This window comes from Vipera ursinii (assembly GCF_947247035.1).
Source record: "Vipera ursinii genome assembly, chromosome: 1".
NCBI lineage: Eukaryota > Metazoa > Chordata > Lepidosauria > Squamata > Viperidae > Vipera > Vipera ursinii.
Window position 1 is genome coordinate 46,965,481 of NC_139512.1, and position 72,089 is coordinate 47,037,569.

Consider the following 72,089-nt stretch of genomic DNA (forward strand, 5'->3'; position numbering starts at 1 on the left):
AACGCCTTCAGTTTGGCATCTCGGCAGCCCCAGGAATCTTCCAAGAAGTAATGGAAAAAACATTAAAAGGGATTCCTGGGGTATGCCCCTATTTCGACGATGTCCTCTTCGCCGGCTCCCAGTCCTCTGCCATGTGCAGTTCAAAAAAAAAAGTGGAACTAAAAAATTTCAACCAATCAATTCAAATATGCAGGGTAGGTGCATATCTCACCTTGGCTTCACTCTTCAGTGAAACCCTGTTCTGTGCATGTGCACATGTATGCATATGTGCACACATTTTTTGCGGCTCCCAGTTTTTCCTTTTGTGAGGGAACCGGTTCCGAGTGGCTCTTTCACTGTTTCAGGTTGCTGACCCCTGCCTTAGACAAAGAACAAGCAGAATATTAGATAAAGAAGGAACACAGAGTTATGTTCAGTCTACTGTCCCCCTAGAGGGCAGTAAGTCATGTGCCATTGGATTCACACCTCAAAATGTCCACATGTTCCCTGTTTTATTCTGCAGAGCAAGAATGGGTTGTTCTTTGTGTGCAGATGTGTTAAGAATGTCTTAAAATTGTATCCATAGATTTCAGTAAATGTCTATTTTCAGTGTGCAAAGAATGCCTATAGAAACCATGCTATTTAAAGTTATTGCAATAAGGTACCCATGTAGTTACTGTCTCTGTACTTGCGAAGGCTAAGAATACATTTTCCTGAAGGAGTAATAAACCAATTCTCCACTCTTTCAGGAAAATATGGGACAAAACTAGCAGGTTTCTAAATAAGCTTTTTCACAGACTTGCATTATATTCAATTTTTTACAACATGGAAATAAATTTCCTTTTAACATCTGTGCACCACTACGATCCATAAAATATTTGTCAAAACATAAACTTCAACAAACACCAAATAACTATTATACAGCATTAAATGATTCTTTTGCAGGGAAAGTACAGCTCCCATAAGATAGGAACACTGGTTTAGGGGAATTAGAAAATATTTTTTAAAATGCACTAAATAAGATGCATAATTTAGCTTTTTCTCAGCAGAACGCTGGCTGGTTGCCAACACTATTCTGTCTTAGGCCCAGCTCAATGTCAGGACTACCCACTGGCCCACTACAGCTCATTAAAAAAGTCAGATCATTAAAAAAATGTTGCTGTGGTGCATTTGAATTCCATTTCTCTTGCTAATAGTCCAATTTAAGCTTTTACTTCAAGAACAAACATCAGGAGAGGGCAATGCTCAATCATTTATTCATTTTGTGTGCATCCAGGGGCCACATCATGAGAATGATGTGGGAAGTGAAAGAGAGCAATTTTCCTCTGCTCCAAAAAGGTCAATAGGTCTTTGGGGAAATTTTTTCTTTTATATGAAAACTATTATGTCATTGTTTATAAAATATTGACTTTCAACAGCCTTCTTTCTTCTGTAAATACATATGATCATTGAATACAAAGAAACTCAGTTTGGGATTTTATTTATTTATTTATTTATTTATTTATTTATTTATTTATTTATTTATTTATTTATTTATTTATTTATTTTATTTATTTATTTTATTTATTTATTTGATTTATATACCGCCCTTCTCCCGAAGGACTCAGGGCAGTGTACAGGGCAATAAAAATAAGAATACAGGATACAAGATTTAAAGTTAAATGATTGTGCCCAATGTAGTAAGTTAGTTAAAAATAATGTTAAAACCCCAAACCCATCAGACCAGGCCGGCTTGTTCGAATAGATAAGTTTTTAGATCACGCCGGAAGGAGCGAAGGTCGGGGGCCATCCGTAGTTCAGCTGGTAAGCGGTTCCAAAGGATTGGTGCGCCCACCGAGAATGCTCTCCCCCTGGGGGTCACCAACCAACATTCTCTAACCGGTGGTACCCTGAGGAGGCCCTCTCTGTGGGAGCGTACAGGACGGAGGGAAGTTGATGCCGGCAGTAGGTGCTTCCGTAGGTAATCCGGACCCATGCCATGTAGGGCTTTGTATGTCATCACCAGCACCTTGAATTTCACCCGGAAGGCAACTGGAAGCCAATGCAGCTCACGGAGCAGAGGTGTAACATGGGAGTATCGGGAGACCCCCAAAAGAACTCGCGCGGCTGCATTCTGTACTAGCTGAAGCTTCTGAGTGGTCCTCAAGGGCAGCCCCATGTAGAGAGCATTGCAGTAGTCTAAACGAGAGGTCACAAGTGCATGAGTGACTGTACGCAATGCATCCAGGTCCAGATAGTGTTGATTGTGGTTACATACGCATATAGAAACTACATTGGCATACCTTACTAAGGTATTTGATTTTAGCTGTATGTGATTGGTGAATCTACCATTAAGTTTTGTGAGCCATGGTTTTCAACTTCCATGTTACATATGAACTGAAATACTCTGACTCATTCAACAAGACTCAGCTAAACCAAATCTCTATAAGTCCCAATCAACCACCATTTAGAGACTATCTGTACTTTCTGAAGATCTTTTGGGGAGGAATTTGAAAACCATTTTTCTTCTCTCTCTCACATACACACCCACCCCAGCAATGAATGTCAGATGTGCTCTGATAATGTGAGGTTTGGGTATTGTGATGGATGCAAAAGGGTTTTACATTAGGTACAAAAGCATGACAGCAGGCAAACCTGCTAGAAAACATCTCCCTCCCACCAACCCCAAAACATATTATAACATTTATATTCCACCTGGAGAAATTCAGTACAATGCACTCCCGATTTATCTGCCACATTGCAGTGTGCATATGTAAGCACAGAATTGGGTTATCCAGATTTTTGTACATACACATACTGACGCAACCTCAAGTGTTCTCTCCAAAGGAACAAAAGGAGTCCAATCATCAATTTATATGATGAAATAAAAATTTAAAGAATCCATTTCAAAACTTCCCCCTGATTCATAAAAACTTCAGGTAATTTTTTCCCCACTCCTTAAACAGAAATCCACATGCTGTTGCCAATACTATTTTATTTTAGCATTTTTGTACCATAGTAAGATGCTTGAAGTTTACATAGATGTGTAGCTGCTATTGTGACTTCATCATATACTGCGCTACCCATTTGCAAAAGAAGTGAAATAAATGTTCAGTTTAGTTGTGAAAGGATCACCTTATTTTAAGGCCCATGTTCACTATGTTGGTGCAAAAGGACCAATGAAGAACTAAGTAATGTAATATTCAGTAGTGCATTGGGACTAGTTTCTAGAGGAGAGATGTGAGGTATAAAATAAACTATTAGAAATAATTGGGGAGCATGAATAGCAAACATATTACAAGAATGTGTGGGAGGCAATCTGGACAGGAAATTAATTTGGGAGCTAGAACTGGGAACTAATTGAATTTTATTAGGACTGAAGAAAAGAACAATTAATTTGGGAGACTCTGAAATGGAAATAAGTATCTCTGGGAATTAATTGAATGGGAAATCAATATTTGGGGATATGCGGAGGGTGATGTTTTTGAATGGGTAAACTGAGGAGAATTTGAGAAGGAGAAATTTTTGGAACTTAAACCCAATCTTGGGCATAAGGTTTGCCTCCATCTTCTGCTTTATTTGGCCTTGTCTCTGCAGCTTTTGTCTCCACTCTTGATAGAAATTCTTTCATCAAAAGGCTTCCATTTAGCATGGCTGGGAATGGACAAGCTAGAAACAGTTTAAGAATTAGATGCCCTCTGAGTCCTTTGCTAGTGTCAAATGACTTTTATGAGTCACAAGTGATCTAATCATTCTTCTCTCTATTTGTGTGACTCTGTGTTGTGTGTGTGTGTGTCCTATATACACATGGACATTTTGTTTTGTTTGTTTTTAAAAGCCGTATTGAAAAGGGCAATTTACAGATGATAACCCTAGACTACTCTTCTATATTTATTCTTCCAAACTCAAAATTGGAACTCCCTAAAAGAAAAATAGTTGCAGAAGAATACTGCAATCTTTTTGAGCACTGCAATTCTGTAAAACAGCAAATGAAGAATGTCCTTTTACATGGAATAACATGCTAGGACTATCAAAATACCAGTAGTCTTAGCAGAAAATTAATATGCATTTTTGGTAGTGTTGTAATGGGATTTTCAAAATATTTCTTTAGGTTATTTAGAATAATCAGCATTTTTTTTAAAAAAGCCACTCCAGTCAAACTACTTACCTAGGATAGTATGAGAATTCCTTCACTGGGTAGGGCATTGGATTAGAAAATCTTCAAGGTTCCTTCCAGTCTTGTGATGTGATGATTGTGTGAAATCATGAATAGATTTGCAGTGTGAAGACAGATTTGTTATGTGACATTATTTGTTTGCCTCTTTATATTTAAGAGAATTAAATTAAGTTATCCAGTTTCCAGAGTTTGATTACAGAACCTTCAGAGGCTTGCTGTGATGCTTTTAATGACTTTTTAATTTTTTTCATTCTCTTTTGGGCTATTAGTATGCTATCATTTGTGCAGAGTCAATTATGGGAGTCTTTAGTAACCCATTATTTAGATAGAATGGCTCAGTTTTAATTTGTGATAGCCAAAGAAATGAATGGCTTCCTGATGCTGCACATTCTTCTGAACATATCTTCTAGATCTTGGTCTTCTGTCCAGGAGACGTTGAAGGGCTTTAGTCACCAAAAAAAATCTCTCTGAAAGAATAACAGAAGAGAGTTGGAAGGGACCTTGTAGGTCATCTAGTCCAACCCCCCGCCCAAGCAGGAGACCCTACACCATTTTGACAGATGGCAGTACAGTCTCTTCTTCAAAGCTTCCAGTGATGAAATTCCCACAACAAAAGAGGCCAGAATACTTCCTTTAAAGGGTGCAATTAGCATTATGCGAAATTTTCCATTTCATTCACCCAACAGCAGTAGTTGAGAGCAAGAACAGAAGGAAAAATGCTGGCAAGTTCAGGAATAATTGGGGATCAGTGGGATATGAGGAGCTGTAGTGGCACGGTGGTTAAAATGAAGTATTGCAAGCTGCATTGCTCACTGCCAGGAGTTCCATCCTGACCACCTCAAGTTTGACTCAGCCCTCCTTCCTTCTGAGGTCAGTAAAATGAGGAACCAGATTGTTGGGGTAAAATGCTGAATCTGAAAACCACTTAGAGAGTGCTGCAAAGCACTGAGAACTAGTATATTAGTCTAAGTGATATTGCTATAGTGCCATGACACATTGAGACATCAGCACCAATGGCTAAGAGAAAATAAATAACTTAGATGAAAATGAGTGTACCAATAGGATGTGCCATGCTGGGACATTAGAGTGGCTGAGGAGAGGGAAAATGCTGAGAACGTAGGAATAAATCAAGAGCATAGGTGCCACACTGGAACATCACTGGAAACAGTAGCAGGGGCTCAGAAGGATGGGAGGTGAGGCTCTGGGAAGTTTCAGATGGGCTGGTGAGTGTGGCATGAAAGATTTTGAGGTAGGGAGAAAAGAGGGACTAACATGCACCACCTTTTCCCTATTCACCCTGTAATTTTTCCCCGATATCCCCCTGTGGTCCTTCTAGATTTTGTTTCTTCTGAATATTGTTTCAAACATTTCTGTTTTTTCCCCAGTGAAATTGGCTAGAACAATTATGATTCCAGGACCAATATCTAATAGGTCTCTGACTGAGAGGGGGTAGGACCTCTGGTTATCTAATATGTGGAAGATCTGACAATCCCATTTGAGATTCTTCTATTTTTCCTGAAGTTAACGTGTTGTGCAGAAGTCTCAGCCTTCATAATCAGTTATTTGCATTTAAAGTCAGTAGCAAATAGGGTAGAGCTAAGTATTAACTGATACTTTAAAGTCACAGTTGAGCTTTGACAAGTTCTTGAATTTATACTGAATCGCTGAGATGACTATTGTTTGATTAGTTGATAACGTAAGGACTTCTTATTAGCACCTATATCAGGACACAACTGAAAGATATATAAATATAACATTGACGACTGAAAGACAGTTTACCAAAAGATTTACAGATGTTATATGTACAGTTTGTTATACTCTGTCCTGTCATAGAATGTATTTTAAGTTTCTGTTTTTCTTTCTGTAATATAAGGTAATACTAATAGTAGTGTTGTACCCAGGGAAGTTGAATCATGTCCACTTTTGTTTTTAAATGTACATTTAATATTTTTTTCTAAGAGAGAGAGAGAGAGAGAGAGAGAGAGAGAGATTTGGAGCTTAGTGTTAGTAGTATGCTGCTAATACCCTAAACCAGGGGTGTCAAACTCGCAACATCATGTGATGTTTCGCGACATGTCATAACTTTTTCTCCATTGTCGGCAATGGGATGGGTGCGGTTTTGGCATGACGCATCCGGCAGTTTGACACCCCTGCCCTAGATTCTGTCACCGGTAATTTTATGTTTCTTCAGAATGTCTGCCTGCATTCAGGAAAAAACAGGATTAGGGATAATAAACTATAACTCAAGTGTTTTGAATTGGGTCACACTCCCCAAAAGAGCAGATATGCATTTTGGGAGTTTTTCTGAATCTGAATCTCTCTGTTTCTGAGACTGAGGTAAGAATGTTGTTTCTTTGTTTTGGTTAACATACTAACCACACTTTCCTGGAAGAAAATACTCATAAAAAAGGGTGCACATACTACAGTAACACATACTATATGGTGGCTTTTTTTAATCTGGAAAGTTCAGTTTGTGTAGAACTCAGTTGCCAAGCTGGTCTCTGAAAAAGCTTTACCACAAGACATCTATACAATATTGGCATTACACTAAATGACCGTTTGTTTCCAGGTGAAATATAAATAAATTACCATCTTTACAGCAGAATAAGGCTGTAAAGACCATCTTTTTAATGTGATTCTCCCACTCAAATATTAATTGAGATAATCTGAAGAATTTTGCCTACATTTTCCATATGCTCAAGTCACAGTAACACAGGATGAAGCCTTCTCTTTGAGGCTGCCCCATTTCTTTCAAATGTAATACATGCTAAATTGAGGCTCCTAACCTATTTCTGGTCTTGGTCAAAAGCCCATTGCAAAGCTCCACTCAAAACCATCCATTTGAATCAATTATTATATGTCAATTTGATGTTTTGAATCATATAACTTCAAATAGAATCAAACATCTGATGTACTTTTGAGTGTATTCATACCAACTGTAAATTCTCATCATCTGTTCAAAGGATATCTTAATTATTTACTTTAATAGCTGATCCAAATTCATGATATAAGAGGTTTTATTCTTCAAATTCTAAGGTTGATCTTATCTTTTATCATAAACAACAAAAAATATGTTTAGTTAGCATGATAGATGGACAGACTTAGGGTTAGGATTAGGATTAGTGTTAGGGTGGTAGATAGATGATATGTGATAGCTAACTAGATGATAAATAAATGAAAGATGATGATGATAGTGATGATGAAGATAGATGATAGATAAATGGTAGATAGATGGCAGGTAGGTAGGTAGGTAGATAGATAGATAGATAGATAGATAGATAGATAGATAGATAGATAGATAGATAGATTGATAGATAGATAGACAGACAGACAGACAGACAGACAGACAGACAGACAGACAGACAGACAGACAGACAGATAGATAGATAGATAGATAGATAGATAGATAGATAGATAGATAGATAGATAGATAGATAGATAGATAGATAAGAAATAAAAGGAAGAAAATACATGGGAACTACTTGGATTTGCCACTTAATTAAAAACAAAATTAACTAAGCATTACCATATTGGAATTGAACAGCCTGGAGCACTAAGCTTATAAAAGAAATTTAAAATAAACTAATCAAAGAAGTAAAGAAATCATTAGCATTGCAAGATGTTAGAATAAGGGGGAAATTCTTCTTTATCCCAAAAAGAAAGCTCTGAAGCAATACACTTAGGTAGGCAAGCTGAGAATAGATTGCAGGTAATTCTGGACTTGCTCAATTAAAGTCTTTCCTTATCCTCTATAATTAATTTATTGTCTCTACACGGAGGGGAGGGACACTTTAAAATATAATAATATGCCAGATTAAATATCCCAACAAAGTTGAATTTCTAAATTTTATACCAGGCCCAGGCTGAATTAGCTAGACTTAAACATGACACAGAATCTGTTGCTTTGCTTTCTTGCCCATTAAAACAGCAGTTTAATTGAAAAGTGGCTGCAAAGGCAAAAACAAACTACAAAGTGTTGACTGGCAGTGAAAGGATAAAAGAAGAAAAACTTACAGAGCATAAAAGGGAGGGAAGAGTTCATTGGTCGCTCTGGTGAATGATCTCTGGAGGGCCCAGGACAGGGGATATTCCTCTGTCCTAGTCTTATTAGACTTCTCAGCGGCTTTCAATACCATCGACCATGGTATCCTGCTGCAGCGTCTCAGGGGATTGGGAGTGGGAGGCACGGTTTTTCAGTGGTTCTCCTCCTATCTCCTGGGACGTTCGCAGTCGGTGTTGGCAGGGGGGCAGAGGTCGACCTCGAGGCCTCTCGCTTGTGGAGTTCCTCAGGGGTTGGTCCTCTCGCCTCTCCTGTTCAACATCTACATGAAACCGCTGGGTGAGATCATTCATGGTTTTGGAGTTGGGTATCATCAGCATCCACAAGCTTTTTATTTTGACCCCAAACCACCCCAGTGATGCCCTCAATGTGATGTCCCGTTGCCTGGAAGCGGTTTGGGTCTGGATGGGGAGGAACAGGCTTCAACTCAACCCTGACAAGACTGAGTGGCTGTGCGTACCGGCATCTCGGGATATTCAGAACATTCCATCTCTTTCTATGGGGGGTGAGCTATTACCCCCCGTAGATAGGGCTCGCAACTTGGGAGTCCTCCTAGACTCACAGCTTTCTTTGGAAGACCACATAATAACTGTGACTAGGGGGACCTTCGCCCAGGTTCACCTGGTGTGCCAGTTGCGGCCCTATCTAGACCGGGATGCCCTGCGTACAGTCACTCATGCGCTCATGACCTCTTGTTTAGACTACTGCAATGCTCTCTACATGGGGCTGCCCTTGAGGACCACTCGGAGGCTCCAACTGGTACAGAATGCAGCCGCGAGAGTTGTGTTGGGAGTCTCCCAATACACCCATGTTACACCTGTGCTCTGTGAGCTGCATTGGCTCCCAGTTGTCTTCCCAGGTAAGATTCAAGGTTCTGGTAATGGTTTTCAAGGCCCTACATGGCATGGGTCCGGAGTACCTTAGGGAACACCTGCTGCCGGCGTTAACTTCCCTCCGCCCTGTGCGTTCCCACAGAGAGGGCCTCCTCAGGGTGCCACCGGTCAGAGAATGTTGTCTGGTGGCCCCCAGGGGGAGGTCCTTCTCTGTGGGCGCCCCGGATTTATGGAATCGTTTGCCGGTTGAGCTCCGGATGGCACCCGACCTTCACTCCTTCCGACACGATCTGAAGACTTATTTGTTCGAACAAGCCGGCCTGGCCTGATGGGGGATGGGTTTGGATTTTATTGTTGTTTTAAATGTATTTTAATCTATTGTTATAACTTGGGCATTTTGTTTAATTATTTCTTAACTTTTGTATTTTTGTATTTTTATATGTTTGCCCTGTTCACCGCCCTGAGTCCTTCGGGAGAAGGGCGGTATACAAATAAAATTATTATTATTATTATTATTATTATTATTATTATTATTATTATTATTATTATTATTATTATTATTATTATTATTATTATTATTATTATGCAAAGAGAAGGCGGCAAATTGAAGTAGTGGAAGCAGCTGGAGAAAGAAACACTTTGAAAGAGTACTAAAGAGGGAAAGGATGGAGATAGTGAAAAGTGCAGGGGTTTCAAGCAAAAAAGAAGGCAGGAGGTTAGCAGCAGGCACTAAACAGGAAAAGGAAGACACATTTGTGTTTTATACTGTAGTTGTAGCAGCTTGGAGTGGCAGAAAAGGCAGAAGTTTTTTCCCCAAACATTTGCCGTTTTCTACAATTTGCAAAGCTTCTATATTCATGTCACCATAGGACTTCACTTGCCCAAAGTTAGCATGCATGAGAAGGATTTCTGCCTAGATGATTTGTACAACATTTGACTCCATTTAATTAAAATGGAGTGTTGCTGTTTCCTTGTTTCTATGCCTCTAAAGAGACTGTTAATATAACTTTACAATAAAGTTATAATACTTATAGTTGTCTTTATTGTCTAGACTATCTTAAAGAGCTAACATTAATCTTGCAAGATTGAAAGTATTTCTTCCTTTCTTCCTCTTTTATTTTTTACTCTGCAGAAAACTATGAACCCTTCTGAGACACTTTCCACACTCACCCACATGTTCCATGGACTGAGATAACTTTAACATGACAGTTGTCCAGTCTGTGACTCTTCATCCTGTCTCCTAAGGTCATTCCCACAGACCAATACAAACATGGGGGAAATGTCTGCTAAAATATATTGATACTGGCCACAAATTTCTATAGAGATTCTCAGTCATCCAAGTCATGGGTGTCCCAAAGGTGCTTTTTCAAAAGGCAACTGAACTTTTTTTCTTTTGTTTGAACTTCTCATCCAAGAAGCTTCTCGGTTCTGAAGAAGCTTCTTGGATGAGAAGAGAAACGTCTTCAAGCAAAACAAAGAAAGTCCATTTGCCTTTTGAAAAGTACCTTTGAGACTAATGACCACAAAAAACAAAACTCTCTAATGAGTGGAATTACTATAAGAATAGAATTTGGAGGGGGGGAGTGTGATTCAGAATAGGAGAGGAAATAGGACTGGGATGCCTAGTGTTTCCAGAGAATATATAGCAAAGAATGGTAAGTTTAGAAGAGATAACAGTTAAAATGAAAATAGCCAGTTGAAATAGCAATAATTTGAAATGTCAGACAGCATCGTTGTATTAGCCAAAAATAGACTTTAAAAAAACTAATTATGAAAGTAAAAAAGTGAAATAACATCAAACATTAAGATGACAAATATAATTTATACTTAATAAACTCATAGTTAAAAGCAAAAAAGTGAAGATGCTTTATATATATATTTTCTTGAATTCAAGGGTAGATAAATATGGGCAGTGTCCTGGAGTATTAAAGTAGAAATTAATCCTAGAAAGAAGACAATAAGAAGTTTATACAAGTTCATGACCAATAAAGACATTTCAAAATGGTTTTAAAAGATGTAATCTTTGGCTTTGAAAGCCAGACATTTACAGTAGAATAAGCTAGAAAAAGAAGTTAGATGTATTTGAATTATGGATTTGGAGGTTGCAAAAGAAAAACATCCTGCTTCAGTCCAAATAAAATCTTGACTAAAAGATCCTGCATCCATTTAAATAAAAACTTGACTACTCCTTTGAGGTTGTGATCAGCAAACAAAAACTCATATAGTTAAGGCATTGGATGCAAGTATATGATGAACTATGTATGCTGGCAAAGTAGAGGAAGGCAGAAATAGGTAGGAATGGTTAAAATGGATGAAGGGATCAAGACATTCAAAAGTATTCTTGGAAATGTTAAGACGTGCTGATGGAAAGAAGTCATAATGGCAAGCATTTATCCTTACACTCATCAGGAACTGAGACTAGCCTGTTTCCATCTACTATTGCAGTGTTTCCCAACCTTAGTCACTTGAAGATGTGTGGACTTCAACTCCCTGGGGAATTCTGGGATTTGAAGTTCAAGGTTGGGAAACACTGTTCTACTGGTATCAGTAACCAGCTTTGTCAGATATGGTAGTGTATATGTTCTCTGTTAGTGCATTGATGTCTGCTATATTTGGCACCAGGATTTGACAATTTGGGTAATATATCTTGAATTTTGTGACAACCTGAAAAGGTGACACGTTCTGAGACAATGTGCTAATGTACGATATGTAAATGTCGACCTGAACTTGCTTTCTAAATTATAGGAAAATGAATATTTTGTAAGTCATATTTCAAAATGACACTGGCAGACTATAGCATCAAATCTCACAGGAGCAGCCATGGCTGGATTGTTACAGCCTGATGAAGGTTTTGTCATTTTCTATGTACACCAGCCAATTCATCTGCTTGCCTCTGGCAAACAGAGGAAATTTATCTTCCAAGCCTTCTTACGCTGAAACTAATATTACCTTCTTTGATGGCTTCTAACTCAGTATTGTCTACTTGCTAACCATTTTTATCAATTGAAATAATTAGCAGGTTAAAGAGTAACATATATAAAAATGATACATGTTTGATCTGACTCTTCAGAATTGAACCGCATGTTTCAGCTACTGAAGCCTCAAGACCCAGGAAGGAATTTAGATGAGCACTCCTATATTCCCAAATCTGTATGTGAAATACTACCTTCCCTTCAACCCCTGTGCCAGTCGTACTGATATCTGATGGGAGAGAACTTAATGCATGGAATTTTACAGTCGCAGGCTCTATCAGGCGTAATATACAAGACGAAATTAATGCCTGAAGACAGTTCAATTTGTATGATTTTGCTGGATCAGAGCAATGCTGTTCTACTCCTATTTGGTTCAGCCATAAATATATTAGATAACACTGGATAAGATCCAAGATCTCTGTTCCTCGTTCTAACAAATGTTCTATTTCACATAGCTAATATTAAATAATTAAAGAAAGAAATGTGTAGTCATGCCCCAGTACACACAAAGAACTTTGAAAATAGAGGAATGTAGGCAGCTGCTAGAGGACAATGGCATAAGCAAATGGACGAATGAACTTAGTTCAACCAGATTTTCTCATTCAAAATATAGAGATCTGTCTCAGGAGCCATACATTTTCAGAGCATCATCCAATCATTATTATAATGAAGTCTGTTTTCATTACTGCCATTTTGGCACAAATATAGTTGAAAAGACTCTGGAAGATCCTGTAGGTTTTTTTTCCTCACAGGCAATTTATAACATCTTCCAATCATTGTTGTGCCAAAGTAACAGTAGTAAATGTTGTGTTTCATGAAGATTATTAAAGAAAGCTTCTAAAATCAAAGATATAATTCCACAAACTCTATTAATACCAAAATAGTCTGTTATCTTTCATATTATGTTATTTTTAATACTATTGATCTTTGGGGGGGGTGTATTTGTAATAAGTATAGAGTTTGGAAGCCAACCTTCTCAAATTAACTATTGCAACTTCAAAGTCAAATATTTTCAATATAGTATAAATTGTACCAAATGATTAGCAGCTACAAGGTATGCTTATTATTTTTGTTTTCTTTTTTCATTTTCAGCTGTCATATATGGCATCAGTTCTGTCCTTCCATGCAAAAAAAATAATCTGAAGGGGAGGGAGGAGCAAACCAAAAATTCCCTATATGCAATTTAACTGGAGACATTTCTTTGAGAAAGAAGGTAAAATACATAAACATTGAAACTGCCAGTCCTACATAGCCCAGATTCAAGCATCATCAACCAGCAAATAAAAGTCACAAAGCTGAACTGATTATTAAAGAAAGAGCTTGTTCTGATTAGAGCAGCTCCACTCTTTCGAATGATATGTAATGTGTAATTAATGGAGATAATTCACAGACCAAAATCTATCATGTAGTTCTCAAGGACATCCTTGAGCGAATCCAAACATGGATAGAACAAGATATTTTTAAATTGCATCAGCAGACAGATGACTTCTGATTTAAATACAAAATGCATTCAAGCATGATGCACTCTGTATTCTGTTTTAGCAGGCATTGTATTTTGGCTACAGAACAAATTATTTCCATTTCCTATAGTAGCCAGAAATCCAGGATTTTTTCTTTCACTATGCTGCAAAATCAGGACTTTATAGAAATGAATAGTAACCATTTCCATCCTGGCTTTGGTTTAACAGTAATCATGGGACTGTGAGATATGGGCATGTTGCATTCTCATAAGGAGCTTTGGGAGATGGGACACTTTGATCCACTAAACAAATGCCTTTTGATATTGACTAATTTTGCTTCATAACTGCTAAAATTCTCTTTATTAAAAGTGATATATACCAACCATCAATATTAAGGCAAAGCCAAAATCTTACAAGAAAAAGGGAGATTAATATGGGGATAACCCAGGCGGCTAATACTTCCTAGACCTAGAGCATAATGTATACCGTATTTTCCGTCGTATAAGACGACCCGGTGTATAAGACGACCCCCGACTTTTAAGAAGATTTTCAAGGTTTTTCGTCTTATACGCCGGAAAATACTTACATGCCCTGCCCTCCCTGTCCATCGCAGAGGAGGCGAAGGCCCGACTGGCCCCGCCGGCCCTCCTGCTGCTCCCGTGCTTCTGCCGGCCCCCGAGGCGCAGCGTTTCCCGGGCAGCAGGCAGCACCGGAGGGCAGCCGCCACCCCGCTACAGCCGGCGCCCCTCCTGCTTCCCCCCAGGCCTTGAAGTTAAACTTCTCCCATTGGGCGCAGGGCGGGGCAGCTCCACCCGCAGCCTCTTTTTTAGAACTCGTGCCGCTTCCCTCTCACCGTCGGCCGAGGCGCGCTCAGCCCGGGCTCCTGGTCCCTCTTCCCAGCCGGCTTCCCGCCCTGCCCTGCTGGACTGGGCATACAGCCTCTCGGTGTGGCTGCTTTTCCTGGGCAGCCTGGCGGTGCGGCTCCTGCGCTCAGACCTGTTGCTGAGCCGGCGGCTGCTGCTGCGCATGTGGCTGCTGGCCGTCCTGCAGGCGCTGGGCCAGGCCGTCCTGCCACTGCCCCTCAGCGCTGCGCTCATGGCGGCTGCCTGCTGGCTCGTCTCAGCCAGCACCGCCTGGTGGAAGCGCATCTCCGTGGGGGGGGAGTGGTGCTGGTGACAGGTGAGTCTGGTGGGTGCGAGGCCCTCCCCTCGGGCCAAGAGCCGACGGGCAGCACTGCCTTCACATGAGGAGAGCCGCCCGACGCTCCCAACCAGCCGTGTCCTGGAGCCGCGCCGGAGATAGCTCGGTTGTGCGGGGTGGCCCGGCCTGGGTGGGGTCCTGGAGAGCCAAGGGCCCCGGGCCCGCTCCATCCTCCCCACATCAGGACCGAGCCTGGTCTCCGCGCTCGCCGGAACCAAGAGGAGGATGCTGGCGGCAGGTGGGGAACGTCTCCCAAAGCGCAGCTTCTGGCGGCTGGGAGTCCATTGGCCTGGTCACTGGCAAGCTGGTCCACGGCTAGGGCCGGGGCCCAGGAAGCGGTAGCCGGGTGCGTGTGGGGGGAAGGAAAGCCAGGCGCGGGCTTCTGCGGCTGGTTGCGAGGCCAGATGCGGGCATCTGCTGGGAGAGATAGCGGGTAGCAGGGCACCCTCTGCTTATGCTCAGATACCGCTTGGGTGAGGGGGAGGGGCTTCCTGCCGCTCCCCGGGTCTGGCATTTGCAAGCAGGAGGGGAAGGGGCTTAGAAGCTCTTGGGGGTGGGAAGGGAGAGTCACGATGGAGGGGGGACTGGACTAAGGAGGCTTGAAGTTGCTTTGCAAGAACGGGGACGCTCGACTGATTTATGTTTTTTTCCGGCGTATAAGACGACCCGGCATATAAGACGACCCCCCAACTTTTGAGAAGATTTTCATGGGTTAAAAAGGCATCTTATACGCCGGAAAATACGGTAATCCTTTATTTTATTGGTGCACCTATTTGAGTATACATTTGAAGGGTTCCCATATTCTGGTGTTATTTATCAACAATTTTGGAAAAGTGCTCTTTTAAATTGTAAGACAATATGAATTTCCAGTCTTTTAATGATACTTTCTCTTATTGATCAATTTGAATAATATAACCAAACTTCTTGGCTCATTTTGCCATACACTCTTTAGCTTGTGAATTAAAGGCCTCTTTGATTTGATTTAAGCTTCTCTGTCAAACAACCAAATTTGCTAATGTTTCTTTGATACCAGAAACTCTATAAATCTAGTTTGTTCAATGATTATCTTTCTACAGATATCTCTATGAAATCCTCCACAGGAGAGCAAAAACATTCAACGAGACCCATCACTTGGCATCCCTGCCCTGATGGGGAGTTGATGTCAATACAAGAAAAGGAGGCTGATTACCTGTCACAATGAATGTCTGTCAACACGAGCAACAGAGGCGAGCAATAGAAATGTGCACTGACAACTGCGAAGCCTTGGCAAGCAAATTAGAAATTGATCGTCCCATTGTATATGCTTGGAGCAAAGAAGTAAGAGAAATGCAGGTTCAGATAGAGCTCAATTTATCTTTTAAAAATGTGTCATAAGATTTTACTTTCTTTGAAAAGGGGAAGTTTTGGTGATACTAAATTGCTGATATCAACATTTCCTTTTGTTTCTTACAATTCACTACAAAGTCTCAAATGCCAGGTTCTGTATAAATGCCAGGTTCTGTATAAATAACTTATAAATTCAGGAAGGAACATCAAAATCAAAATTATAGCAGCTTAATAAGGGGAGTAAATTACTGTTTATGGGGTGTGCTTTAGGGTTCAGAAGGCCATATTGTTTGTTGTTTTATTTTAAGTTGTTTGGTTCGTGTAATGTTAGCTTTTTATTGTCTGTGTCTACATTTCTAGCTAATCTAAACTGAGGGGAGAAATTGAAAGTGATATTGAAAAATATTTCACATGTTACATTTAAAATCAGTTGCTTACAAAGAGACTCCCATCCTGATGAAATTCAACTTTGCATGCATTGACTTTTGATACTTATAAACGTATTAACCACTAAGAGCAGCACATATTGAGGCAGCAATGGGATTCTGCAGTTTTATCTTTTTTTCCACTGCCTAAAAACATATTGCTGTTGTTATCTTTTCCTTCTTTATTCAGTTCTTTTCTTTTTCTTCTGATTCTGATCAAGGTAGTTCAGGCTCTCCGTTGACTTGGTCTCTCTCAATAATGGAAGTGAGACTTTACAGGTTCTTCCTTGCTGATTACCCATAGATTTAATTCACTCACCCTTTTCAACCGCTCTCATATTTCTTAATCAAAGTTTATTTTCTTTCATGCAAGCACTTGCCTCAGGAATACTTTCTGATAAAAGTTATACTGCTAACCTTAGTGGTTTTGTTATGCACATTGTTTTCACTAAGCAGTGCTGCATGCTAACCACTACAGTTTAACATCTGCCAAGAAGTGGGGGAAATCAGAAGAGGCAAAATGGGGAACTTAGTGTTATTAGCCAAGCTCATCCCTTTTGTAGGTCCATGTACATGTACAAAAGAGCTGTGGCTTAGATTGTAGTGCCATGTCCATCACCTTACCTGTTTTGACCTTGTCCTACTCCCCTGTCCTGCAGCCATACTGCTCTCACGCATAGTTCTCTTCCCAGGCTCTCTACAGATGTTCTCTCCATGAAGCATTCATTAGTGAGAAACAGTATATTATAAGAATACTATCTCTTACAACAACATCTGGAATAGATAAGCCTTAAGGCTGATCCTGCACAACTGTTCCTACATTCCAATGTTCCACGCTCCCAACAAAAGATCTGTAGCCTGTTATCTTTCTCTTTTTTTCCTTTTTGGCCACTCTTGTTTTCTTTTTTTCTTTTATAAATATTGTATTTTACAGTCATGAGTACTTAATAAACAATGTGCTGTCTTGGTTCATTGAAAATTCAGTGCTACATGTTAACTTTCTCACTCTAGTTCCAATACTACACCATCCAATGCTTCCTTGGTCCTCTCTTCTTCCAGTGGTATGCATTTTTCCACCTGGGCAAATACAATTCTTGTTACTGTTAATATATATACAATTAAATATAGACATCTTCATCACATTTTTCTGGTATTATAAATAATATCAATAGTGTCAGCTTGTAATATCTTTTCTAGCCAGAACACATCTCAATTGTATTTGCACTTAAAATCCATTTGTTCAATCAATATTCTGTTTTTCCCATTTTTAAAAAAAATTAATTTCCCATCAATGTTCAAAATATCTCTATAGCTTATATTTTTCTCATAATAAATTATATTTAGATAACCAAAAGCTTCCCTTATTCAAACCCTTTTAAAATTTTCATATTTCCCATCTCACAACAAAGTATAATATTCTAGTTACAAATACTATCCTTTTAATTGTATTAATACTTTTATTTCTAACCATATTCTTAACCATATTCAAACATCTGTTTAATAGTATAATATCCCATCTAATAGGTCAAAACCTCTATTTTCTTCAGTCTTACTCTAGCTTTCTTCATTTGCCAAATAACTTTCCAAGTCAATGCATTTGAATCTTTAAGTAATTCTTCCTCTGTTTTTGTATATATTGTTTGGAATGAGGGAGAGAATTTGATTGAAGTATTTTTGGAAGAACACTCAACCAATTTATATTCATTAAATAGCCTCTGTCCTCTCCTTCAGTTTTTCTTTTCATTTCTTGTTTGTCAATATTCAGCATTTCTCCTAACAGCTTTATCATCTCTTCGATCAGCTCTTCTTCCTTATCCTCCAAAGTGTTCTGAGATCTTGACAAGTAAGATATCTTTTCCATTTGTGGTGTTATCACTGCATTTTCTAATTTTTCATTTGTCTGTATCTCTCTGTTAACTCCTTCCTTTAGGTCCTCCATCCTTGGATCCATTTCTTCTAATTTTCCTTCTGTTATCTGGTTTACTAGTTTCTTCTTTGTAGTCATTATCTAGATTTGTAAGTTTAGGTTAGAAAATTGTTCTTTTATCTCATTTGTGTTATTTTTAGTCTCATCATGAAATAAAACAATTGTGTCTTGGATTGATTTCAACATAGAAAGAATTTCTTTCTGAGATTCATTAACATTTTCTTCCTGGTATATCAAGGTGGGGGCTTTGGAGACAAGTATTATGGATGTTTTTTTTACCATTTGCAGCTAAATGTGGAACAGCCATTTTGTTTTTGTATATAGTCTTTATAGTCCAATAGGGTCCCCAACACAGATAAGCAGCCCAAGAGATTTTTCCCCCTTTTTCTAGCTGAAGTCTGTAAAAGTGAAAGTTTCCAGGAACAACAAAGAGTCTTATCTAAGTCCGGGCTTCAAGCCAAGTTTCCTTTAAGCATAATAAAATGTAGTGCCATGATTCACCACTAGATGTCATTGACACCAGCTTCCAGCTTTCCAAATCCAATGCCGGTTGAGCTCCAGACGGCGCCTGACCTTCGCTCCTTCCGACGCGATCTGAAGACCTATTTATTTGAACAAGCCGGCCTGGCCTAATGGGGGATGTGTTGGGCATTTTTATTGTGGTTTTTTACATTATTATTTATTGTTTTAGCTCGGGCTTTGTATTTAATTCTCTTTTTAACTTTTGTACTTTGTATTTTATATGTGCCCTGTTCACCGCCCTGAGTCCTTCGGGAGAAGGGCGGTATACAAATATAATAAACTAAACTAAACTAAACTATTACTTATGCCTGCATAAGTAACTTTGACCTCTTTCATTTTTTAAAAAACAATAACTTGGTTATTGAATGTACCTGTGTTATGACAATGTACACAAAACTGCTATTAAAAATTGGCTTTGGAGCAAGACTTAAAATGGACAAGTAGTATAATTTGATTATTATACCATATCTCCTTGCCTCCCCCACTATAGGGATGTATATGATGAAAAATATCCAGATAACCAATATAGGAAGCAGAACACACTGTTAGATAAAAAGCACTGGCAAAAAAGCTTAGTTTACTTTCCATTGTTATCTAAAAGAAAATATATCCCATAATTGCCCTCTGGAGATTATGCAAGATTTCTTAAATTTGGTAGCCAGATGTTGCATTTTTGATGAGCATGATATAATAAATGCCTTGTCAAACACAATAGCTGTCAAAAAGCTTAGACCTAATTTAGCTTTGTGGGACAGCAGATCAAAAATATTATATTTTCATATTTGGTTAATGGAGGTTCTACCTAGAGACTTAATTCAGTTGATAGGAATATTCCAAACCATATTTCTTTGCAAAATATTTCCATATGCCAGAATGGAAGTAGGAAAAGCAAATTGCCAGTACTTCTTCTCCAATTATTCTAGAGATACCATCAACTTTTTATGGTACATTTTATGGGAACATGGGGAAAAGGTAGGAAAAAACCTCTTGCCTGTACAATAGAAAAGTTGTATTGGAATAATAATAATAAAGAACCCTTTAAAAACAGGAGCTTTTCCATCATCTGAAGCCATCTTGCTAATTTCAGACTACAAAGGGAGGATTTCAAATCCTCTCCAATATTAGGGATTCTCAAGAATGAAGAAACTTTTATTGATAGCAAGGAAATCCCATGGGAAAGAGCTTTAGTATGTTGGAGTGGAAAGGTAAACAAAAAGGAAATGTGATTGCAATAATTGTTATTACATAATGATTATTCAACATTTTTTCTCAAATTTGTATTTGTTTTCCTAGATATGCAAATATAAGGAAGAGTATTTGCAAAAAAACCTGTAGGGATTTTGGATCATAGTAATTTATCTAATCCTGTGAAAAAAACAGCAAGCGGAAAATTATTTTCTTTGGTATTAGATATTAAATGGACAAAGACCAACTCTTTCTCTTTCACACACAAGAGAGAGAGAGAGAGAGAGAGAGAGAGAGAGAGAGAGGGAGAGAGAGAGAGAGGGAGGTCTATCAGGCACCCATTTTTGTGGTACATCAGGGCATCTGCTTCTGGAGTCAGTGTTGAAGAACTCTGATGAATGATCTCACTGCATGAAGACCAACTTGCATTCTGAATACCCTTTTAATTAAAACTGATAAATAATAGTAAAATAATGTATTTTACATATAGATGTTTCCACAAAGCCAATCACTTATTATACAAGGCAACATGTTACCTTGTATATATGTGGCTTTTAATAATAACCCATAAACCAGCTAAAAAGGCTTTGCTGTATTGTTTTTTCTCATGAAACACTCCTGGTTTGATCTGAGCTTTAGATCACAAATTCCAAAATATTTCCAAATGAAGGGGGTAAAAAGAGAGTGTTTAATAATAATAAACCTTTATTGTCAAAGTACAACATGTGTACATTGAGATTAGCTGAGCCTCCCCCTGTGCTCTCTCCCCCCAACACACAGTGAAAACAAACCTTCCATCCCACCACACTATGTGAACCAACTACACCACACACCGGCCTCCCAAGTCAATTCTGCATAAGATTATGTCCCATTTAAAAGCCTAACAGCCCATGGATAAAAGCTATTTTTCAGCCTGTTGGTACGGCTGGCTATATTCCTATATCTCCTACCGGATGGTAGGAGAGTAAAGAGATACCGTCCAGGGTGTGAGTCATCCCTGAGAATCTTCCTCACTCTTCCAAGGCAACGAGTCTTTACTAATAAAAGCTAATAATATAAAGATGTAATGAAATACTATAAGGAATTTAGTTCACTCAAACATAGATATTTTACAATAAAAATCAAATATATCTTGTATAGTTGTAAAAGTTGATTATTATTGTATGTTATGAATTATATACCTTTGCAAAGATAGCATATAACTAAATTCTGATACCATGAGGTAAGAGTATTCCCTGCCATTTCAGTTAAGTTTTGACCCCAACCCAGATCAAATTACTTTTCTTAAATTCATTTTAAATAATTGGTAAATATTAGTCATTAATATCTGGTGAATACCATCACAAAGAACTATGTATATTCTTACATTTAAGTTCCAATTTTATAAAAGATTTTCTTCTAAAAGTCAATGGAATGCAGTAAATCCTGTCTGGCCAAGTTTTTTTTTCACCCTTAGGAATCTATAAGCAAAGGTGAATCCATGTATTCTTTTCTTCCAGAAAAGAAATATATTTGGAACTAAATTAGGGTACATTGCTAATATAAGACAAATCATTAACCTTTACTTAATCATGACATCTAGAGATTGACAAATCTAATCCCATTGAAATTCTAGCTAACATAGTACCTCTTGACAAATAATGCAGAGACTGAAACAGTACTTTACTTCTGAGACAGACTGATTTCCCAAGTGCATATACAAAATATCTGCAAATTTTACACACTTCTAGAAAAGAGCAGAATAGAACTTTGAACAGATGGTATGAGCTGCTTAGTCACCAAATAAAACCTGTATATTCTTTTTTTGTTGTTGTTCTTGCTATTAAAAGCATTAGCATTTTGTCTGAGAAATGATCTGGATATCAATCATTTTTGGCATACAATAAAACCTAATTAGAATTAAGGATTTAACAAATGAATATCGCTATGTCTGAATGACTGTGGATGTCTCCTATTTATCCTGTAGATAAATTCATCTAGATAATTGAGGTCTAAAGACCAAATGTGACATCTTAATATTTATATGATTATTTTTAATTGACATGTACCAGTTGAGTTGCATTTGAACTGACATTACTGAAAAGACTGAACATTAACAGTGGTTTTAGTTTTGATATGGCATAGGCAATTGCCTTTCTGTTTGTCGGTTCACATCAGCTTTAACTAGCAATGTCAATATTGAGATATGAGAGTTTCAGATCCACAACATTTCAAGAACCACATGTTGTGTGCCATCCATCTTAATAAATATGTTTTCTCCCAATGCAAATAACAACTGCAGGGGCCAATTTAGCTCAAGATCATGATGTGCTTATTTATGAGGAGAGAGAGACTGTGTGTGGGTGTGTGTGTTAAGGTGACTGTGATAGCTAGAAAAAAAGGGTTTTGGTTTGGATATAAGTAACTTATATCCAAAGATATTTATATAAGTATTTTATTCCTATAGCAGACTTCCAGAATATGCCCACAAATAGGAATATCTCCTGTGGCACATGCTAACATCTTTCAAGTATCCACTTGTGATGAGTGTCCCATTGGAAGACTTGAGAAACCAGGCTAGCGATAGATTACCATGGACAAAAATCTGCCCATACTGTATGGTTGCAAGGAGACAAAAATGAATTTGATGATGTATAAAGAATACATTAGTTTGAAATGTTGGGCCATATAACATTTTGCATAAGCATTCAATAACATACAAGATTAATTCATAGATTTACAGTTCAATCTACAGTAGCTGTAAAAATGGTGCGAAGTATAGGATATTAAAATATAATTTTTAAAATCTTCTATGATGTATTTGCTGTGAAATCAGCACTCCCGCTGGGTGAAAAATGTTACTACTTTATGAGATCCTAAAATTGTGAAATGCTACTTAACGATGTATTACAGATCAAGTCTCTTAAGGAGAGTTCAACACTCTAAATCTCTGCATGGTTAATTTCCATTAATTTGTTATATAATACTTTTGCTCACAACAGGAAAAAAACTGACGGTGCTAATAACACATAATATCTAATATACCTTGAGATTTTCATTGTTTTACGGTTGTTATTTTAATTAATTGTTTAACCAATTAAGTATTCCAATCATATTTTCACCACTGATAACAGGATAAAGAAAAGTTGAACCTAGAGGTAATATATTTTCCATTAATATGGGTTTTTAAAAAATTCAGTTCAATTGTGTCTGATTCTGGACAAATCCATGCAGTTTTTCAGAAGTGGTTTGTCATTGCCTCCTTCCTATGGCTGGGAGAAAGTGACTAGCCCGAGGTCCCCTAGGTTTTGGTTTTGTGCCTAAAGCAGGATTAGAACTGACTATCTACCATTTTCTACATTGATATCTTAACCATTCCAGCTGTGGCTCTCACAGTTTTATCAATTAAAGTAGAAACTCAGCTAAGGAATTTTCAAGCTGGAATGCACATAACATCCCTCAATTTAAGAATATAATGTCAAAGAGAAGACCCATTGCTGGAAAAGGAATACAGTATAAAATATAAAAATAAATATTATTATAAAGAATCTCTAGATTGCAAATTCTGTGTAATATGTTCTTCATGCAAAATTAAGATTCAGGAAATAATTAGCATGAAAAACCCTGGTTTTTAAAACTAGAAATGTAGAATTTTCTTTGTCTTCTTAATGAGTGACAAAAATCTATGTAACAACATGAGAAATTGATAGTTTCTCGTTGTAATTTAATAAATAAATTGATGTGTTGCAGATAGATGAATTATTTATTTAACTTTTTATAGCCACCCAGTTCACTAAACATGACTCTGGTTGGCATCCAGATCCCCACAGCTTCCAGGTATTGGGAAAAAGACATGAAGAGCATTGCTTAACTCAGCAGACAAAGATACATAAATGGGTATCATTCACATATTGATGGTACTCATCCCATAGTAATGGATGATCTCACTCAGTGGTTTCATGCAGATGTTAATTCATGCAGAGAGGATACTGAATTCTACAGCACCCGTCTTCAGATCAACACCAACTGGTACCAGTCCTATAGGAAGAAAAAGAACTAGTCCAATATTCTACATCTCACTCCCAACTATGGAATTGATCCAGATGGATACCATAGTGAAAATTATGAAAGGCCACTAATAGGTCAAAGAGAGCAAGGACAGATGCACTATGCCTGTCCCACTCCTGCCAGAGATCATCCAAAAATGCAGGTACTGGACAAAAATACATACTTGGCTAGAAAAGATGTTGGGAAAGCATGTAGATTTTAAATCTGAACTTTTTTTACTAGATATAATGCCAGAAAAGATTGATAAACAAACTATATACTTGATTTTACATGTGATAACAGTGGCAAGAATCATATTCGCACAATATTGGAAAAATGAAGAAATACCACCAGAGGAAGAAATAATTTAAAAAACACTAGAATGTTCGGAAATGGACAAACTTACTATGTGGTTGAAAGAAAAGGAAGAGAGAATACTTTCAAACTTGGGACTTATTTTATCAATGGCTGGAAAAAAGAAAAGATTAGGAATCATATTTGTATTAGTGAATGATAAACACAAACAACATGTTTGTTAAATAAATACTACTGAATTGTATGAAAATAATAATAATAAAAACTTTATAAAACAAAAAACAAAAATGCAGCCAATGCCATTTCCATCCCATTTCAATCCTGACTGATATGAATCCAGATAATCCACTTCATTCAGGGCATAATAAAGCTGCTGTGCAACCAACTTATTCACAACATTCCCTTAAAAAGGGAGATTAGATATCGAATGAAAATGGTCCAGTATGGTAGGATCCTGCAAAGGCTTCCTGAGATTGGGGTGGACCAAAGCCTCCTTAAGGAGCATCAGAATGACAGTGTCTCTCAAGGATGAATTAGCCAGCACTAGAACACAACCACATAACTTTTCCCCCCCGAACCTTTTATTAGTCGGGGGGCATGGATTTAAACTGTTCCCAGAAAACCAGGCATGACCATGTGACAGGCATTTCCACCAATCTATATCAATCTAGGAAAGAATTTGAGTGATTTTGTCCTAAAGATGCTTTGCAAATTCTTTTTCTGTCTATCTATCTGTATCTGTCTGTCTGTCTGCCTATCATCTATCTATCTATCTATCTATCTATCTATCTATCTATCTATCTATCTATCTATCTATCTATCTAACTTAAGTGCCCATCGACATGGTATTTAGCAGAAGCAGTCAAAATCCAAGTCCTCTGAAGGCCTGCTGTTCGGGAAATGAGGTTGAGTTCTGGAGGGTGGAATGTGGTACTGATACAAGGCACCAGACCCATGTTCCCTGAAAACATCCCCCCCAAGTTCCTGCTACAAAGTCCCATTTGTTGTTGTTGTTAATTGCGAAGTCATGTCCGACCCATCACATCCCCATGGACAATGTTCCATACTGATCACTATGGCTGCATAAAGAACTCTGGTTGCATAAAGAACTTTCTGATAAATTGAAAGACAAAAAGGACAAGTACAACAAGTGGAAAGAGGGGAACATAACTAAGGCAGAATATCAGCAAATAGCCCGAGCCTGCAAATATGAAGTGAGGAAAGCTAAGGCTCAAAATGAACTAAGGCTTGGACCAACAGTCAAAAATAACAACAAAAAAGCTTCTTTCAACATGCAAAAAAGAAGAAAAAAAGTTAAGGAAATGACTGATCCATTAATGGGAGAAAGTGGCAAGAAGGTGACAAGCAAAAGGGAGAAAGCAGAACTACTCAACTGGTTTTTTGCATCTGTATTTACACAAAGGGAAAAAACAGTCCAACCAATCAAAAACAGTGCTGTAAAAAACAGATTAGAAACATAAGTTAAAATAGGCAAGAAAATGGTAAGCACCTGTCTACCCTAGACGAGCTCAAATCACCAGGACCAGATGGATTACACCCCAAGGTTATTGCATTCTTTGATCAGGTAACAAAATTAGTGGACCAGAGTAATGCTGTGGATATAATTTACTTAGACTTCAGTAAGGCATTTGATAAAGTAGACCACAACCTACTACATGATAAGATAGAAAAATGTGGGTTAGACAGCAACACCACCAGTAGCTGGCTGACCGGCCATATTCAGTGTGTGGTCCTCAATGGAACTGCATCTACATGGAGGGACGTGTGTAGTGGGGTGCCCCAGGACTCCGTTCTGGACCCAGTGCTCTTCAACATCTTTAACAATGATTTGGATGAGGGGATAGATAGTGAACTGATCAAAATTGCAGACGACACCAAGGTGGCAGGAATACCAACACTTAAGATACAGAAGTATCTTGACAGACTTGAACACTGAGCGCTATCTAAGAAAATGAAATTCAGTGGTGAAAAAAGTAAGGTTCTACATTTAGGCAAGAAAAACCAAATGCACAGGTATAGTATAGGTGGTATCTCACTCAATAGTAGCAACTGTGAGAGAGATCTTGGAGTCCTAGTAGACAATCACTTAAATATGAGCCAGTAGTGTGCTGCAGCTGCCAAAAAAGCTAACTCAGTGCTAGGCTGCATTAACAGCGGGATAGAATCAAGATCACATGAAGTGTTAATACCACTTTACAATGCCTTGATAAGGCCACACTTGGAATACTGCATCCAGTTTTGGTCACCACAATGTAAAAAAGATGTTGAGACTCTAGAAAGAGTACAGAGAAGAGCAACAAAGATGATCAGGGGACTGGAAAATAAAACATATAAGGAATGGTTGCTAGAATTGGATATGTCTAGTCTAATGAAGAGAAGGATGAAGGCTGACATGATAGCAGTGTTCCAATATCTTAGGGGTTGCCACAAAGAAGAGGGAATCAAGCTATTCTCCAAAGCACCTGAAGGAAGGACAAGAAGCAATGGATGAAAACCAACCAAAGAGAGAAGCAACCTAGAACTAAGAAGAAATTTCCTGACAGATAGAACAATTAATCAGTGGAACAACCTGCCTCCAGAGCTGTGAATGCTCCAACACTGGAAGTTTTTAAGAGAAACTGGACAGCCATTTGTCTGAAATGGTATAGGGTTTCCTGCCTGAGCAGGGGGATGGACTATATGACCTCCAATGTACCTTCCAACATCATTATCATCATCATTACCTCATATCCAATGCCTCTCAAAACATAGCCCACCTATATCCATATATCTAAGGGAAGGGAAGTCAGTGCCAAAGAGAAACCCATTTCACCACCAATCTTTACAACTTATCAATCATGTGTTTCCCTCCTTCAATCACTCTTACTGCACTCCCCTTTCCTACACCCCACCTTACCAATTCACCTTACCACTCTCACCCAGGAAGGGCAATAGTCACTACTAGGGGGGGAAATCCACTATCCAATCTTGTGCCTTGGTGGGAATGGTAGAGCTTCTGGTGCAGGTGATTCATTCTTAAAACCTAGACTTAATAATTTACAGGGACTTGCGTATTTAAATAATGAAATATATTCTATTATTTCAAAATACAGTAAGGTAATTATGTAATCTTTGTAGAAGGTCTTATGAAGGCACCCATCTGGAGTTCTGGACTTTTAACTTGAAGCTTATCTGGAGAGTACTACTAACACAGAACTTTTGGAAATAATCAAAGGCAAAGCTGAAAGTATTTTCAAAACTATCCCTTTCTGTAGCACTATGAAAAAAGCAGGTGATCAATCAAATAAAATCAATCTTTCTTATGTTCCCAACATATGCCAGATGGTGATAGATTATTTTGCTTGTGAAAATATCAATAGGTATGTCTTTGGAATGATATTTCTCCTTCTGCTAGTCAGTATCAGCAAAGGCAACCAGTATCTAGTGGATTTATGCAATGCCCAGGCTACATATTTTGGATAGTTGTCTTGCTATCCTTCAGATATAGTGAAAAGAAGATTGACATTTTTGATTTCATTACAGCTGGAAATTACTCACCTTTCAGGCAGATCTAGTCCACAAGTGATAATAGTATCAAAAGCTGACAATCAATTTTATCACTTTCTTAGATAATGTATCATATATCTAACTCTGTATCCCACACTGATATTATTTTATAGCCACCTATGTTATATAAAATCTCATGTAATTCTTAATGTCAAAATTATATAGGCTCAATGCTGGGGTCTCTCTCTCTCTCTCTCTCTCTCTCTGTGTGTGTGTGTGTGTGTGTGTGTGTGTGTGTGTGTGTGTGTGTGTGCATATCTATATTCCCTATGAAAGCTAAATTCTCATATACCATGAAGATGGGTAAATTCAATTGACAATACAGACCACAATTTGGTTCTACTTCGTTAATTTAGATTAGTAAGAAAAGTTTGGTAGGATCACTCAGTTTTTGAACTGGCAAAAATAAAAAAATAAATCCATAATAATGTAATGCAGCTATATGACTTTCTCCTTAGTTAATCTATTTACTCTGTACTGTTATATTCCATGCCAGCAGTTAAATATGCTTTGTATTTTTTGTACTTTTAGGTGTTTTTTTTCCCCAGCCTTGCTGATATATCTCACTTGTTTGGTGGGTGGTACTGTTTCAGTTACATAAGCTGCAACATTAGTACCTAAATTTCTGAAGCAGAGAAAATGGTGATAAAAATGGCTTTGGGAAAAGAACCAACACATATCAACTAAGTCTCGGGTTGCTCAGCTCTATTTTAAAAAATGTGGCATGTCTGCAATATCTATATATTGTAGGTGTAAATGTAGGTGCGAATTGGAGCAAATTGATTATCCTTTCTTACCTATGTGCAAATTTATTTCTTATTGCACAGCTGATGCTATGCAGTGTCACATTGGTGCTATGTATCCAGTGGTGTCAGCTGATTCACACCAGTTCGGCAGAACTGGTAGCTAATTTTTTGTTGCCCAGGCCCAGAATGGACTTCCAGAAGTGGCATCCACACAGAAAACTGGTTGTTCATATATTTGAATCCTACCACTGTGTGAATCATTGTAATCAATACCTAGCTATACTCACAGTTTGTCAGTTTGTCAGTTCTACTGCATGCTTTTTATGAGGTTTCAGTAAATTTTTCATGAAATAAATCAGTGGCTTTTATCATCCCATGTAATATTCCTTGTATTATTTATGGGGGGTTAGTAATGCAACATGTTGGTTCAGGCTAGACACCTATAAATAATCTAACCCAGTAGGGGCATGAAACAAATATAAGTAGATTTTATCCTTTGAAGAAACCTAGTTAATGACACTCTGATATGAGAAAGATTTGTGGTGATATCTAAAATACAGAGATGAGGAATACATTTTAGTGTTAATATATTCTCCTGAGTACTATCATATTGATAATACTTAAATTCTAAAATTTCAGATAGGAGTGCTCAAATAGAACATAAAATGAGAAGTGGGCCAAGCTAAAATAATTGGAGTATGAGAGTTTTTGCTCAAAGCAGCCAGCATTGCTGAAAGAAAGATTGACAATCAAAACAAGAATGTAAAAAACAAAATTAGTTAACACTGTGGAACATATATCAGTGGAAATTAACTATGACAACCTCTAAGTTCGAAATATTTCTTCCACAATACCTATAACTGCAAGTCACACAGAAGTAAAGTGTGTCTTGGAAGCTTTCCACGGTATACAAAGAAGTTTTAATCTAGTACAGTACTATGTCTCTTCTTAGATCAGTATAATTCAAGGACTGAGGGATTCTCTGGTGGGAAGCCTCACTTCAACCCTGAGCTACAAATATTCTCCTTTATTAATTCAATGAGTATTTTATTCTCAGAAAAAAAATCTAAAGCCTGAATTATTAATAGATGGCCAAATTGTTCTAGAAAACTCCATAGCCTTCTAGTTAACTATCCTTGCTATGATGAAAGCAGGAGCAGCTGCAGAAATGAAGCAAGACTTCATTCATTCATTCATTCATTCCATTTATATAGTTGCCCATCTCATTAATGTGCCTCTGGGTGGCAGAGCATAAAAGAAACAAACAATAACATTATTCCATAATTTTTTTAAAAAAATATCATTTAAAAAGACTAGGAGGGAGCATATTTGGTATTGCATACATTATAGCCATCTCACCAGATCTCCATTTCCCTGAGATCTCCAAGCCTATTGTCATAGCTATCTTTTTAAGAACTTTCAGAAAATTAGGAATAATGGGGTTAATCTTTCTTCGGGGGATGATATTCCACAAGGCAGGGACCATGGCAGCAAGGGCTCATCTCCCTTGCAATTCCTTAACAAACGGGACCCTTGGATAGCTACCATCTTGTCTTGTTTTGCACTCCCTACCTGTTTGTTGTAGTATTAGAAACTCCAGAAACTGAAGACTTTGCTGGGCCTTTTCTTATTAAAAAAAGGCAGATAAAGATAAGAAAACTTGGAAAAAGGGAGGAAGAGTTAAACGTTGGCAGAATAAACAGAGGAAAGGAAAGCAGGAAAGCTACTGTAGCTAAAGCAAAAGAATAATGAAAGGTGATAGGAATATAAAAATATTATATACCCCAAATAAGTCTGGGACAAATTATGCTATTTCTCTTCAAATAAATCTTAGCTATTGGAACTTTGATGTTACATATGTTGACTGCAGCAAGAATACTTTATGCACAAAAATGGAAGGAGAGTTCGATTCCCACAATGGACGAATGGCTACAAAAGTGGATGGAGTTAGAAGAGATGGCAAAAGTAACTGCTTTGATTAAAGAAAAAACCACAGTTAATTTTGTTTCTACCTGGAAACTGCTTTTGGACTTTACTTTTATTATTACTGGTATATACAAGTAAAAAGGTGAGTATGAGAGTTTTTGCTCAAAGCAGCCAGCATTGCTGAAAGAAATTAGAAATTTATTAGATAAACTAATACGTAAAATATTTGAATCAAATAAATCTTGGTTATTACATCCCTTTATTTAGAGTAGTTAGTTGCTGGGAATTTAACTGTTTCTGTAAGATTACATTGTTATACAAAATGGAGGCTAAGAGTATGGGCATATTGATCTATCACAGCATGATGGCTGGGGAATTCTGGGAATTGAACTCAACACATCTAAATTTGCCAAGTTTGAAAAACACTGATATCTTCTATCCATTTGTCAACCTTATTCTTACCTTTCTTTTCTTTTCTCTTCCTTGTTATACATATAAATCCATCTTAGATTATTTCTTCACTGGAAATTAGCAGTAAAATGTTTCAACACCTCCAATGTTTCCTGTTTACATAACATCAGTTTATCTCACTCCTATCCCATTATTTGAACAACATTGTGTCAACTGTTTCTATACTGCCAAATGGCCAGTTGTTTCATCTTAAACCATAGCCATAGTGTGACATGAATTGCATTTTCCCTCTCTTTTCTGGGAACTGTGTTGTGTAACCATCCCTGTCTTGCTAATAAGAGAGTATTAACAATGACATCTTAAAAAAGAGAGCAGGCAAGTTATTTATTAGCATAACTGCACTTTCAGAACTTCTCCCCAATGAGGAAAAAGTATTTTATCAGTCAGGTCAATTAAACAGAGCCAGGATAACAAAGCACTATTCAGACAAAACCTTTGATACAGCAAATGCTGAATTACTTTAAGAATCACTAATGAGACTCTTAGACATATTTAACAAGTACTGTTCGGGTGGGAGAAGAGATTATTAAAAAAAACATTGCTTTCTATGCAGTGCATGAAATATCGACATTAATTTCATAGCATAAATAGTTCATGCCTATGACAAAACCCAAAACATAGCAAGTTCTAAAATTTGCAGATGTCCACCTGGTCATTAAAATGTAAATCACCATCTCAATTAAATTTTTATTTAATGGAATGCTTCCCAGCCCTCATTTCTAAGTGCTAGAATAATTAAAATCTTCAATTAAATTTGTGCTGGCATTCTTGGTTTGCAATCACAGGCAAAGAGAAGGGAGTCTAAAGATAAGTTCAAATGACTTCAGTGTGCAATTAATAATAGTAGTGAGAAGAATCAATGCCCCTATGTGTGAGGAAGACATTTTGAAAAAAAATTCAATGGTGGAGGACTGCATTTTATACATCTACAGATCAATGAATAGATTCTTACCTACTTCTTTTACCAATATTAGTTCAGTTGGTTTCACACACTATGAAATCTTTGACAGAACTCAAAATCATGTTGCCAAAATAATGCAGAGATTACTCAAATTGTATGGCTATTTCAAGGAAATCGGATTGCTACATTTTTTTTAAAAAAAAACTTCTGGATACAATTATTTCTACCTTACCAATCTAACATTGGTCTGAAAAACAAGGATAGTAGCCAAAATGATGATGCTCAATCCTTAATGGTATACATTTTCACCCATTTTCCAATAAACTATTGGGAAGTCAGTTTAAAAAAAATCTATCAAATGCCACAAAAGTATTCTCGAAACTCAAGACTTCCCCTTGACCATGATAAGAAGTAAATCTTCCTTTTAGTTTATGAAAGAAGTAAGTAAAGAAAGCATGAAAGATATGTAAAATAATAAAATGGCCAAACAAATGAAAGAAAAATCTACAGTAACTTTACCTCATTTAGCTTCCGTTTCCTTTCCAGTTCCGATTCAAGGGGCTGAGAATAATCTATAAAGAACTTCATTGATTAGGACTATAAATGATGAAGAGAATCGTCTTCTTGTGTATTCCTATATGCTTCCTAAAATTGCTTTTGGATGTTGTGGGGACATGTACTATAGTTTATGGCAGTCTGGTAGTGGGTTTTTTTTTCTCATTGGTGACTCGCAGTTCTGAAAAAGGATTAACTAGAGAAAACACACAAAACTATCATTTTCTTCAAAGGAATAAAATTCACAAAGGGAGGAGAAAATAACAACACACTCCTCTTCCTAGGTATTCTCATGAACAGAGGCAATGATGGCAAATTAGAAACACAAGTCTACAAAAAACTATTCACACCAAACAAGTGCTCCACTGTGAAAGCAACAATCTAACTTCCCACAAGAGACACAGTGTAAGAACACCGTTTAAATGAGCCCTAACACACTGCAACACATCTGAACATCAGAAAAAAGAAAACAGAGCATCTATACAATGTCTTCCAATGAAATGGATACTCCCTTATCTTTGTCAAAAAGAGCCTAACCACCCACTCTACTACAGCTCAACAACACTACCAGATATCAAAAAGATTCCAGAAATCACCAACAGACTATTGCAGCCACATAAAAGTCAAATCCTACTATATAGTTGCAGAGAATTATCCTGTAAAAATTATAAAAAATAAAAAACTAATTTCCCGGTAAGTTTGAATAGCTATGTTTGATAAGCTTTAGCTAATAAACTCTATGTCTTGTTTTATTTTAAACTGTTAGTGACCTTTTCTATTGCTGGATTCACACCAAATATATAATGGGAGTTTATTGATTTTACATTTTTTTAGAGTTATTGACCTCTTTATCCCAAGGGATTCTAGGCAATATAAAAATAGGTTTTTTAGGCTGAAGAATGGCTTTATATTCATGTGCCCATCTGTTTGCAATAATATATATTTAACTGATTGATTTATTTTTATGTATGATTTATTACATAAATTTGAAGAATGCTCATCTCTGAGAGGTGTGGTGCCTATAGATGGAGTTTTCATGTCACAATAAGGAAGCTGTGAGTTCAATCCTAGGTAGTGGCAGATTTTTTTTTTCTCAATGAGTAATTGTCTGCTGCAAACTTCACACCTGCATCAGGAAGGGCATTGGCCAGTAAGTGCTGAGCTCCAATCAGTTGCCACAACCCCATTCTGAAGCAAATGATAGAGGGTAATTAAAGGGGGGGGAAGTCTGCTCATCTCTAGTTGACTTGAGCTGCCTTATATAATACAATAAATTATTCTTAAGAATACAATTAAAAGATTCTGAGAGAGAGAGAGCTGTCCTCAAGTTTTAGTATATAATCCCTATAACTGGATTTTCATATGCAATTGATCTAAATTATATGAGTGGCAGAAGTCTAACTTCTTCAAACATGTATAATGGAGTCTAGCAACCTTCCCTGCCTCACTGTATTGGTTTTCTGGATTATCACATAGTTGAAGAGAACTATTGCATTAATGTTCTGATTTTGATATTTTTGACATGACATTACAGTCTGAACTTTGGAAGAAAAAAGAGAGAAAAGAAGTCCTCCTAGATGTGGATATGTCCTTGAACACACCAAAAATACTTTTACCAGCCTGAGCTCAGAAAACATCTATTGATGACTTAAGTATTTGATTTCAATGGGTTAGCCTAACCAAAGCCTTTCAAACTTGGCAACTTTAAGATGTGTGAACTTCAGCTCCAATAATTCCCACATCTTCTGTTCTTCTGTCCAAATAAAACTTGGTTACTACAATCCTGATTTAGGGCAGTTAGTTGTTGGAACCAGAGTAATGAATTGAACTGTTTACTTTTTTCCATGAAATGAAGGCTAAGAGCATGCACATATTGATCTATCCCAACATGATGGTTAGGGAATTGAAGTCCATGTTTGAAATTAAAGTTGCCATGTTTGAAAAAAAACTGATGTAGCACCTAAGTTTTGAATAAAAAATATTTGGGTACAGCATTATTTGGAAAAAAAACCATGGATTTGTGAAAGATTGGTCAATCATAATTCACTTTATGGAGCCTAAATGTCTTTCAGCAATAGTAAGAAAAAGTAAAATATTCTTTAGGGCACCTTGGCAATTTAATAGACGAAAACCACTAACCATCACTGCCTTGCTATTTACACTCATTATCATTCCTGCTGTCTTTTGAAGCTGTTACTAGAATGATAAGGGCCCAAGAGGTTCTTAAATAATAAGGTCAAATTCCAATTCAAATGATTGTGGTACCCAAGTTAAGCTTCCTGCATTAATATTCATTCATTTCAATCTGAGCAGAGATTGAAATGTATTAATATTCTCACATGATGGAAGCATTTGTTAAGTTAGCATTTATCTATTGCTGAAATATTTATACATTTTTAGTGTAAGTAAAAAAAGCAACTCTTTCTCAAGAATTGGTGTTGTGACCATGCCAGATATTATGAATACACAATAAGCAGCCAAAATGGTCCTAATAGTTTGCCAACAAAGCTCAGTCATTGTTTCAAACCAAAGTGTGACTTCTTTAGTTTTGTTTAGTATGATGCTTGAACTTCACTATCATATTTCATAAACTATAGAATATGTCTTAGCAGATTTTGTGAACCTAGTCAATGGTGTTTTATTCAACATGTCTAATGCAACATTTGAATCAGATTTATTGCCATGCACACTAAAATTAATAGGACTTTCGTCATTTTTTTGTCATCAGCTTCAGTGGATCTATTTAAGCAAGGACAAGGCCTGGTTTAAAACCTATGAAGATATTTATTTATTTATGTCTAAATAACTGAATTGTATGGAACTACTGCCACTTCTTTTAAAAGGTTTTGAGTTTCCTATATACCACAATGATTGGTGAGCCTGGAGAAATCAGTTTCCATTTCAGAAAAAAGCCAAATGTGGAGCCAATCAAGTTGCTGAAGTAATAGGGCTGAGTAACTGTCTGTATTATGCATGACCACATATTTGGTTAGAATTGATGCTCAAAACTATCTTGACAACAACCTAAGTTTCTGACCTGCATCCATGTTTAGGATGAGAACACAAGATGGGCATGATAAATTACTTGCAACAAAATAAAGGAGTGTTTAAAAAGTAGTCCCCTCCTCCAGCTTTCCAAAATATTAACATTGTGTTGCAGCTTACATTGGACAAGTTGGGTTTCCTTTTCCTCCTTATAGCTGTTTAAAACAGAAGGGAATCTCAGGACATGGTCTGAAGATATGTGAAGGAGTAATATTCAGGAGATTCACAACGCTGGATTAAACACCAGTCTGGAATCTATATACATCCAAAAACTGAAGTTGTCCACAAAACCTATTCAAGTTCAGGATCAATAAATGAAAGTCAAAGAGACATAGAGCAAGCTAGGACTTTTTGGAAAGTAACAGAGGTTGAGAACTTGCTAGAGTTGAAACCAAGGCTAAGAAGTATTTTTTTATGGCTCTGTCCAAGTGCTAAGTGACATGTATACAGATTGGTTGAATCTTCTATACTGTCACAATTCCTTTTTTTTAAAAAAAAATAATCTTGCTAGTGTAAATGTCTAATATTTTAGATATATTATAAGACCTTCTAACCTCTGTATTTCAGTGATATATGCTACTTTGAAATCCAGTATATTAGAAATATGGATATAAATGCATCCTATAAAAACAGGTCACCAAAAGGATGAAGGTCATCCCAACTGTCTAGCTCAGGGGTCTTCAAGCTCAGCCCTTTTATGACTCATGGACTTCAACTCCCAGAATTCCTCAGCCAGCATGCCTGGCTGAGGAATTCTGGGAGTTGAAGTCCATGAGTCATAAAAGGGCCGAGTTTGAAGACCCCTGGTCTAGCTAAAGCAAGAAGATACCTACATTGGGTAGAAGCAGCACAGGAAGATGCTAGAGGCAGGTGTTCACTTTATATATCCAGATTTTTTACTTACTCTTAAATGTGTAAGTATTTCAGCTTGCAGTAGATAACATGAAAGAAAAAGAAGAGAATGACAAGCAGCAAAATGGATAGTCACAGTTACTGAAGCAATAAGTGCACCCTTGGAAGAAACCAGGTTAAGGACAGATCACTAAATTTATCTAACTGATGGCTAAGAACTGAAAACAACTCAATGGCACATAATCAGAGCAATTAAAAAGCAAATGCTTTTCTCAAATTAAACAAGGTCTAAAGTTGATACCTCACATATAGTGAGAACATATAGTAGATAAAGTATGGAATATTTGTTGCTTGTTCTAGTTGCAATAAACCTCAAGGTCTTGTAAGAATATAATGACATATATTCTACTCTTCTGCCTTTTTTTGAAGTTTTTGTGCTGATTGTCTGAATCTACTTACAAACTATCCAGCAAGAAGTAGAACAGCACATTTGAGATCCTAAAGGTTTAAACTGCTTACTTACACTTAAAAAGCATTGTTTAAAATGACATAAACTATTTTCTCTCTCAAGCATGAGCAAAACACTTTAGGCAGCAACATACTCAATCTTATTATCCTATCAAGGTACTTTAAAAAGGACTGCCAGCAACCATAAAAATAATTCACAGCTTGAGGCCATCTGGAACCTGGGAGGCTGCTAGGTAAGTAGGAGGCAATGATTTGTGGTTGTTCTTGAAAAGAAGTCATAGGAAAGTCTTCCTACTAATGTTAGCTGTCACTTTTTAAACCTGTGAGTGAAATTAAGTTCTCATGAAACTTTTAGAGTGGCAGAACATGAAAATAATGCTTTGCCCATTAATTTCCTTGGACTATTTTAATGTTTGTTTATCAAATGTCTACACCACTCATCTCACTTAAATGACTCTAGGCAGTTTACAAGAAAACCATTGAGATAACCATAGTTAAAATCAATATTAAAATACATTTATCTTCTCCAGGCTAAGCATACCCAATAGCTCTAAACTGTCCTCATATTTTTCCTTTCTTAACTCTCATAATCTTGGTTGCTGCCCTTTAGACATGCTTGCTTGTTGATGTCCTTCGTACGGTGGGGTGCCCAGACCTGTATTATATTGGAGCTTATAAGTGTCATTTTAAGCTCCAACATCATTGTTTTGTATTTTTTTTCAAAATACACATAACTATCGGAATGCACTATTTAGAAGCAATAGGTTATATGATATCTGGATTCCTTTTTATCACATTTTGAAATAACAGCATGTGCTACACACTAGTTTTTGACAACGTGAATCAAATCTTAATCTATTTGTTTTAATGAACTCATCAGGCCAAAGCATAAATTAAGATGGGAGAGATGAAATACTTGGATTGCTTAACCACCTGGGCTCTCTCAAGTTTTAATTCAATGAGGAAACATTTCATTATGTACCAAAAGTGCACTGATATTGCTCAAGTAACAATATTGATGTTTCTATGTTGCATTTTGCAAATGCTCGAAAATATTTTGATTAGGCAGACAGATGGGAAAATTCAGGTCCCTATTTTTCTTTGCTTATTCTCCTTTTCTTTTACTCTACTCTCCCCAAAACAACAAACCATTGGATTATCAAACAAATCAACACAGAATTCCTATTCAAGGCACAAATTACCAGGCTCAAATTATCATACAGTACTTTGAATGTATTATCTGAAGGCCCAGTTCTCTGCAGAAGGCTCTGATGTTGGGAAAGGTGGAAGGAAAGAGAAGGATGACTAGCAGCAATGTGGATAGATTCAATTACCGTAGTAATAGTGCACCATTGAAAGAGGTAAAGGACCAAGTTAGGGATAGATCATGATGTAGAAAATTGATATATGTGGTCACTAAGAATTGATAGCTTGATGAAACATAATCAATCAACGCAGATGATAACCATATTGACCTTTCAGTTATAAATCATCAACAAAGAAAAGGGAACAAAAAGGAAGATAATATTTATTTTTTATTTATTTATTTTATTTAGATTTATATATCGCCCTTTCCCGAATATATTAAACATGGTTCTCTATGTATCTGCCACCTGGAGTTGTTCTTTAAGTTAAAGGACTGTAATCTTTGCCTCGTCAACCTTAAAAAAAGTTGTCTTAAAAAGAAAGGAAAAATATTCGTTTCATTTTCCTTATTATATATTCATTTCATGTCCATAATGCTGACCTGGCTTGAGAAAAAGCTTTTTCCAATTTCTTACACTGGAAATTCTTACATCTAGACATATAATATGTTCTGTATTATATGTGCTTTGTTAGAAAGTTGCTGACAGAACTTAAAAGGTATAAAATACAGGCAGATAAAAAGAACCTGAGGTCAAAAATGCAATAAATTGAGATTGCACAGAGGAAGAATCACGTTTTTCTTAAATCCCATGTAATTTTGATCATAAAATGATTTCTTCCCTCATACCTGTCTTCCATACTCCTCTGTCGTAAAATTAAGCACTCAATTTCCTAGTCTCAGTATCTCAGTCTGTATAAGTAATAGTTTTATGTGTTCGGTCCTTTAGCAGTCACTCCTGTCTTCCATTCTGGGGATGTGTATCCATATCCCCATTTACAATGTAATTACATGCAGATCAAACCATTATGTACATACAAATATATTCACATAATCAAGAACCCTCTATTATCAGAATTCCAGCTAAGAGGAAGGGTACTGTTTGTTCTGGAACTTAAATCAACCAAGATTCAGTAAGATTCAGATTTGGGTCTTGCATGATTTAGAAAAGCCTCAGTTTACTTCAGGCGTCTCACAAATCTGTCCCAGTCACCTAGATTTAAGTTGAGCTTGAATGAAGCTATTGCATTATTCTTATTTAAACAATACATTGGTATTAGACTGGAATATAGCTTGGAAGCCAGTACAGATGAAAAGCCAGATTCTGTAAGCAATCTTTCCAAGTTATTGTGGAATGATTGAAATTTCTGCGCAATTTCCAAAGGAGGGGGGGATCAGAAAAGAACAGCAATAGAATAGCAATTACAGTTTGTTATTTTGTTTAACTTGAAAAAGTTGTTAAATGGTTAATAAGCTTGATTGGGATTCCTTTGGTATAGCCTCAATCTAATGATTATTCCTCTTTCAAACCAAATGAATAGTTAATTCTAATATTCCTTTGTAGACTTGATTAACTTGTCAGGATCTGCCTAATTTACTTCCTGGAATTTAATCAAAGAGCAAGTACAAAAATGTGCTTCATTTAAGGGACATGCTATTTAACGTGGTCTAAAAACCCCAGCAGAAGGAGGGGGAAAACAATCTTTCCATTTCAAATAAGCTAATGTCCCTGGGTGTGCAAAAAGATTTGGTACCTCAAATTGATTTGGTTTCATTGGAATAGCCATTGTTTGTGCATTTCTGAATGCCATTGTTCCTTTTCAGAATGTGTGTTTTTTTTCTTAATTATCTTTTTTCTACAGTCGTACTTCGTATGTGGGTCAAACTTTCAGTTTATTTTTAAGAACTCCCAGATGAATACATTTGTTTCTAAGAAAATTTTAAAAGTTTACTGTGGGCAGGGGGATTTTGCTGCGTGCATGCTCAATAGCCAAGCCAAGTAAAGTACAATTGGATATTATGTCTGAAAAAGAAGAGAGCAAAATAATTTCCAGAGGCAATTTCAAGAATGCCATTTTTAAATAGACAATAGGTTGCTAGAGTACAGATCTAGGTTTTTTTTCTGAAAGTTTCAATATGTATGCCATTTTGTAGTGGCTTGTTACAAGGGGTGAGATTTTTTTTTTCCCATCAAGGAGAAGGTTCCCTCTGGAATCTTTGCAAAACATAGGCCTGTGATCGGTGCAACTGAAGGTCAAAAGCAGTCCACTTCTGACTATTATAGAAGACAATTATGTTGTTTGAATATTTTGTTTGAATTACATCACTGCATTTTTGTTCATTTATTCATTCCTTAATCTTTGGAAGTCCTGAATGAGAAACCTATTTGCACAAGTAATTCTTTAGGTCATGATAAGATGACCAAGATACCATCAAAAGATTTATAACAATAGTATAAAGTTCATTTGGGCAAGAAGACAAGCTACCATTTAACCCATATATTTATTCAACTATGTTTGTGAATTTGTGGCAAAATGGTGGTAATGAAACAAACAGGTAATTTCCTTTTCTTTGAAAAGGAATTTACCTGCAAAAATAGGGAAAAAAACTAGGTGCTTAACATTTAGATGTGTGAGTTGCAGGAGTTTTGAAGCTGAGATGCACAAGATTTCTCCTCAGATGGATCAGCTGAAGGTATTAAATGGGATAAAATTGTATGGTTATGCGTATTTAGGCATATTTGTGCACAAGCAATTGTATTTAAAGATTACATTCTCTGAATGACTGGTCCACCAGGAAATGTAGGGAGAGCTTTGAGCATGTAAAGTTCATGCAACCTGTAATGTATGTTAGTTAAAAATACATCTAACGGTTGCATCTGGCAAGCGCAAGTTTGACAGTTCCCTTTGACAGCTGACAGCTCCACACGCAGTTACCGCTGACAGCTGCGAGTTGACAGCTCCACATGCGGCTACTGTTATTGGTTAAGAACATAAACGGTGGGAGAATCCTCGGCCGGGGATTGGCTGAAGGCTCACCGGCCTTACTATAAAAGGGGGTTTAAAACGCACTGGCTGTGTTCCTGCACAGACGAAATAAACCAGCTGAACCCGACCCAGTCTGCTGTCCTTATTGAGCAGGAACCCACCGGTGAACACTATACAACCTATCTTTCTATTAAAGTTCATATGATCATGTAAAGAGTGAGGTATTAATCTTTATATTTTAGTAGTATTTTTCATTTAAGGGGCCATTGTGTCTAAATGCAGTACATAACTTCTCATGATCTTGCTTTTCCACATACTGTATATGCCGAGAACTACAGATGCATATCCATCCCTTTTCTTTTATCATCTAAATAAAGAATATGGTGGCTCATGAGTTAAGACACTGGACTGACAATAAGCTGGCTCATGTTCAAGACCTGTCATGGGATGGGGTGAACTCCTGTCACATGCTCTAGCTCCTGCTGCCCCAACAATTTAAAAGTGGGTGACCACAAATTGATAAATAGGTACAACTTTGGTGGCTAACTTAATGGGGAAGTGAAAGGAGTCCCTACTGGGCATCCCCTGGGCAATGGTGATGTCACCAAGTGATTCTTTCATCATGGAAGCACTTTGGCACTCCTGACATGATTGTAGTATCATCTATTGTAGTATCATCTAGTATCACCGCCCTAAGTCCTTCGGGAGAAGGGCGGTATATAAATATTATTATTATTATTATTATTATTATTATTATTATTATTATTATTATTATTATTATTATTATTATTATTGTAAAAGGCAAGTGGAGAAAACTGATTTTTTTTTCTGCTTCAGGACAAAGTTTGCTAGATTGTACTTGGAGCTGAAGAAAGACTGTATGTAAAAGGTATACCTTCATTCAGAAACAAACTAAAATGTGTAAATGCCCAGAACTTCTCCAGGAAGTGAGGAACAGGTAGTATCAATAATGGAAATACTTCAAATATAGTTCACGGGTTGTATGCATTTTTCTCACAGGAAATATTTCCACTGTTTGGGAGAAGCTGTGAGCCCTCTCATCAAATAAGCCAATCACTCCTCCAGAGAGAAGCATTAAATATCCATAAATATTTAATGGCAGGGTGCCATGACCAATCATAAAATACCTAATTACCAGAAATATATTTTGATGAAATTGGTCCACTCCTACTTTCAAACTGCTCCCTATCACCTCATCTTGTCTTTGTTTTATTTATGAGAGAATGGATATATTTCATAGCAATGCACCAGTTGTTATTGTATTTTTCAAGAATGTTTATGATCCTATATAGTGCCAGAGGGATTTTAGGGCAAGGGACAATGATGATAAAGATTGGCATTTTTCATTCTTTTCAGCATATTAGCCATAAATCAAGAAGCCTTCCAATGTAAAGAGACGGGTCTTCAGGCACACAGATGACCTTGGCAGCACATTGCCACTTTCTGTTTTCTATGTATTTCACAAAGCAGGACACAGCTCTTCCCCTGTACTCCACTACTTTTGTGAAGTTACATCTAACTTGTCTAGAGAGACCAGCCTACTTGTTTTAAAAATTATATATGCAGACTTGATTAACCATCACTGTCTCTCTCATTTCAAACTTCATTAAAATATTTCTGGCCCAATTCCAATGAGATTTTGAAAAAGCAAAACAAGTGATTAAGAGGCATCAGGCATTAGAGGCAGGTTCACATAATTAAGAAAGCTCATATGCCTTCACACAGAATGTCTCTATTTTCTTAAAAGAATGGTCAGCAAGTGATTAGCTGAATACTAGTTTCTTGTTTGGCAAAACCTAACACATAGCTGATTAAGGTCTCTCTGTATATGAACCAAGCTTAGGTTCACAGAATATACATTAAGAGGAGAAGATTTGATTTCAGCACAAATTAGATAGGGCTAGAGATGTCAACACAGATTAAAACCAGGCCACCAGTGGTATTTCCTATTGTTACTGGGTGGCACCTTTCTTCACCACACAGGGGATATTTATCCAGAAATCATCTGATCCAGAATAACTGCCACTTATTTTGGTCTTGCGAGGATCTGAGAACGTTATGTGATTCTTCATAAAGTCAGGTCAGATGGAGAGTGAGACATACGTTCCTCATTCAAATACCTACTAAGAGAAAACATTGGAGAACAAAAAGACTCAGCAAAAGCAAGAAGTATGGACAGAACTGGAAGACTGAGTGAAAGGTACAATCAACATCACTGCCATTATGAAATTAAGAGAAGTAAGTTGTGAGAAAATAGTTAAGGGTATGTGTTAAGTACATAGGGGATGTCACACACATAGGAGATGTCACACAGAGGTAAGCCACTGACACCACGAGGTGGCAGGGTGCTCTGTCAGGATTGGCAGGGCATCCTTTGGCGGGAAATCCAGATATTGGGATTGGTTCGAAGTATACCTGGCTAGGTATATAAAAGGGGCAGTTGCCCTTTGTTAGAGTTAGTCTGTGCTGAAGCAATAAAGTGTACTATCATCAACCCTGTTGTCCTGAGTCATCTATCTTGGCCATGTGGTCCAGAACTCATGATCTAACTGCCACTTATTTTGGTCTTGCGAGGATCTGAGAATGTTATGTGATTCTTCATAAAGCCAGGTCAGATGGAGAGTGAGACATACGTTCCTCATTCAAACACCTACTAAGAGAAAACATTGGAGAACAAAAAGACTCAGCAAAAGCAAGAAGTATGGACAGAACTGGAAGACTGAATAAAAGGTACAATCAACATCACTGCCATTATGAAATTAAGAGAAGAGTAAGTTGTGAAAAAAAAGGTTGAGGGTATGATTTTGGAATTCTGCCTTCTGTCTGAGGAAATGCCAAGTGAGTACAGGCTGAAGGAACTTGAAATGTTCAGTCTGAAAATAATAACACATAATAACCAGAGGAATGCTGTAGATATAATTTACTTGGACTTCAGTAAGGCATTTGATAAAGTAGATCACAACCTACTACTTGATAAGATAGAAAAATGTGGGTTAGATAGCATTACCACCAGATGGATTTGTAGCTGGCTGACAGGCCGTACTCAGCGTGTGGTCCTCAATGGAACCGCATCTACATGGAAGGAAGTGTGTAGTGGGGTGCCCCAGGGCTCTGTTCTGGGCCCAGTGCTCTTCAATATCTTCATTAATGATTTGGATGAGGGGATAGATGGGGAACTCATCAAATTTGCAGACGACACCAAGCTGGCAGGAATAGCCAATACTCCAGAAGATAGGCTTAAGATACAGAAGGATCTGGACAGACTCGAACACTGGGCACTATCTAACAAAATGAAATTCAATGGTGAAAAAAGTAAGGTTCAACATTTAGGCAGGAAAAATCAAATGCATAGGTATAGTATAGGTAGTACCTTGCTCAACAGTAGTAACTGTGAGAGGGATCTCGGAGTCTTAGTAGACAATCACTTCAATATGAACCAGCAGTGTGCTGCAGCTGCCAAAAAAGCCAACACAGTGCTAGGCTGCATTAACAGAGGGATAGAATCAAGATCACGTGAAGTACTAATACCACTTTACAATGCCTTGGTAAGGCCACACCTGGAATACTGCATCCAGTTTTGGTCACCACGATGTAAAAAAGATGTTGAGACTCTAGAAAGAGTACAGAGAAGAGCAACAAAGATGATTAGGGGACTGGAGGCTAAAATTTACAAGGAACAGTTGCTGGAATTGGGTATGTCTAGGTTAATGAAGAGAAGGACTAGGACTGACATGATAGCAGTGTTCCAAAATCTCAGGGATTGCCACAAAGAAGAGGGAGTCAAGCTATTCTCCAAAGCACCTGAAAGCAGGACAAGAAGCAACGGATGGAAACTAGTCAAGGAGAGAAGCAACCTAGAACTAAGGAGAAACTTCCCGACAGAACAATTAACTAGTGGAACAACCTGCCTCCAGAAGCTGTGAATGCTCCATCACTGGAAGTCTTTAAGAAGAGATGGGACAGCCATTTGTCTGAAATAGTATAGGGATTCCTGCCTGAGCAGGGGATTGGACTAGATGACCTCCAAGGTCCCTTCCATCATCATCATCATTATTATTATTATTATTATTATTATTATTATTATTATTATTATTATTATTATTATTATTATTATTATTATCATCATCATCATCAATACTGCACATTTTCAGCCTTCCAAAAACCTATAAGATATGATGCTCTATCGTACCGGTCTGGATGACTTCCAAGGTCCCTTCCAACTTTATATTATTATTATTATTATTATTATTATTATTATTATTATTATTATTATTATTATTATTATTATTATATCAAAGTTTGACTACATTAAAAACTGCCATAAGTAGTATAAACTGGAACTATTTTCCATTACCAGGGAAAATAGAACCAGAAATGAATGCAATGTTCATTGTATTTAAATACAGGGGGAAAAATTTATGATGGTAAAATCTATAAATATTGGAACAGTCTACCTGCAATGTTTTTAAGAAGAGGCTGAACTTCCACCTTTCAGTAATAATTTAACTACCTTTCTTGCATTTTGAAGAAGACTAGATAATATAATAACAGAGTTGGAAGGAACTTTGGAATTCTAGTTCATCACCTGCTCAAGCAGGAAACCCTATACCATTTCAGACAAATGGTTGTCCAATTTCTTTTTAAAAACCTCCAGTAATGGAGCACCTACAACTTCTGAAGGCAAGCCCTTCCACTGAATGATTGATTGATTGACTGACTGATTGATTATTCTGATAGGACATTTCTCCTTAGTTCTAGGTTTTCTCTCCCTGATTAGTTTCCATCAATTGCTTCTTGTTCTGCCTTCAGGTGCTTTGGACAATAGATTTACCCCCTCTTCTGTGTGGCAGCCCCTTAGATTTAGGAATACTGCTACCATGTCACCACTAATCCTCTATTCACTAGACTAGACATAACCAATTTCTGCAACTGTTCTTCATATGTTTTAGCCTCCAGTTCCCTAATAATCTTTATTGCTCTTCTCTGCAGTTTTTCCAGAGTCTCTTCATCTTCTTTAAATTGTGGTGACCACAACCGGATGCTCATGTTGCCTTCCAACTCCATGATTCTAGGATTCATATGTCTACAAAAATATATTTGATTATATTTGTAAATATTTGATTTACTGCAAAGAAATACCAACTGCTTCTCAATTATCAGATAACAGAAGAGGGAGAGTGAGAATCGGGCCCATCCTTTGCTATTATACAGTACTTTTCTTTTTGACAAGGAAAAAGGAAAAAAATGGAAAGTCCTCATTCAAAATTTCTGCTTGCAAAAACAGAATGCCAGCCTGTCATTCATAACATAAAAATAATGTTTACAAAGTGTGAATAGCCAGCCTGTTGTTTCAATGCAAATTGTTTTTATAAGGACAAGGATACAATAGCTGATCTCCACAGAAGAGTTCATTTGACAGCAAGTGTACCTGCATTGATAGATTAATGCTGGCTGACCTCTCATTCTCTCTTTTTATCTACACTGGCCTTTAAAATAAAGAAACTATCTCTTTGCTTGGTTGACACCCTTCCTTCTGCCAAACCAACAGAGTTGAAATGTGACTAAGAGAAGCAATTAAAATAGATCTGTCATCTTATTCAAATGTGTAGCCTGCAATAGTCTACCTACAAAAGAAGCAGACAATATGGGATAGTAATTGAGATTCTTCCCTGTTGACAGCTTATGACAAATCTGGACATTTTCTTTATGCTCTACCTTAAATGTGCCAAACATAGACACCGATTATAAGTGAAAAAAACTTTGAATGTGACACATCCAAAGCACAGTGATGTCAAGTCATCACATACTGTAGATGGAAATCGAAGCAAAATTGGAACAGAAACGACCAATTTTCATAGGTATTTGTGCACTTTGGTGAACTTAGCAAGAGTTTATTTGGTGACAGAAGAATGGCAGGCAGGCAAAATTCTGTGCAGAAAACACTGTGTTGAAAGGGACATCATATTTATTTATTTATTTATTTATTTATTTATTTATTTATTTATTTATTTATTTATTTATTAATGGGATTTATATCCCGCCCTATCTCCCGAAGGACTCAGGGCGGCTAACAACAAAACATATAATAAGTACAGAAATTAAGATAAAAATAAAATTAAAAACATCTGTGCAATAAATTAAAATTAAAAATTAAAAATAAAATTAAAAATTGTAAATATAATTAAAATGCCTGTCAGTCCAAGTCAGCCGGGTGGAAAAGGAGTGTTTTGAGGCCGCGGCGAAAGGATTGGAGATTTTGGGCCATCCAGAGCTCAGGGGGGAGCTGATTCCATAGGACTGGCGCTCCCACAGAGAAGGCCCTCCCCCTGGGGGTCGCCAGCCGACATTGCCTAGCTGACGGTACCCTGAGGAGGCCTTCTCTGTGTGAGCATACTGGGTGATGGGAATTCGTTCCCAGCAGCAGATGGTCCTGCAAGTATCCCGGGCCTAAGCCATGTAGGGCTTTAAAGGTAAGTACCAGCACCTTAAATCTCACCCGGAGGGCAACCGGTAGCCAATGCAGCTCACGCAGGAGGGGTGTAATATGGGAGTATCGGGGTGCTCCCATCACTACCCGTGCAGCTGCACTCTGCACCAGCTGAAGCCTCCGGGTGGTCTTCAAGGGCAGCCCCATGTAGAGAGCATTACAGTAGTCTATACGGGAGGTAACGAGTGCGTGGGTGACTGTACGTAGGGCATCTTGGTCCAGAAAGGGACGCAATTGGTATATTAGGCAAATCTGGGCAAATGCCCCCCTAGCCACGACTCCAATATGATCTTCAAAACTGAGTCGTGAATCTAGGAGGACGCCCAGATTGCGTGCTCTATCAATGGGAGGTAACATCTCTCCTCCTATAGTCAAAGATGGAACCTCTTGGACTAAACGAGATGACAGTATGTAGAGCCACTCAGTCTTGGCCGGGTTGAGTCAAAGCCTGTTCTTTCCCATCCAAATCTGTACCGCTTCCAGGCAACGGGACATCACATCGAGGGCATCACTGGGTTGGTTCGGGGTGGAGATGAATAGCTGGGTATCATCAGCATATTGATGATATTTCACCCCGAAGCCACGGATGATCTCTCCCAGCGGCTTCATATAGATGTTGAACAGGAGGGGCGAGAGCACCGATCCCTGAGGCACTCCACAACTAAGGGGCCTAGGGCTTGACCTCTGCCCCCCTGCTAACACCATCTGTGAACGGTCCGAGAGGTAGGAGAACCACCGCAGAACGGTGCCTCCCACTCCCAACCCCTCAAGACGACGCAGTAAGATACCGTGGTCGATGGTATCAAAAGCCGCTGAGAGATCTAATAGGACCAGGACAGAGGAATAACCTCTATCTCGGGCCCGCCAGAGATCATTCACCAGTGCGACCAATGCCGTCTCATATGACTCCTGGTCAACTCTCTGTGATGAGGAAAATCTTAAGCTAGTCTATCTCCAGCCATGTGGAAGTTATATTGTCCAAGATTTAGTGCAAAGTAGAATTTCACAACTTCCACCAAACTGAAATTGATTGTTAAAATCTGAGACAAGTCCTTGTTCGGTCATAATCAGTAAAATTTTATTGGGTACATTTTGCTTCCCCAAAACGTCATCAAGCCACCAGCACAATATACTGTAGATGTAGATTCAGATTACTTAGAAAAGCAGTGTATTTGGTAAGGGATTTATTACTGCCACTAACAATTTGTGGAAATATAAAATAAAATTGTATTTGTGCTGGTGCTATGCTCAGACATCATCAGTAAAAGTAAGATTTTTTCCCCCTAATGTATATACTACATATGCTCAGGGCTTTTGTTGTCATAGGATGCACCGGAACGGCATTCTGGCACCTTTTTTTAAGGGAAGAACTGGCTCCTTCTAAGCTGCCAGCACGAATAAAGCTCTGGCTTGGTGAAAGGAAGCTGCCCGGGGAAATCATGGCCCTGAAAGCAGACCCTCTTCTCTGCCTTGACTCACGGGGCTCCCCCTGCCACTGCCACTGCCAGGGACTAGGACTAGCTCCTGGAGCGAATCTCTTCAAGAGACCAAGCGTGCTCCCAAAGCAGCACCACCATCGCCGCCTTGGTCACTCTGGCTCCGGAGGTGGCAGAAGACATCCCAGCTCTGAACAAGTGCCCTCTCAAAAGCCACAGCAATGGCATCCATCAGCTGATGCTACTCACATGATCTGAGCCTCAGAAGATTCCTAAAGCAGTCCCCCCCACTCCATAAAGGGCTTTCGACTGGAGCCAGATGAAGCATGCTAGAGGCTTCCACCAGTCCACTGGACCTGTATGTGAGTTCTGGCAACTTTTTTTTTTACAAAAAAAGCACTGTATATGTATATATGGCCCCATAATGCTTTACAGCACTCTCTGAGTGGTTTACAAATGTTAGCATATTACCCCCAACAATCTGGGTCCTTATTTTACTGACTTTGGAAGGATGGAAGTCTGAGTCAACCTTGAGGTGGTCAGGATTGAACTCCTGGCCGTGAAGAGAGTTAGCCTGCAATACTGTATTTTAACCACTGGGCCATCACTGATCATAGAAGATGACTGATGGTGAAAGAGAAGCAAGCTTGGAATTTAACAAACTGACAGATGAGCTGAAAAGGAAACAGAACCCATCAGCCTCGTCATTCTAATAGAAACAGTGAGAGTATCCAGCCAGCCAGGAACTGGTAGACCACCTTTGTTTCCTTTCCTGTCCCAATACAGCAAGAGCACAGAATAGCAACAGAAGTCAACTAACTTGAAATTAGTTATGGAGTGGGATTTTGTTATAAGCACAGGTAACAAAGGAGAACAGAATTGTTCCCACACTGACCCAGGAATTCCCAGCCAAATGTCAGGTTTTAGAAGACTTCTTTTCTAAGCTTTGTTTCAGGATGGAGGAGACAATTGAAGCAGTTCATCAGAACAGAATCATGACTCCACGGATCTCCAGTGGGATGTCGCCAGTAAATCACTGGAAAAGGTAAAAGTCCAAGAGGTTATATGTGTTGTGCATAGAATTCAATTTCAGCAAAAGGCAGAGGCCTTGTGAGGCTGTGATCAATTTCTTGTTCTGTCCAGGTGTATAAGTCCAAACACCCATTCCATAGAGAGAGAGGCAGTTCTAGTCTATAAGAACCCATACAAATATTTGTGAAAATTCTGGCACTATTTCTGGTTTGTCCTCCTTGGAATTCATAGGTCTCTCTAGTGATCCTTGTGAACAGTTCTGCTCCTATATTGATTGCTGGTAAATATAAAGCAATCCCAGACAATTGTCCAATGCCCAAAGTATAAGGCTTATTGGAGCAATTTGGATAGCTAAATTCATCACACTCCTAGCCCTGTTGAAGGGATATTGGCAAGTATCTCAGGACTAGAAGACTGTTCTGCTTTCACCATTCATCAAAGGCTGTTTTGTCATTTGAGTTAAGGAATACCTGCCATTTACAGGTCAACCAATTTCTCTGAGATTATAGAGACTTTGTTATGGCATATAATATTGGCATGTATTCTGGGATGAACACATGTGTTACCTGGAGTAGATATTGAAATCCATTAGATAGAATGAGCTAACCAAGACAAAGAAATGTTACATTCCTTTACGTCAATTTTTGAAGTACATGGTTGCTCAGGGCAATATTTCATTCAAGTGATGAAAGAAGAGGCTATATAACTGATTGTCCTGTTCTGAAAGCCAAACATCAGGTGAAGTCCTTCTTAGGACTGGACAGATTATTAGAAGCTTGTACCTTAACAACCTCCTAGTCATCCTTCTGAGTAAGTAGATTGAGAACAGAAATTGATGGGGAAAATGAATTGAAAGACATAAAATTGCCTTTGAGTATTATGCTGTTTTTAATTGTTCCGCCTGATACACAAGCGCTCAAATTATGCTGATTATTTATGCTCCAGAGTGGGAACAATATTCATGCTCATCTCCTTATTGTTATTTATCAGCATAAAACTCCATCACTATTTGTGAGGCCAAGGATCTATCTATCAGACTGATTATAGCTGTTTTTCACAGTCCAGGAAACAGACATTCAGTATATAGTCTTGTATCTTCCAGAGGTATGACTTTGACTATGGCTATACTCTGTCAGACATTGTTTTGAACCTGGAGCCTAAAGAAATGCCTGCTTGAGTGGGAGTACATTGAGGGGAAAAGTGAAGCCAGTTTTGTAGAATCTACCTTGTTAGTTTGGATTTGGGTAATCCCTTCTTTAATTGCTGACCCCTTGAGTCTCCACAGGGTCTATCTAGCTAACAAAAGAAAAACAGGACAGTGGTGCCAGTGAACAACAGTGGAAGCAATCAATGAGTCTCATTCCAGGCTCTGTCGGTTGGGTGGGGCCGGCTTTATGGTGAGGAGGAGATTTGTTTAGACCTTTACATATATTACAAGAATCCTTAAACAAAAGTCAGTTTTTAAAGATGCAGACCATGGTCATTTTCTATATTTCTTAGCATACTTTGTTATGTTATTAATTTTTAGCCTTAATATCATGATACACTGTTGAGAAATAGGTCTAGCAATTTATCACTCTGCATGTATAGTTTTACATTACATGAAAATCCTATGCATGTGCATTTAGAAGTTTTCCTGAAGCCAGTGGAATACATTTCCCAGTAAATATCCACAAGATTGAAGTTTTGGTGCAGAATCATCTACGTTTTACTCTGAAATAATTCCTATAAATTTTAATGAAAGTTGTTCCGTGTGTAAAATGGCAACCTTATTTAGGTTTTACTTGTGCAATGAGTGCTGTTTAAAAAAAGAGAGTTACTCCTTTTCCTCTTTCCACATTTTGTCCTTTTAAAAATGGAAAGGAAAGATTAGTTACTGCAATATTGGTGTCATTATTGTCTTTAATGCATTCTGTGTGTGCAGAGTACTAGCCTGAATTACAGGCGGAGTAGGCATGTTTAAAGTACTTTCTTTTAAAAATAATATTATGCACCATATAAAAAAGGGTTTAATTCCTTTGACCATGTATTCACTGCAGAATAAATAACAACAAGAAGGTCAGCTGCATGGCGTGTAATTAATGTAATAATTCAGTCTGACCCTGTTGATCCAGAATATTTTCCCATTTAGGATGGCAAAAGCAGGCCAAAATGATTAATGATGCAATTTGTCTCCAAACAAGAACAAGATTTGGTTCAGAACCTATTTCAGCAATTTGTTAAAAAGGCTGATTCTACTCAGAATGATTTGGGGACCACATTAGAGAACTTTCAGGCACTCTGGTGCCTAAGAATTTGTCCCCTCCTGCCGATTACAAGCAGTGATTCTACCCACGGTACTACTCCAGGGTGTAGGATTAATCTAGAAATTGACAGTGCCAGCATGAGTTCCACCATTACCGCCTCTGCCTCTCCCCCAGAAGCATTACATGGTTTCAACCACCAAAGGATGTTTTTGTATTGATCCTAAAGGAAATTGTGTTACAGTACAAGTTGGTAATAGCAAAAGACAGTTGTAAAACTAGAATACTGTAGCAGAGTCAGCTTACGAAATAAACTTTACACACAATAGTGGTTGTAAAAAAAAAAACGAATTCCACTGTCAAGTAAGAAATGCTACATTTCAGTGCTACATTCCCACTTGGTCTCGGCAAACGACAACTATTAAGCTTTCAGAAAAGTTTATCATTTATTTTTTCAAAACCAAAAGGAAAAAACTGCTTCTGCCATTGGGGAAGGAAATTGCATTTATTACAAGAGAACTGAGGATTCTAACATAGTTAAACAGGGTAGATGTTTTGGAAAAGCTTCTACAGGGGCAGTTTTAGGTTTGTCCAGCTGATCAAGTAATAGCAGAAAAGACTTGGGGATTCCAGAAACAGGATTGCCACAGAGAAGGAGTCTCTCAGCAGTTTTTAGGCTGCTCCATCCTAACTCTGATCCCTCTTAATGTGTCTATTGCTTTCAGTGAAAAAAGATGGGGAAATTAATTTGAAGTACTGGAATGCATATGCCACTTGAAAACAAAGCAAGAAACCTTATTTTAGGTGCCAATTTCTTAGTGTACATAACTAGAATATATATGAATTACAATCTTAAGTCTTCCATGATATTTCTGAGTTCATCACTATCTAGCCTTGGAGCAATTATGCCTTTTGGATTTGTGAAAATTCCCATCAGTAAAAGCAAAGAAACAGATATACAGAAGCAAGAGGAGCTAGCTTAATGGAAGGGACTCCATTACATGCTTGAATGGATCCTCCTAGCTACAAAACCTGCCTGGGAATGTATTAGCAAACTATATGCTGCATGGATTAATAAGCAGCCAGTGGAATCAAGTGCTGATGGGGCTTGCCATTTTTTTGTCCATTTTATGGAGCAGTGGAATGCTTAGTACTAAATCCCTCTCCTTGTGCAGCAATTGAGTTCCTGTTCAAAAAGCTACTAGAGACTGGCAGATGGAGAACCAAACACCAGTGCAGGCCTTTCTGGGACTGGCCAGATTATTAGAAGCTTATTAGCCCATAGTGGTGTTATGTACTGATGTTAACAGTTAATGTGTTTGATTTAAATGTGTCTCCAACTGTTTTGGATGGAAACTGAAGTTTGCATTTGAGCGGGAAAAACAGCTTTAAATTTGATTGGTCGCACCTAGTGGCAGCATGTATAAATAGCTGTCAGTCTGTCGGTTGAGTTCAGTTTTGTTCTTCTGCAAATAAACCTGTTGCATTAACCGGTCTGGTTAATGTCTCCAAGAACCCACTATACAATAAGTGGCAAAAACAATCAGGAGTTTGATAGCACCTTTCCGATTAACAAGTTAATTAAAAGGCAATCTGATGAACTGAACTGCAGGTTACGAAAGTATTTGCATTTTATTGAAATTTGTCAGTTGGAAAAGGTGTTAGCAGACTTATCCTGATTTTTATAGGCTTGTAGAAAAAGCAAGAAAAATTGTGAACAAATGCACCTAATCTCTACATACTGCAGAAATTAAAGCAGAACACCCTTGAGTGCATGGTATAGAATTTTGTCTCCAAAATTTTCATGAGTTTATTGTTCTTCCTAGACATATGCCCTATCAACCTGAGGTATGTGCTCTGATTCTGACTTCTTTGCCATCCTTCCCTACACACACAACCTGATTTTCACCACTTTTTATATAATGCATGGAGAAAGGCTAAAGTATCTGGAGCCAGTTGGGGGCATGGAGGTTTGCTGTAAAATTTAAATGCTGTTTATTCAAGGATACAAATTCTATTCCCTGATCCAATTTATCCCCATTGAACACATTTTAGACAGCATGGCAGAATGAGGGGACTCAGCTGGAAGGAAAATGCCTTTTTCTCCTTTTGTATGATAGTTTGAGCAGGTCATTTCACAGATACATTGTCCTCTTCTAAAAACATTGGGGGAGGTGTAGAATAACATGAAAAGGAGTCTTTCATCAATATTTCAGGGACAGGTGCTAGTTAATTTTCTTATCTTTACAAAAAAAATTATTCCTTGCTTTTAAAACTATTTTTTCATTCTACAGGGCTATATTTCTTTGCATAGTGTGTAACCCGTAGAATGTGTAGCTAGCAGGAAATGTCGATACACTGCTGGGACAGTGAAACCATATATTACAATACAATAGCCTTGTTCTGAAATCATGTCAGAAAGGGTTGCCAATGAGAATGTGAACAGTGGCTTTTGACATCTACTGCAAAATTGCAGGCAGTGGAGAGAGAGAGTGTGTGTGTGTGTGTGTGTGTGTGTGTAATTCTCTGCCTTCCTGCAAAGTTCAGAACAGGAAATAGCAGTATATGTGCCTTTCTTTTCTTACAGCCAAAAAATCCCTTGTGACTAAGATGTCCTATGGCTTTTCAGGATTTGACAGCAAATTCAGTGTAAGAGTCTAATATTATCCTTAAGAAAATTTTAAAGATACTCTGAAGCAGATAGCAAAACTATCTGCTTTTTATTTTCTAGCAAGACTAATTTCATTGCCTTCCACTGTTAATTCATATCACCTAATTCCCTTCTAAGACACAGCAAAGTCACTTGCCTTTTAAATTGCAAGGTAAGGGCATGGTTCTTTTTCCCTGTACTCAAAACTTCAGCCTCCAAGCATGTATATTTTCAAATCATGATGTGAGCTTAATACACTCCTTTGTTCCTAACCTATCTATTTCCCAATTTAGTTAAGGATTCGTATCTCTTTTTCCTTTTGGAATCAAGTTGTTAGCTGATTTATCCCTGTATGGGTAGAACACTTGATCTTGCATTCTCTCAAATCCCTGGGGAATTATCTGCACAGGGTAGACCACATTCTGGGATGGCTCTTCCTTTTCCATCTTCAGAGCAGTTCTCTCTAACATGCCCAATTTTTTTTCAGCAAATGTATCCAGAATTGCTCTCAAATTTACAAGTCTTCAGTGATGCAAATACTGCCTAAACCAACTAAGGTGTAGGAGCCTAGATTGGTTCCCCCAGATATCCCTGCAGTTCCCAAATTACTGGAATTCTGGAAAGCCTTAAAGAGCTGGCTGTTCTTCAAGGCTGTGGGATAGCATGGTTGGGGCCCGACAGATTGAGTAGGTAGGTAGTTAGCTGGAACATTTCTTAGATTCTTGCTGTTAATCTATAAATCATAACTATTGTATTTTATTTTTATTTTATTGGTTTCATTGTATATCAACAAAAGGTGGAGTTATGCGTAAATTAATGTATCTAAACCATAGTTTGCCAACAACCAGAATTATTAAAGACAATCTTAGTTCCCAGCTATTACCTCCATTCCATTTGGCCTCCTTTCTTCTTCCTAGTGTCCTCCCTGATATTTTTTTTACTGGCCCACCTCTGGAGAGAGCTTACCTGTTACTCCTTTTCCCAATAAAAACTCTTCTTATCAGCAAACTAGCCCAAACGAGTACAAAGTATTTGCTTGGATATCTGCCTGAAAGTAGGAAGCAAGCAAGCAAGCAAGCAAAAAGCTGTGGTGCCGATAAACGTGTCACCCAAATGTCACATTTGGAAAAAACTGAGACCCAGTAAGAGTAAGGAAACCTGCCCAAATATTTTCAAGTTTTTTTTTAATGCATTAAGTATTTGAATTACTTCAATTACTTTATTTCATTATGCTGAAGATATTAGTGACCTATTTTTTTCCGCATTTTTTTCTGAAATATATACTGTATGCTAGCCTTTGCTTCACCATACAAACAGATTCATACACTTCAGATATTTGACTGAAAAGCACTGAAGCTGAACTAAGTAAAAAAATCACCCAAGTGTCAAAATTCCAAGCAAGGGATTCTAAAACCATATTGCTATTAACTATAAGGCTAAATGTCCATACTGTGCATACAATCAGTGAGATAGCAGGGCCAGGATAATCACATTATAATCCATTTCAAACTAAGCTGAACGGTGATATTCTTCACATGGTGATAGAGGGAATCTGCTTCCTTTCCAGAACTGATAAGCTCAGGTAAAAAGCTGGTTCATTTGAGAAGAGTTTGCAATGTAAATAAAAACTTTGTTAGAGGTTACTTTATACAATAATTCTGAATTTAGGAAGAAGAAGAAAGAGAAAATATAAATTATTTTCGATGAAATAAAAAGAAAGGGATTAAAGAACACCCCAAGGAATGCAAGTATTTCCCAAAAAATTAAGATGTTAGCACAACGGTTATATATGTCAACAACAAGAGAAATGGAAATAATATTATAAAATTAATTATTAACGCATATAAATTTTGAATTTGGGAATACACCTGGGAAATGGCTGACTTATAAATTGTGAAGAGAAAGAGAAGGCAAAACCATATTAACAACGTGTCTATTTTAAAAAATTTCATCCATATTATACTTTTTTAATACAGAATACAGTATCCCATTGGAGAAAATAGATGAATATCTTAGAAAACAAAAATGACTGAAGATTGTAGAACAGACACAAATTATGAATGGACCTGTAATGATAAGGGAAGTTTCAGAAGCAATTAAAAAGTAAGCTAGTAAGGTGCCAGGACCAGATGATCCATCAGGTTTATATTATAAGTGTTTTCAGGATGAATTTCTACAACTTTTACAGAACACGATAAATTCTATTACAGAAGGAGAAAATATGTCAGAGACTTGCAAAGAGCTTAATAAATATTGGTTTCCAACTAAAAATCTCATAAATCAATAACCATGGTCGAATGACCACAGGACACTGCATATAGCCATGAATGTGGACCACTTGCCAAGCACACAAAATGCAATCAAATGATCGTGAGAGGAGAGCTGGCTGTCAGAAGTCCAAATCCAGGTCATAAGTACTTTTTTAAGATCCATCATACCTTCGAACATTTGCTAAGTGACTCATTCTGAGTTGTGGACTAGCTGCGTGTCTCTTCACATAGTCAAACAGTTGAGGGTGGTGGTGGGGGGAATAAAATCAGGATTATTACTTATTTATATATAAGATTTAGATTCTCCCTAAAATCTCACAACTATGTACCAAACTTGATAAACTATAAAACAGAATTACAATAAACACAAAGAGCAAGTATAGCCAAGTCTGTAATGCTTCCTGAAGGCTAACACGGCAGGGCTGGTCAACTCTCATTGGGGGAGATCATTTCATAGAATAGGTGCCATTACAAAGAAGCCATGCCTCCTAAGTCCTGTTAGATTATGTTTTTTTTTTTCAAGGAAGAGGCTTGGAAAATGCCCATCTGTTGGACGTTATGGACAACCACAAATCATAAGACAGGTGGTCCAACCATAAAAACCTGGCCTTTTACTCAAGACTACGTGCATTGCTACATTCTGGACTAACTGCAGCTTCTGGGTGGTCTTCAAGGACAGCCTTATATAGAGTATATATTGTACTAGTTCAACCAAATGTAGAACCTGTGTTCTAGTTAATGTTGTGTAAAGACCTTCTTGACCATGGATGCTACCTGCTCTTCAAAGAGGAGCCGTGAATCTTACAAGACTCCCAAACTTCACATTTTCTAGTACCTGATCAAGGGAGCTATGGGGAGGAGTGATATTCCATAGCCACTATATTGACAAGACTGCTTTTTCCCCATTCAAACCCCTGATCATCAGGTATTAACATGTGAGCCCCACGAGTCCATAATTGCTATAGTGCCCATAAATTCCCAAGCCCCCCCCATTCAATCCTCAAGGATTTCAAAATAACATTTAATATAAACCCATTGAACTTCAGCAGCAACTCAACCAGGTCCTGAAATTTCCCAGTCTTAGGTGGTGAAAAAACACAAAACCATTATCTGCTATTAGCTCTGATGTTTATATGCCCATAAGTCCCAGTATAGAATATTTAACATTGATGTCCTACTTGTTGCATAACATGGCTGCTATAGAACGCCAGCTGATTCTTCACAAGACCACCACAAGTCCCTGCTCTCACTGCTGCCTATTGGTAATGCCCAGCCAGCTTCCCCTCTGTAACACTGTGGGGGGGGAGAGAGAGAAAGAGAGAGAGAGAGTCCCAATCCACCAACTCACCTCTCTCATGCCAGGAAAACTGGTCACCAGCAGCCCACTGACATCAGTAATTCTTAGAGAAGGAACATTCAAGTTGCCTCCATTGCAGAGGCAACTATACTGCAACTAAATGGTGGCATAGACAAAAAATTTACAACTGCTAACAACTGATTGGTAGATCTGCTACTATTTCCGCACAATAATAACAGCAAAATCAGCTAACTGGTTATCTTAAAGCAGGAGAGATGCTCTCAGAACACCTGAAGCCTCTACAATCCCAGAACAGAAGATGAAAACAAACACCCCCTCTTGGAGGTTTCAATGGACTCCAAAGCATTCAGTATACTACCAAACATTTCTCTCTCACTTCATCAATCTCCAATCAATTTGATCACTGACAACAGTAGCCCGCTGGCCCAATGTCATGATAAAAAAAAACTATATAACAGCCTGTGGGGGAGATGAATTCCACAATGCACAATAAATAAACTTTTTACAGACATATTTTCTATATGTCACCCAAAGCATTATGAAAGAAGGCTCAAACCAAGAAGAAATTTAATTTGGACCATTTAAAAAGAAATTAGCATAAATAAGCACAATAAATAAGCCCAGAAGATTTTTAAAAAAACTCAGTGCAAGGGATTTCTCTCACACTGAATCTGATTGTGCAGTTGCCTTGCTGTCTGTTTTAACCAGACAAGTTGGTCAACTGTTTCCTCTTCTCTCTCAAGCTTTCAGTAAGTAAATGTCTATGGAGATTCTCAGTTATAGAGAATCATAGTTATCCCAAAGATGGTTTTTCATGAGGCAACTGGACTTTCTTGTTTTCCTTTGAAGATGTTTCACTTGGATGAGAAGCAAAATGTCTTCAAAGGAAAACAAGAAAATCCAGTTGCCTCATGAAAAAACATATTTGGACTTCCAGTAAGTAATAAAACCTTGAAAAATGACTAACAGCTGGTTCTCCATACAATTAGGGGGAAGCATAGTTTCTAAGATGCACCGTACAACTACAGTTCACACAAATTCATTCTAAGGGATAGAAAATAAGTATAACCTTGACTTTGCAACAATAATCAAAGAAGCACAGACAACTATCCATTCTGGTGTTTAGAATTAAAACAAAGCATCCCACAGGGCAGAAATGTTTTTGTTTCTAATAGGCAGGAAATACAACTGAATGCACACTTTGGGTTCTGTAAGTAGAAAGAAAAACTAAAAATTAAACACACAGCATGGCCTCCTGAGATTAGTGAGAGAGAGGACAACCTGGAGGAGGAAAGAAACTGAGAAAGTGACAGGATTAAGATGCAATATTATTATTAGTGTAAACCTGAGTAGAAATATAATGAATTCTGGAGCCAGGTTGCTGTATTCTTAGCAATGGAAAGATGAATAATGAATAACCAACTACAAAGTTCATAACTTCCTCTTCCTCTCCCAAGGAGATAATCAAAAAGGCAACAACTAACTTAGGGACAACTGCTTGCAATATTTTATGCAAATTACTGTCACTGTTGCTACAAAAGTGCTCATAGGAGTGTAACTGGGAAAATAGCCCAGAAATTCTGCTAGCTCACAGTGGCACAGCTGGAAAGGCATTGGGCCACAATGTCACTGGCACATGTAATAAAAGCAGTGAACCCATCTATCTTTCCAAATCCTGAGAGACAAAGGATTACACCAAGGAAAGACAAAATGAATGTGAGAATATGTGCAATATATGTGCAATTTTGAAAAAGCTCAAAAAAGATTTCATATGCATTTTAGAGAAAAATTGCCATCAATAAAAAAATGCCTTTAGTAATAATCTCTCTCTCTCTCTCTCTCTCTCTCTCTCTCTCTCTCTCTCTCTCTCTCTCTCTCTCTCTCTCTCTCTCTCTCTCTCTCTCTCTCTCTCTCTCTCTCTCTCCAATGTCTCTTGACTTCATGGATATATTTATACCTGCAGCATGGAATTAGTTTCTAATTGCCTTCTTCCAAAAAATGTTTTTCCCCTTTGGCTTCTCAGTCAAGCTTATACTCCCAGCACTCCCTAATATTTCCCAACACAATAGTAATAGCCAATTGTAAATTTTTGTCAATTACTTAATCTGGACAAGATAAGCTGCCAACACTAGATTATGTTTGAAAAGTTGGTCAGAGTTGGTAGCAAGTAAGGCCCCACTGCATTCCCACTCACTCTCTTTCTCCCCTGCAAGAATATATTTCTGGTATATATATCTAGATGTCTATATATTTAAACTCTAAATAGATCCAAATAAACTCAGAAGACGTCAGTCATTCATAGCACATGCAGCATAATACATAAAAAGGTTAAAGCAGGGGTCAGCAACCTTCTTCACATAGAGACTAAAGGTCATATCTGTGAATAGATGGCAAGCCAGATTAATCTCTATTGCTAATAAATGAAGGCAATAATAATAAACCCAGGCACAGACGTTGACCACTATTGCTCCTCTTAACCCATCTCCCTTATTTTGTAGGAAGCCCTGATACTCACATCTCACCTATATGCTTCACTCATCAGAGAGGAAACAAATGGGATATATAAGTATGTGAGGGGGAAAACCATAGAGCGGGTAGGGACCTGCTTCACCACTTCAGCCAAGATGCATGCTGAGGGTGGCTTCTACCACCATTTCCTTCTCCTTCTCTGCCTCATGGCTCATGTTCAGTTTTACAAACACCAGGGAACGGATCTGTTGCTCAACTGTTCCTCCCCACACCTCCCTGGCTGGTGAATTCTATAACTGGAATCATATCACCCTTTTTTATAGGATCAGTGTGGGCCAGGATATTTCTTTTGCAGACTGTGGGCTAGAAGATTCTAGGTGGTGGGCTAAATCCAGCCTGTACGCTAAAGATTGCTAGAAGCTATAAAGTTCAGTTTCAAGCAGTCTCCCCTGCTTTTTCCAAACTAGGAAAAGTCCCTTCTGAGCCTCTTGCCCTGGTCATATTCCTACTGCAAACTAAGCTGCTTTAATCTGATTGTTCCTTTAGTTGCATACATATATCACCAGAATTGTGATAACTGCCCAGCTCCCAGTAGCTTTTTAGGTCCTAGTGCTAGTGCTAGTTTTAATTAACAAACTTTACATGGTTTGGCTCTTAGGACTGCCTTGTTTATGTGGAATGGGATTCTGTACACTGATCCCAAGCAGTGATGTTACAGGCTCCCCATGGATGCAAAGTGATGAATTTTCCATACCAATGCATAGAAGGAAATGAAGTCTTGTTTAAGCATTCACAAAAGCTTTAAATATTTTTGCTATAATTTTGCATATGTATTCCAAAATCCCTTAAACATTCCAATCTGCTCTCCCAAAATGTCTTATTTATTACCCTTCTATTAAGTGTAATAGAAAAAAGTGAGTATCTCCTAATATCTTTCTCTTCCTTTACACTAATGAGGGTAGCAAATTAGTTCAGAAAAAGAAAGAGGTCTTATCCAAAGACTTTGCTATCTGAGGCGAAGGATAAAATGAGTCCCATCATTATTGCAGATTCAACAATAACGGAACTGGCAGCTGGTTCTTATTTTCTTTGTCAAACATAATAAATAGATAGATAGGTAGCAGTCTGGTTAGATAACAGCTAGTAGGGAAATTATACAGCACAGCTTTCTCTTGACTCCCAGCTTTGCTGCCTGAAGCTACTGCCTTACTCTGCTTAATGACTGAGCCAGCCTCAAGTACAAGAGAAGTAGACAGACAAAGTGTATTGCTTCACAGACATGTTAAATACTACAAAGGAAGATGCATTTTCTTAAAAAAAGCTTCACTTCACTCTTTCAGAAAATTTCATAGACTCACAGACCATACTTATAGTTAATTTGTCTAGTATTTACCATAGTGGGAAGAATACAGAACACAAAATACAGAATATAGAATAACAGAGTTGAAAAGAAACTTGAAGGTCTTCTAATCCAAGGAGGAGACTTTATACCATTCTAGACAAATGGCTGTCCAATCTCTTCTTAAACATTTCCAGTGATGAAGTACCATAACTTCTGGAGGCAAATCATTCCATTGATTAATTGCTCTAATTGACAGTACAGATAGTTCTTCATTTGGGCACAATTGAGCCCAAGACTGCAACCATCATAAATATTAGTCAGCTGTCAAGATTACATGACCATGGGAATGCTACAACAGTTGTTAGTATGAAAAACAGTCATACATCACTTTTTTCAGTGCTGTTGTAACCTTGAACTGTCACTAAATGAACTGTTGTAAGTCAAGGACTACTTGTAAATGTCTCCTTATTTCTAGGCTGGAGCTTCCATCCATTAATTTTTGTCTTGCCCTCAGGTGCTTTGGAGCATTGGTTGATCCCCTCCTCTCTGTGACAGCCCCTCAAATTTTGGAAGACTACTATCATGTCACCCCTAGTCCTTCTTGTAATGTATTGGCCATTTTTCTATGTAAAATCACTTGCTTAATGTCTGATCACTTGTTTAATGTCTGACCTACTTTTGTCTGTGTTATTTAACGGTTGCTGTACTGAGCCAGACTTGCTGTCTCCAGGCTGATAATGAGGTTTGGGCGGGAAACTGCTATTTTAAACCTATTGGTCGCTGCCTAGAGGCCAACTGTATAAATAGCTGCGCAGCAGCTATTAGCTTGCTTCTGTTCTGAGTTAAATAAACTTGTTTGCTGTTTCAACAATTCATTTCGCTTAATGCCTGAAGAACTGAAGATCTAACACTGGCGACAAAGGTGGGATGTGCTGCTTCATCATAAGAGTCTGAAGTCACTAGTGGGTGAGGCCAGCACAGAGCCTGACAGGAACTACGTTCCCCCCCCCTCGGTCTCCCAAGCAAGCCACGCTGGAGACCACCTCGCCCTAAGGATCCATCCTAGGGCCTACACAGAAGCCACCAGCACAAGACAGCATGAGCAACAAGAAATGCAAGCAACTTGCCATGGCAAAAGTGGGAAAACTTGAAGAGTTCAACGTCACACACCCAGAGAGATAGGTGTCCTACATTTCCCGCATCAAGAATTACCTCCACACCAACCAGGTCAGCGAAGAGGGACTGAAGGCCACGACTCTCCTCTGCGTATGCGGCCCAGCCACCTTCAACATTGCCAAAAACCTGGTCGCACCGACGCTGCTTGAGTCTGTAACCTATGCGGACTTGAAGAAGAAGCTTTGAGACCACTTTGAGCCTAAATTATCCATCAAAGCGTGGAGGCACGCTTTTGAGCAGCGGGAGCAACAGCCCAGCAAGACGGCCACCAAATTCATCACCATTCTTCATCAAGCATCCTGAGTCTGCAATTTCACAGATTTGGAGGAGAGATTAAGAGACCGCTTAGTCTGTGGACTCTGGAACCAAGAGCTCCAACAAAAACTGTTGGCCAAGGAGACTGTCTCGCTACAAGAAGCCTTGAAAGAGGTCATGGCAGATGAAGCCTCCGGAGGGGCTGTTAAAGCACTGCGGCCCTCCAAAAGCACTTCAAGCACCGAAGCCGTCGACCACGAGGATGTGAATGGAGGGAATACACCAACTCTGACCACGAGGTCAACAAGCTACAGAGGCACCAGGAGACGGACTGCGGCCAGCTGACAAGCCAGTTCCATTCCTTAGATGTATGGGCTGCAGAGACCGCCATCAATGCACAGAATGCCATTTCCGAACAGCAATGTGTCAGACATGTGGCAACCCAGGCCACATTTCTGCCATCTGTTGAGGTCGCCAGAGGGACCATCAGCAGGAAGAAACATTCAGGAGAGGTACCGGGGCCCTGGGGCAACACCGAGTAGAGTTCTGCTCCAGCCGGAGGAGCGTGTTCCACACTGGTGCCCACCACCCACTTAAACAGAAGCTTCGACTTCAGGTCAAGCTTCAGGGAGTTCCATGCTAAATGGAACTGGACACAGGCTCAGCCATGTCCATTATCTCCATAGGAAGCTTCCGGCACATATGCAACTGCAGCAACAGACGAGTCAAACTTCAGTCATCTAATATTCTGCTCACAGACTTCCAAAACTCCCATGTAGCGGTCAAGGGTAAAGCCACACTTTTGGTGAATTTCAAGGGGTTTTCAGGCCCACTAGATATTGTCATGGTGGAAGGCCAACACACGAGCCTCATAGGGCTCTATTGGTTTGATGCATTGGGCATCCAAGTAACTGGCATTCACTGAACACAGGTGGCAAACTTGTCTTCAGTCTGCCAAGAGTTTGCGGATGTTTTCAGTTCAACCCTAGGAGAGTACAAGGGTCCTCCGATAGTCTTCAAGCTTGATCTCCTGGTAATGCCAATACGGGTCAAGCCTCGTCAAGTGCCTTTCGCTTTAAAACCCAAAATCAATGCACAGCTGGACAAGCTGGTCAGTCAGGGGGTTTTGCAGCCCGGAGATAGTGGGGAGTGGGAGACCCCCATAATAACACCACTTAAGGCCAATGGAGAAGTATGCATATGTGCCATTAACCGGGCACTTCAACAGCATGCGTACCCTGTGCCAGTTGTCAGCCATATTTTGGCATCATTGCAAGGTGTTCACCAAATTAGATTTGATGCAGGCCTACCAACAGCTGCCGGTAGACAAAGTCACAGCAGCCGCCCAAACCATTGTCACCCATTGGGGGGGGGTCTTCAAGGTCAAGCACGTACAGTTTGGGATGAGTGTAGCCCAAGGGATTTTCCAGGGAGTCATGGAGTGCACACTCAAGGGCATTCCAGAGGTCTGCCCCTACTTCGATGATGTACTCATTGCCAGGGAGTCTACAGAAGTTCTGGCTGAATGGCTTAGAGTCGTCCTTCAGTGGTTCTGTGCAGCAGAACTTAAATTAAAAAAAGAAAAGTGCAAGATTGGGGTACAGTCAACTGAGTTCCTTGTGTTCCTCATCGATGCCAATGGCATTCATCCTGCGGATTCAAAGCTGAAAGCGATTCAGCAGGCACCAAGCCCTAGGTCCAAAGGAGAGATTCAAGCCTTCTTGGGCCTTCTTAATTTTTACCATGCATTCCTCCCACATAAGGCCGCACTGGCTCTTAGACAAAATGCTCAGTGGCAGTGGACCAATGACCAAGAAATAGGTTTGCAGGCAGTCAAATCACTGCCCTGAGTCCTTCGGGAGAAGGGCGGTATAAAAATGTAATAAATAAAATAATAAACTGTTATCCTCAAACTCGGTGCTCACTCATTTTAACAAAAATCTGCCAGTCTGCATTGTGTGTTATGCATTCCCATATGGGGTTGGGGCTGTGTTGAACCATTTGTCATCTGATGGGAAACAGTCTCCCATTGCTTATTATTCAAGGACCCTGTCATCTGCAGAGCGCAATTATGCACAGATTGACAAGGAGGCCTTGGTCATTGTGGCCAGGGTTAAAAAGTTCCATGACTATTTGTATGGCCACCATTTCATGGTCTTTATGGACCACAAGCCACTTCTAAGGCTGTTCACTACTAAGAGGCAGACACCTCAGATTCTGTCTCTTAGAATGCTGAGGTGGTCTATATTCCTTTCAGCCTACAGCTACAGGCTGATTCACAAACTGGACAAAGAAATGGGCCATGCAGACGGCCTTAGCAGATTGCCCCTGCCACACGTGGAGCCAGATCCGGCTCCGGCTGCATGCATCCTAGCTGTACAGGATTTGGCAGAGTCTCCTCTCCATGCTGGAGACATAGCTGCTGAAATGGCAGCTGACAGAACACTTAGCCGCATGCTTACTTGGGTTCACACAGGATGGGTGGACAAATGTCCAGGGCCAGAATTTCAAAGTTTCTTCATGAGGAAAGATGAGCTTTCAGCTCATAAAGGGTGCATTCTGTGGGGAAGTAAAGTCATAGTTCCCAGACCATTAAGGCCCAGAGTTCTTGAGTCTCTGCATGAAGGCCATCTGGGAATAGTCCGGATGAAGGCACTGGCGAGGAACTACCTTTGGTGGCCAGGGCTAGATAAAGCTATCAAGGCCCAAGTACATGGTTGCTACACGTGCCAACAATCCAGGCCAGAAATGCCACAGGCCCCTGTCCACCAATGGGAGAACACTTACACACCATGGTCAAGAATCCACATCAACTTTGCCAGGCCCTTTCAGGGACAGGTGTTTTTAATAGTGGTCGACAGCCACTCTAAATGGTTAGAGGTTGTACCAATTTCCACTATGACTACTGCTAGGACCATCCAGGTGCTGCACAGAATATTTGCAACACATGGACTCCCTGATGTTTTAGTCTCAGAGAATGGGGCTCAGTTCACCGCTTCAGAATTCCAGGCCTTTCTAAGGGCAAATCTCATGCCACGTCGGCTCCTTTTCACCCATCATCAAATGTGCAAGTGGAACGCATGGTCCACACAACCAAGGAATCCCTGAAAAGAATTGTCACAGGGGATTGGCACCACAGACTGGCTGATTTTCTACTCTGCCAGCACACAACACCATGCACTGCCATGGGCAAGAGCCCAGCCAAGCTCCATTGAGGCAGGCGTTTGATCACCAAACTGGACAGGCTGCACCCCAACAGAGTCACTTCAGACAATGCACGGCCAAAGATGCCAATAGGTTTTCAAGTGGGTGATCAGGTATGGACCCAGAATTACAGGAAAGGGGCTTTGTGGGTAGCAACAAAGGTTGTTAAGGTGTCAGGACCACTTTCCTATGAGGTGGTCCTGGAAGATGGGCAAGTCATGTGCTGGCACATTGATCAGCTGCATCAGTGGCTAGCAGATCAGTTGCTAGTTCAGGACTCCCAAGAGGGCAGCACACAGGACCCACATGTCAGCGGTCCAACAGAGCAGTTTGCACGCTCTGAGAAAACTCTTGCACATGGTGATGGGGAAATGGCCACAGAAGAGTCCCCTCCAGACACACAGACTATATTCCCTGATCTGGCCAGACAAATGACACTGAGAAGCAGCCCTGCAGACTTCGCTGATCAATTGGACTTTGGTTTGGGCTGAGCAGAACTGGCCAACCAAAGGGACTTGAGTCACTCCAACTCCATTGAACTTCAGAGCCCTGGTCTACCCTGCCTGGCAGGCAAGCAAATAGACCAGGAGATCCCTGGAACCCCTAAATGTTCTGAATGGTCAAGAAGGCCGCCTAATTATGTGAAAGATTATGTCAGACAATTGAAAATTTGTGCTATCTAGGGGGAAGGGGTGTAATGTATTGGTCATTTTTCTGTGTAAAATCACTTGCTTAATGTCTGATCACTTGTTTAATGTCTGACCTACTTTTGTCTGTGTTATGTAACGGTTGCTGTACTGAGCCAGACTTGCTGTCTCCAGGCTGATAATGAGGTCTGGGCAGGAAACTGCTACTTTAAACCTATTGGTCGCCGCCTAGAGGCCAACGGTATAAATAGCTGCGCAGCAGCTATTAGCTTGCTTCTGTTCTGAGTTAAATAAACTTGTTTGCTTTTTCAACAATTCATTTCTCTTAATGCCTAAAGAACTGAAGATCTAACACTTCTCTTCCTTAGACTAGACATTCCCAGTCTCCAATCATTTTTCTTGTTCTTCTCTGTACTCTTTCTAGACCAGGGGTATCAAACTGCTGCCCCACGGGCCGGATACATCATCCGGAAGCTGCACCCACCCCATTGCTAGCAATGGCAAAACTGTCCTGATACATTGTGCAATGTCATGTGACATCAAGAGTTTGACATCTTAACATGTTTTTTTTGTATCAGAAAAAGAAGAGGATGATCAGATACAAGGTGAATGGATTCAATTACACTGACAATAAGTGCACTACTGGGTAACCTGAAAAAAGCAGGTTAGGATCAGAACTTTGTGGAGAAAATGCACTCATGTGGTCACCAAGAGCCAAAAAAAGCCTTGATGGTATATAATCAAATAAGCCACAAGGAGATACCTTATCAGGGAATGGGCAGCATATAAATGTAATAAATAAAGAAGCGAAAGATAATGGAGGCTTTGGGCTACCAGATTGGGTTTTATATTATCAAGAATCTGCACTAACATGGTTAAAAGAATGGATAACCCTTAGAAATAAAAAAAAATATACCTAGAGGGGCATGACCTACAACTTGGATGCCACACCTGTTATGTATTGAGATAAATTGCTTGTGAACTGTTGTGCAATGGTTAATGGACATTACTGTTAAACTCCAGACTGCTTGTCTTTGGAGTTGTTAGTTTGCATTTTAGGCGGGAATTACTGTTTTAAGCTCATTGGCTGCCGATTAGCGGTGGTAGCTGTGGTTGTTAAGGTGTCAGGGCCACTTTCTTATGAAGTGGTCCTGGAAGATGGCAGAGTGATACAGCAGCACATTGACCAGCTGTGCTGGAGGCTAGTGAACCAATCACTGGCTCAAGACTCGTGTTATGGCCAACCTCAGGGGTGGCTCGACAAAGGCCTGACAGCAGAGTCTGCATTCACTGATGAGACTCCCAGCCATTGAGACGGGGGGGCTAGTGGCAGGCGAATCACCCCCGAATGCACAGACTGCACCCACTGAGTGGAACCAACAAACGGGTCTGATTTCCAGCTCAGCAGAAACTGTGCACCAATGGACTTTGGCTTGGGTCTACTGGGACAGACCAGCCAAAGGGACTTGGGCCAACCCAGAGCAATCGGGTCTCAAAACCCTGGTCTACCCAGCCTGGCAGGCGAGCTGGTAGATCGGGAACTCCCAGCGACTCTGAGACTCTTGGAGTGGCCGCAAAGGCCACCAACATATTTACAGGACTATGTTCATCACTTGAGAATTGCACCATCTAGGGGGAAGGGGTGTTATGTATTGAGATAAATTGCTTATGAACTGTTGTGCAATGGTTAACAGCCATTACTGTAAACTCCAGACTGCTTGTCTCCGGAGTTGTTAGTTTGCATTTTAGGCAGGAATTATCATTGTAATCTCACTGGCTGCCAATTAGCAGCAGTCTGTATAAATAGAAGCTAAGCAGCAGCTCAGGCTGCTTCTGTTGTTAGTGAATAAATGTGTTGCTGTTTCACCATTCTGCCTTGTTAATGCCTCACTGAACTGGGAACATAACAACACCTTTCTATGGTATGGGAAGAACAAAATTCATAAATATTTTCAAAACCACTATGTAAGAAATGCATTGCTTTTGACATGGGAAAAGATAAAATCTAGAATTTACATGAAAATACCAGGATGAATGGAGGTGTTTGTACACCCAAATTTAATTAATTATGAGAATCTTGTGACTTATAAAGATATTTTGAACACTGATCAGAAACTATAACCTAAACAAAAACTGGAAGAACAGGGCATAGAGCTTTCATGGTGGCCACATTTGCAAATGCAAATGAGATACAAGAAAGATGCAAAAATATATGATTTTTACAAAGATCAGACAGCATTCAACCAGATACTACTGTCATCAGACAATAAATTAAGAAATTGTACAATGTTCTGTTAAATTTAAAGATGGAAGATGAACAGGTTAAAGAAACAATGATAACTTGGGCAAAATTTTTGGGCACAAAGTAGAGTTAGAAAAATGGCAAAACTTATGGGAAAGAAACTATAAAATAACAAGGGCAGCTACCTATAAAGAAAATTTATACAAAATGTTCTATAGATGGCACTTACCACCTGCAAGACTAGCAAAAATGTTTAAAAATATGTCTAGCGATTGTTGGAAATGTAGACAAAATCCAGGTACATACTACCATCTTTGGTGGACATGCCCTAAAACAATGAACTTTTGGTCAAAAATACATAGATGGTTAGAGAAGATGACAGGAAAACATGTAGACTACAAATCGGAACTATTTATTTTAGGTATAATTTCAGAAAACTATGATAAAGAATGTGTACACTTAATATTACATGTACTAACAGCAGCCATAATTACATTTGCTCAGTATTGGAAACACAAAGAAATACCATCTGAAGAAGATATAATTAAGAAAATCTTGGACTGTGCAGAAATGGATAGACTCACATTGAAAATGAAAGGGAAACAAGATTCAGAATACTTTCAAACAGAGGAAAATTTGTACAAATGGTTAGAAAAATGGAATAAAGGGTAGAAATGGAAACTGTATTACTATTAATGGTAGATATGTAAACCCAGACAACACATTGCTTACTAAATATTAAAAATTGTTTATACACACACACACACACACACACACACACACACACACACTATATAAATATAAATAAATAATCAATCAATTTACAACTGATGTTGGAAAAACCTTAGACTAATATACATATGAAATAGACAATAAAGATTATTAACCATAAGCAAGGCAGATTCAACTTCAGTTAATAATGCAAGGATAGAGGAAGGGCTACTAAATCCTTCCATAAACTAGTATCCACAAAAAATATGTTGGTATCTCAATTCTCATAAATATTAAGCTGCTTAATTAATATATTTGCAATCCAAATATAATCAACTGGGGAAAAAGAAAACATCATCCATATCCCAAATAAAATTAATACACTTCTAAAGTTGTTATTCAGCCCAGAAGGTGATACAGACACTGTTAGATGGTATCTATATGTTTACATATTATAGGGTTAATAAAAGATTTATTAAATGGGGAAGGGGATTTATTCAGAAAAATTGGTGCAGAAGGAAAAGGGAAGATAAAACTACAGCTAATGAAATTTCCCTTCGGTTACCGTTCAAAGTATACATGACCCCCTCAGGGTCTGGCTCTGGTATTACAGTAGCCATCTGTCTTTCTTCTCCTTCTACGAATGTCTTTATATTTCTCTCTTTCTCTTTCTCTCTTCACAGAAGCATCCAAAACATGAAATTAGTTTCCGATCACCTGGGGCAAGGTCAGTAAAGGCATCATTGCTGTCCCAGGTAGAATAATGAAGCCATCAATAACAATTAGTTCAGGGTTAATAAGTGGAAGATAATGAGGAAAGATACAAGGTCACATTGAACTAATAGTAAGCACCTTGCTCCTGAAGGACGGTGTGTGCTCTAGAGGATCTACAAACAAGTAATATTTTCTGCTTGATGTGTTAGAGCCCTGCTATTCTTATGCTTTGAGAACTAATTTGAGTTTAATCCGAGACATAATTTATCAAAGACCAATCTCTAGAACCATTTGTCAATGTTATTTCTACTTCTAGAAAATAAAGGTAATTGGCACTGTAAAATATAATCCTACCCACATTCAGTTAGAACTAAGCCAAACTGAATTCAGTGCTATTTACCCTCCTATACATTGTATAGAATCATGTTCTCATAACAGCTACTGTGGGCTGCACCCAGAGTAACAGACTACAACTGAAGGAAACTTAGTGCAGATCATTACTTAGTTATGAAGCTCACTGAATTATTTGGTTCGGTCACTTAATGTCTTATTCAACAAAATAGAAGTATAAAATGTATATCATTAATGGTTTAAATGAAAGACAGAATATTGATTGTTCGGACGATAATTTCCTTCTGTGTAGGTAAACTAACATTTGTCAGCTTTTGATTCTGCTTGTTTATTTTTACCTTTTGCAAGTAGACATTTAGCAAAAGCATGGGATTTTCGCTGCATTCAGACAATAGCTTAACCCATTGTTAATAAACCACTATGTAATGCGGTTACTTGGGTTTACACAATACACTGAACTTTAAAATTGCCAA